Raw genomic sequence first — 72,089 nt, 5'->3', positions numbered from 1 at the left:
AGATAACCTTAGTTGTGAGATGATCTCGTTTGTGCTCCAGAGATGGACGCTTATGTGAGAGATACGTGATAACATATATGAGTATCGTAGGTTGAGTATAACGGGTTGGTAAGTGTATGTTTGTGAAGAGTGAATATATTTACATTCCTGATAAGTTATTTCTCTTCTAAGAATGTGTTTATTCTTTTCCTGTTTATATCTTTGTTTACTTTTTGCTCATTCAATCCCAAGCTTGAAACCGTAGAAACTGTTGAATGGCATCTCTCCATCTCTGTGGACGATAATTCCCGGATCAATATTTCCAAATCTTTTCTGTTGCTTGCCCTATACTGCATTCAACAAATAGCTAAAACCATATGCTATACATTTAAGCCCTTGCTCTCCCTTGTTGTTGTAAGCTCTAAGGTTGTCACACCTACAAGCAAATGAAATATACATATCTATAATAGCAAATACCCAACAACTAGAGCCTAAAATCACAATCCAATCAGACATGGATCCATGGACCGAATCAAAAGAGCATGAAACACGCAAAATGAGAATTTGTAGATAAAGTCCGAGAAACTCAAAAGCATTATTTATCGCCCGTACGGTCACTATACACCGTTCGTACTGTTATTGTTCATCGTCAGTACAGTTCACTTTTCACTGTCGTACGGTCACTATTCATTGTCCGTACGATCATGCATTTTTACATGATTTCTATTTTTCGACTTTTCTTTGACTTTCTGAAACTTCCAATTTTCGCAATATATGCAATCTATAAAATATATTTTCTTTCTCTTCATCAACAAAAATTTTAAGGCAGATTACAACTCATTAAAAATAAAATTGAAATTTTTTGTTAATTTTACATCATATCATTGAATTTGTTTTACTATTTGTAAACCATCTTTATCTAGTTATATAAAATAAACATAATACTATTTTTATTAAAACACCAATGTTTATTATTCTCCCATCACTTGCTATCTAGGTTGTTTAGTAGTTAGTATTAAACTATAATAATAATAATAATAATAATAATAATAATAATAATAATAATAATAATAATAATAATAATAATAATGTAGACTGGTTTCAAAGGCATACTGATAAAATTCTGAACATTCTCCCTGCTTCAGTCTCGGATCATGCTATCCTGCATATAAGAGGTAATACTCTTGGGAAGTTCAGAGGCACCTTTAGATTCAGAAATTATTTGACTACCATTGAGGGCTATGATGATGTGGTTTCTCACAGTTGGAGGAAACCAGTGAGAGGCAGACCAATGGTGATTCTATGGCATAAACTAAGGAGATTACAAGCAGAGCTAAAGAGATTTGGCAAACCTAGTACTGATGTGAGGATTAAGCTAGTCAAAGCAAGACAAGATCTGGAACAGATGCAGGAGAGTCTGAGAAGTGATAGATTCAATATTCAAGCCATTGAAGAGGTTAAGAGAATCACTGAAGATATTATCAAATGGAACACCATTGATGAAAGTATAATGCAACAAAGAACAAAGATTGATTGGCTTATTAATGGAGATGGGAATACTGCATTTTTCCATGCATATCTCAAATCTAAAAATAGAGCAAAGGGTATGTGGTGCCTCCAAAACAGTAATGGAGATGTATTAACAAACCAGGAGGACATTGAGAAATAGGTATTGGAGTTCTACACAAACCTGATGGGCACCCCAAGTAGAGACTTGGAACAGATTGATATTGATGCCATGAGGAGAGGTAACCAAGTTTCCATGGAGCAGAGAGCCTACCTTGTGAGTCCAGTTACCTTAAAGGAAGTGGAGAATGCCATTAAAGGCATAGGTGATCTCAAAAGCCCAGGGGTAGATGGTTATGGGGCAAAGTTTTTCAAAGCAAGCTGGAAAACTATAAAATAAGATGTGGTAGCAGCAGTCATGGAATTCTTCAACCATTGCAGACTATACAAGCCTTTCAATAGAACTGCAGTCACCTTGATCCCAAAGAGCAATGATGCAAAAACTGTTAAGGAATTTCGACCAATTGCAGGATGCACAACCTTCTACAAAATCATCTCAAAAAATTTGACTACAAGGTTGGGGAAAGTTCTTCCAGATATTATTAGTCTATGTCAGGCTGCCTTTGTCCCTGGGCAGAAGATTCACCATCATATTTTATTGGCTTTTGAACTTATGAAGGGGTATGAGAGGAAGGGTGGCACACCCCGGTGCATGCTCCAGTTAGACCTCCAAAAAGCCTATGACATGGTGGATTGGAGGGCTTTGGAGGAAGTGATGTATGAGCTAGGACTACCAAGGTTGTTCATAGAATGGGTTATGATTACAGTCTCCACTGTAACATATGAATTCAACATTAATGGGCAAATGTCTCAACCAATGGCAGCTAGGAGAGGGGTTAGGCAAGGGGATCCCATCTCCCCCTTGCTTTTTGTTATGATGATGGAGTATCTAAACCGATTACTCATGAAGATGCAGCAGGATTCTGAGTTTCACTTTCATGCTAAATGTGCTAAATTGGGTATTATTAACCTCTCATTTGCAGATGATGTCTTGATGTTCTGTAGGGGCGATTCTCAGTCTGTGCAGCTGCTTATGAACACCATTCATAAGTTCACTAGTACTACAGGACTGGTGATAAACCCAACAAAATGCAAACTTTTTGTGGAGGCCTGGATGAGAACATTAGAGGAGAGCTCAAGGATATTACAAAGTTTAACATTGGACAATTGCCTATGAGATGCTTGGGAGTTCCCCTAACAAGCAAAAGGCTGAACATTAAGTTTTATCTTCCTCTTATTGCTAAAATCACTGACAGAATCAGACATTGGTCCACACGATTGCTGAGCTACGCTGGTAGGATCCAATTGGTACGCACCATTGCTTTCACTATTGCTCAATATTGGATGCAATGTCTACCATTGCCTAAATCTGTAATCCACCATATCAATAGCATTTGTAGATCCTTTATATGGACAGGAGGGAGTGAAGTTAAGAGGAAAAGTTTAGTGGCCTGGAAAACGGTTTGCAACCCAATCAGTCAAGGGGGCCTCAACATTCCTAATCTGGAGGCATGGAATAAGGCTGCAATGCTGAAGTGTTTGTGGAATATATGCGAGAAAACCGACAATCTATGGGTTAAATGGATTCATTCGTACTACTTGAAGACTCTTGATCCGCTACTGGTCCCTATTGGTAAATCTTGGTCATGGATAGCCCAATCCGTCCTGGGTAATAGAGACACTACTGTGGCACACCATATTGCTTGGGAGAAACAAATGCAGAATAGCAGATTCTCAATGAACGAAATATATCAGGTACTTGTGAAGAATGATAACTCGGTTGACTGGAGATACTTGATGAGAAGGAATTATGCTAGGCCTAAAGCTATCATCACTTTGTGGTTAGTTTGTCATGGCAAATTAGCCACGAAGGATAGGCTGGTAAGGTTTGGAATGCTACAGACTAATATATGTAGTTTGTGTGGTGTGAAGGAAGAAAGTGTTCAACATCTCTTCTTTGAGTGTCAAGATACCAAGCCAATCTGGGTTGCAATTCTGAATTGGCTGGAGATTTCCCATGACCCAAGCGGATGGCAAGAGGAGTTACGCTGGATAATACACACAACAAACAAGAAGGGTTGGAAAGCGAATGCCTTGAAGCTTGCAGTGACTGAAACCTTACATGAGGTTTGGTTATACAGGAATAACTTCATTTTTGATAATAGGAAGAACACAAAGGTAATAGACAATATTATAGAAAAGATCACTTATAGGGGGTGGGTCTCAAAACGCCTTAGGAAACACATAGCCATTTTAATGATGTAACATGTTTCCTGCTATAGTCATGTATGAGGGCTGGAACCTCGAGTTCGCCTTGTAATCATTGTTTTTGAATTAATAATATTCCTCTTGATTCAAAAAATAATAATAATAATAATAATAATAATAATAATAATAATAATAATAATAATAATAATAATAGTTTAACTAATTTTCTTATTTAAAATAATTTGAACAAACTAATTGAAAATATATGATTTTGAATCTAAATAATTAGTTAAGTGAGAATATCATATTTTAAATAGATTAGTTTTTCACAATGTAATATAATTTATTTTTATAATATTGATTTTACTTGTCAAAAGATATCTTTATGGACGAACAATTATATGTTAATAATTCTAGAGTGAATAATAAATAAGATCAGAAAATTTTAATATATGATATAAAAGATATTTAATAAGTATTACAACAAATGTTGACTTTTAAAGAAACTTTTCGTTTTAATTTGTGTACATTCTAAATTTATAGTATTTTATATCATTCATTTTATATTATGCTTTATAAATATTTACTAAATCGAACTACTATCAAACATATTTTGACACAAAAATATCTTTCAAAAAAATAATTTTGTGTAATATAAATTATGTTAACGCATTTGTTTATTTGGTTCATTATATACTCAGATTTATGTATGTTTTCTATTTTGTGTAAGAGATTTTTTGAAGTGTTTAAAGTAAATTAGAAATAAAGTAGGTCGTGAAGTTTTAGAAAATTTCTAAAGTTCCTATACAACCAGCATCAATACACAATTTCCACAAAAACAGTTTCCTGAATCGTAGAGCGCCATCCTTTCTTGCTATTAACTAGAAGTCAATCCACTTCTTGATCCCAGCTCTTGGGGGAGTGTAAAATATCTATCCATTGCAAGACACCAGCCCAAATCATCTTCATAGTGCAACAATCAAAGAAAAGAAGTTGCAGGCTCTCATTCTCTTGTCTATACACAGAATATTGATATTAGGGGTACAGATAAGGAAATTATAGATAGAATAGTTAGTCCATAGAGTTTGGGGGAAACAAAAATTACGTGCATGTTGCTCCTTTTTTGATTTAGTTTCCTTGTGGTTTTTCTGCTGGACCCTCGGAGTCGCTTTGTATCTTGACTGTTATATATATATATATATATATATATATATATATATATATATATATATATATATATATATATATATATATATATATATATATATATATATATATATATATATATATATATAATTTCCAAAAAAAAAATTTAGAAAATTTAGAGTTGTAGTCAATCACAAGACTAATGGTTCAAGTTGGGATCAAATTATATTTGAAAAGTTACACCAATAGTTAGATTCATTCAATAATATCATATCAGATAAATATTTTTTAAAATCGACACTTAAATTGAAAGATATTACTATTTAGATACTTAAACAGTTTGAAATTAATCTATAATCATTTTCTATGTTATCAAATTACGTCACAATTAACGTTATATGAAAGTATTCTTTTTAAGGTTAATTTTTGTGTATCTTGATGAAATATCAAATGACCATAGGTTATTATCAAAATTTATAAGTATGATCTATATGATAATATATTTCAATTCAACTGTTAATTTAAAAAAAATATATTTATTTGATGTGATGTTATTGTGTGAGTGGTATGGTTTAATGAAAGATGAAATTTATTTTGTAAAATACATGATATTGATTTTGCTAATTTTAATGTAATTTATATAGAGTGTGAAGGTCGTGTGCATCATAAAATGGATCACATTAATGTGGATCAATTTCTTAGAGGAAATCTCTTTTGTGTTGCAATTGGTCAACAACTATAAAAATTGAATCATAGGTTTTATGAGCAAACAATGAAGCTTTTTAAGTATAAGCAACAACTTTGATCCTAAGGATATTTACAAAGCATTTAATATGAATAATATATGTGCTCTTGTAAATACATTGTATCCTACAGATTTTAATGAGCACGAAAAATTTAGTTAGAGATATCAACTACAATACTCTCACCTTGATGTTGTTAGTCATCCAAATTTAATAACTTGTCAACTATGTCTGCATTGTGTCTTTAAAAAGGACAGGGAAGTCATATACACATTATTTAATTGATCAACTAATCCGTCTTATCTTACCTCTTCCATTTTCTACAACTACTACAGAAAGATCATTCCTAGTAAAAGATAGTCAAACAAAATTGCGCATTAAGATGGAGGATGAATTTCCTGTTGACAACATGATGTTTTATATTGAAAAAGAAATAGTTGAATACTTCATCCATGATTAAATTATTTATGAATTCAAATCTTTAAAAGAGTGGAAAGAGGTCCTTTAATTCGAAGTTGAATATCTCATTTTATATATGTTATTTTTATTTTGTGTTGATATTATTTTAAATATTTGAAAAAATTATATTTGAATTTTATAATATTTTAGTTCATATTTGTTTCTCCACTTAATAGTTTATTCAAGATCCACCAGCGTCTTCTTCTCTATGAAAACATGAACCCTAACCTAAATCTTCATCTCCCCTTTCTTTTACTATGTTTTTTCTTAGAATTTTTCGTCTTATTCTTCTTAATTAAATCAATAAAATGGTTAGTTTAATCGATTGAGAAAACAAATAACCAGTAGAAGTACAATCATACACTACTTCATTAATTCTAATTAAATAATCCATCAATAAAATAATTTGATTGATTAAGCATTGCAAATCCAATAATTTGATTGATTAAGTGTACACACACGTAGTTTGTGGCTTTGGCTTACTTCCAAAATTTCATAATTCTTGAAGTAATCGACAAGTTGATTTATTCTTAATTGTTATTATGAAAAATTGGTTTTAATTGTTTTTTTTTAAATAAATTTTAAAGTCTATTTCTTTAAATTTAATTTTAATTCAAGTTAATGTTTATCTTTCTAGAAACTCTTTTAGAAGTAAGGTTTAATCATCTAACATGGAATTCAAATTTTTCATGTTATTTTAAGTTTGAAATCTCAATTATATTATTCAATTGAACTGCTTTCTTTTGTGAGCTACAATTTTTTTATGTATTAAGGTACTATTTCTCAACATCCTCCGGCCAATGTAAGTTATTTATACAACTAAAATTGTTAATAAAAAATAATAGGCTCCATTTTTAACTTTATTGTGACTCCTTACTTGTAGTCATGGCTTTTAATAAACTTTTGGTGTGATGAAAATATTATTAGTTGTTGGGGTAACCTAATGGCTAATTCACCTTATCATGTATCTAACTTACAATTAAGCAAATCTCTTATAGGAATATCAACAAATATTTTAAAATTAATTGTGCAAATTTCACATTTCACTAATATGTTCTTGTTGAATCTTTAAACCTCATTCTTTAAAAAAAAAATCTTACACAAGTGTATCCATATTTTTATTCATGCTAAAATGTATAGTACTTTTGTAGTAAAATCACATGAAAAAATTATTAAACAATACTATTAATTTTTTCCTAATCAAACAATACTATTACTTTTTATTATTATTTTAGTTTTTCTATTTCGAAAAGTTTTTTTTTTTTGACAGTGAAAACTAACTTTCAATTACTCATAGATGAAACAGTTACATCAGGCTCCATAGACGGATAGCCCCCAATCCAAGTTTTTGAGCCAAACATATGTCCCAAACCCACAAGGTTATGGGCATCTAAATTCAAGGATCTGCTAATAAACAAAATAGAACTAACATCAAACTTTCTTAACAGAACCCTACAATCATTTGCAATTGGTTCTAGGGTCGCAACATCTACAAGCGAGTTGATACAGTCCACCACAACTTTCGCATCCGAATGAACCAAGATGCTTCTAAGCTTGAATTGTCCGGCTAAGGAAAGACTCCAACGAATAGCCAGCAGCTCCGCCAACCCCGGATCAACGATCATCATCTCCCTCTTGCTGGCAACAAAAAAAGATCCTGAAATTTGATTTTTAAAAACACAGCCAAACGACACTGACCCGTCAGGAAAAACTCCCGCGTCCACCTGAATCAAAGTAAAATCAACGGGAGTATCAAACAAAAGGCCCTGTGCACAAGGATCAGATGTAGAGACAACTGGAGGATTCCGTAAATTAAATTCCTCCACCGAGAAAAGTGCATCTGCCGCTACAGAGATGGGGGAGGAAGACTTTTTCTGATAAATTTCCAGGTTCCTAGCACTCCACACCTTATGCAGCAAAGTTGGAATCAATTGAGAACTCAGCTTATCCCCACATTGCAAAACACCATGAATCCAGTCACAAATGTCCAAAGCCGACGGGGATCGATAACTCAGGATAGACGAGAAAAGAGCTTGACGCACAAAGGAGCACTCCAAAAAAAGATGATGTGCTGACTCGGGGGCAGAATTGCAAAGAGAGCAGCACTCATCCAGGATAACACCTTTCTTCGACAGATTTACCTTCGTGGGCATGATATCCTTGGCCAATCTCCACAGAAAGTTGCGGACCTTCGCTTGTATCGGTGCTTTCCAAATCTCCTTCCACAGGGATCGTAAGGGGAAGCTAGAGGGACCCGGACTAGCATCCGACAGAATTTTCAAACAACAATGATAACCGGATCGCACCGAGTAGCAGCCATTCTTTTCATGATGCCACAATCTCTTATCTTCGGTGATGCTGCGAGACAGGGGAATGCTAGTAATCAAACTAGCCTCATAAGGTTCAAAAGAGGCACGAATCACGTCCTGTTTCCAGATTCCCAAGTCGGGGTCGATAAGCTCCTTCACTAAGGCATTTTCCTCGATTCCTCTTGTGGTTCCAGTGATTCTGCTCCCTGAGTTGTTGGGAATCCAGCAATCCTTCAAGATCCTAACCTTCTCACCATTACCGATCCTCCACCGCGAACCTTGCATTATCAGCTCCCTCGCACTGATGATACTCCTCCAAGCATAGCTAGGGGCATAAGCCACAGAATTGTCATCAATGCTGCCCCTTGGGAAATATCTTCCTTTGAAGACTCTGCCCAACAATGAATCACTGTCATTCAAAAGACGCCAATACGTTTTCCCAAGTAAGCTGGTGTTGAAATCTTTAAAACCTCTAAACCCCATCCCTCCATCCCCTTTCGCACACGCCAACTTTTTCCAACTCATCCAGTGGATCTTTTTTTCCCCATTCCTCGAGCCCCACCAAAACTTTGCCATCATGCCTTCGATCTCGTGACATATATGATCAGGAAGTTTGTAACAGCCCATGATGTACGTGGGGATAGCCTGCGCAACTGCCTTGATGAGAACCTCTTTACCTGCACGCGACAAGAACTTCTCCTTCCACCCTTTTAGTTTTTTCCACACCCTCTCCACAACCATGGCAAAGACTTCTTTCTTGGACCTGCTGAACAAAACAGGCAGACCCAAATATTTGGAGTGACTGGCTACTATGTTCATTCCAAGGCTCACCCTAATTTGGTTTTTGTCGTCCTCTTTGACATTGCGACTGAAAGAGACTTCCGATTTATCCATGTTAACAACCTGACCCGAGGCAATTTCGTAGTCCTTCAGAATGCCCAAGATAGTATCCGCTTCTGTGGAGTTAGCTCTTGCGAAAAGGAGGCAGTCGTCTGCGAAGAACAAATGGGAGATCACCGGAGCTTTTCTCGCAATTTGAATGCCATGCACTTTATTTTGGCTAACCGCACGCTTGAGGAGACCTGAAAAAACATCAGCACACAAAATGAATAAGTAGGGAGAAAGGGGGTCTCCTTGACGGAGGCCCCTTTCCGGTACAAAGCTGACACTGGGCTGGCCGTTGACAAGAATTTTGTAGGAAACTGTGGAGATACAGTTACTTATAAGCTTTATCATCGATTCCAGAAATCCCATAGAGGAGAGGACCGCAACTACAAAGGGCCATTCCAATCTGTCATAAGCTTTTGACATGTCGAGCTTCATGGCCATGACTCCTTTCTTTCCCTTCGTCTTTTTTTTCATCCAGTGAAAACATTCCATCGCTACTAAGGCATTATCTGTGATAAGTCTGCCCTTAACAAATGCGCTCTGTTCTTCATCCACTACTTCCGGGAGGATGACCTTAATCCGATTAGCAATCGCCTTCGTAATGATCTTCATAACCACGTTGCACAGGCTGATTGGTCTAAAGTCTTTAGGGGTTGCTGGCTTCTTGCATTTTGGAATGAGAGCTATAAAGGTGTCATTAATCATACTTGGGCTTTTGTTGTTGTTTAGCACATCCATGGCCAGATTGCAGACATCAGTACCAACAGTGTTCCAGTACTTTTGATAGAAAAGGGCCGGCAATCCATCGGGACCGGGGGCCTTAAGAGGCTGCATCTGGAATAAAGCGTCCTTCACCTCCTCGTGCGTAAATCTCCTAGCACACCAGTCAATATGATCATCTTTCAACTTCCCCCTGACAACGGAGCAGATCGCATCTAAATTTGAAGGAGCAGTTGAGGAAAAAATTCCTGAAAAATAGTTAACAAGAATTCTCTCACAATGTTCCTCTCCTCTCCACCAGTGTCCGTTCTCGTCTTTGATCCTCTTTAAAGCATTATTCTGTCTTCTTTGACTAGCTTTCCCATGGAAAAACTTGGTGTTCTTGTCTCCGTGTTTAAGCCAAAGGGCCCTACTCCTTTGCCTCCAATTAACCTCTTCAACCTGAAGCAGTCTGTCCCTTTGGAATTCAAGAGCCTTGAAAGTCGCAATGTCTTCCTCCCCACCTTCCCAGCAGCTAGTTTCTTTAATCCGTTCCTCAAGGCGTCTGAGTTCTTTGTTGATGGCACTTGATCTATAATCCTTGAAGATCGCATCAAGCTCTTTCATTGCCTCAAACTTATTGAGACCGCGCACTCCCGGGTTTTTACACAATCTGTCCACCGTGATCTCACACTTCGGATCCCTGCTCCAAGCCTCCTCAAAACGAAAAATGTGTTGTCTTTTCCTTGCTGAAACCCGCATATCATCTTCTAGGCTAATTCTAACAGCCACGTGATCAGAACCATATCTCTCAAGATGGCTGATTTTAATTGGAGAGAACCGGTTGATGTAACCATTCGAAGCAAGACACCTATCCAGCCTACACTGAATATTTTCCTCCCCCTTTCTTCCGTTTGTCCAAGTGAAAGGATAACCTTCGAAGCCTAAATCAATCAAGCCGCAGTTGCTAATTGCTTGACGACCCCACGAGAATTGCCTCAGAGATTTGGGATTGCCCCCTTTTTTTTCCCCCTCATACAGAATATCATTTAGATCACCAAAACATAGGAACCTGTCCCCGTAGCTTCTTCTCTCCTCTTGGAGAAGTCTCCAGGTTCTTCTCTTGTTATGTTCCTCCGGGTAACCGTAAATTCCACAGAAAAACCAGTCCTGAGAATCACAATCATCGGCCACTGAACCTCCAATATGGTTGTTGGAAAAAGAGAGTACACTGACTTGTGAACTATCCTTCCAGAACAGAATGAGACCCCCTGCTCTGTCCTTACCCGAACCACTACAGTTAACCACAAAACAACCATCAAATCCACACTTGAACTTCACACTCTGAACTTCTTCCTCCTTAAGCTTGGATTCCATTAAAAACATCACGTCGGGATTTTCATTTTTTTTGAGCCTTAGCAAGGCTCGAACTGTACGGGGATTCCCCAACCCCCTACAGTTCCAACTGATGATTTTCATTGGGTTAGGCGGTGTTGGTCTTCCAACACCACCTCTGGTACATTAGTAGCATCAAACAAAGGCACTTCCTGACTCTTAAGCTTTTTCTCCCCACTTCCTCCTTTCTCCAGTGTTCCATCAATCACCATAACATCCACCAGTTGTCTTTTCCCAATCTCTGTTGCCAGCCGTTCCTCTGGGCTCTGTGTAGCTGCCCTGGGAATTTTACGTCTTGTCCACTTCTTTTTCTTTGTGGTGTTTCCTTTTCCCAGACTTCTTTTTTCAGCCCCCACATTAGATATATCCACAGCCCCAAAAGACTCCGCAACCGCTTCAATCGCTAGCGTATGGATCCCCCCGGCACCTCCTTCTTCGGTTGGGGTAGAGACTCCCTGAATGTTGCCTTCCTTCGTGACTTTGGGTTGTTCTACTTCATTGTCCCCTTCTTTCTCTTTACCTTTAGATTCACATTTACTCTGGCCCGAGGAAACATTAAAGAGACTTTTAGTGCACGAGCTTGAGGTTGATTCTTTGCGACGCTGTTCTTCGTGAACCCGGGGTAGAGGAGAAGCTCTTAGCCACGGGCCAAAGGATAGGTCCTTCTCATCGATGTCCTCAAAACCATCTTCACTTAGATCACCGACGTCCTCACAGTCCTTTAACTGGTGCCCTATTCTCCCACAAACAAAGCAGAAACTTGGAAGTCTTTCGTATTTAAAGAAGACCTTTAAGTTTTTCTCCTTAAAGCGAACCACCGTCCCCCTTTTCAGGGGCTGTTTCAAATCTATCTTTACTTTAACTCTTAGGAACCTCCCATTGCGGTGAGCTTCCTTCAAGTCCATTTCTTCAAACGTACCAAGGATACCTCCGAGCTTCCGTGCCATCGCTTCTGACCTTAGCATGAGGGGGAGTTCGTAAATTCTCACCCAGAAGACTCCAAAGTGCATATTTAAGGCTGAAGGCTGCTCCTCTCCAGACACCCTTTCAAGCACCAATAAGTTTCGGTCAAAACTCCAAGGCCCACTCCGCATAACGTTTTCCATGTCCCTTTTAGTAGCAAAACGGAAGAGAAAAAGGTTTTTGCTTAACTCTTGCGTCTCCACCGGGTTCTTCAATTTCCACGCCCCTAGCATAGTGCTGATAAACGCTCTGGAATTGAAGCTGCTGTCCGACCATAGCCTTCCTGCTAAGGTCCGTTGAAAAGTTTCTTCTCCACATATTTCATCCACCTCCGCTGTAACCCCTTCCTCCTCCTCCTTCGATAACGGAATATCTCTCCATTTCTCCATGACCTCGCACGGAAAACAAACCAGCAGAACCAAAAAAACGGCAAAGAAAAGGTGACACTCTCACTCGGGGAGAGGGAACGCCGCAAGAAATTGGGGAAAAAGCCAAAGGAGGCTGAAAAAACTTCACAAACCCTAGATGGGTGAGGAAATAGAAAAGCACGATAAGTTTTGTTTAGAGAGAGGTCAGAGTCTCTCTCTCTAGAAAAAACACGTGAGAGTCCGTCCTATTTCGAAAAGTTAAAAACATTGCTTATTAGTAATAAATAGAAACCTTATAATTTAAAGGAAAAAATGTGAAATTTGTACTAGATGATTTAAAGGCACGGTCATAATACTTCAACGTGCTTAAGAGACATTTTCAATAATTTAAATTTTGAAGAGTTTTCCCTTACCATTGTTTAAGTGTTAAAATCTATTTAATTGTTGTAAGTAGTGACTTTTATGTTTATACATTATAAAGTGATCAAACAATTTTCTATTTGTCACATGTAAAGAGAAAATATGGCTAAAATTATGGTGTTTGTTGTTGTTATGAACCTCTTTCTGACTATGTCTTTTGTTGCAACAAATATTAGTGGTAAGTCATTTTTCTATCCTCATAAAATTTAATACCTTATTTATTATAATTTTTATCGATGTTAATTAATATTACTATTTTTTCATTTCAGCACTTGTTGAATGTAACAGTGACTCTGAATGTACAAAAAACATGTGTCTGTTTCCTCGGGTTCCATGGTGTATTGATCATAAATGTGAATGTGTTTTTTTATACGGTTCAAAATTCCTTTTAAAGAATAATGATAGATTCACAGGAAAAAGATTTGAAAAATATTACTTATGATTCAATTCTTTATGCGATGCAGTTTAATTAGTTTGTTGGCACCAAATTATTGAATTTTAATTTTTCTAATTCCAAGAACCTTAGAGTTATGGCTTTGTATTCTAAAATTATGACAATAAAATGAAACAATAAATAATATTATATATATTATTCTTTTATTTGTTAATCTGGATGTTTTAAAAATCAACGTGACTCTCAACCTGACAAGGTCATGGGTCAAGAGGGTCATGGCCGAACCATAAAGTCATTTGTTGAATCGCATGACTGACTCATACAAAAAGATGACCCAACCATGAATTAATTCAGTTTCAATAACAAAGTTGTATAATTATTAAATTGGATTGAACTAGAAGATCTTGTCTCTAAAAATTTCTTTAAAATAACTATATCATCTAAAAATTGTCAAAAATATAGTTGATGAAATTGATTTTCTGTGTCTATTAAATATTATTTTTTATGTTTTATTTTGCGAATAGGAATAAAGGTCAGTTTAATGAGATTTCTTTTTGTACTACTTTCTAAAATCAAATTCTTAAATCTATTTTCTATTTTAAATTTTGTTAGTTTTGTTTTTATAAAAAGTAATAATTATAAAAAAAAATGTTTTAACTTCTAAGAAAGAAAAAGTTAAACATTAGCTTCTCCCATTTGCATATACTCTCAATTCATTGATTTTTTTTACATTTTCGTATAAAGATTAGGGGTGATAATTATATTGGATTGACCCACCATAAAAATACTATATAGTATGTTATGTAAGTGAGTTATTCTCATAGTGATAATGGTGTATATTACCCTATGATATGAAATCACTATGGATCCTAAATGTAGAGTTGAGTACTTTTTATTGCTAATTAATAATTGTCCATAACAAGATGGCCACAAAGATGGTTGATGGACACTCTACAAATTATGTTGAGGGGAATAAGTGACCTATATGAGATTTATCTCTCCTACATATACGGGCTTAATATCTACGAGACTCTTTATCAAGTATGACTATAAAATGTATAGTCGTGCTCAAATAAGTCAATATAAGATAATAGGCTTATTTATTGTTATAAAGTATACTAGAAGATCAAGTAATATAATATATGACTATACAAAGGTGACACATTCTATTTTTTGTATTCAATATAAATATAAGGGAAAAATGATAATTATACACATGATTATTATTATATATATGTCATGTCAGTATACATGTCCCCTCTCTTTCCATGCTTTTTCTTGGAGGATATCTTCTTCTTAATTAAACTGTTTAAATGGTTGACTTAATCAATTAAAAAATACAAAAATAATGGAACTTCAAACAAGAATAATTTAATTGACAAAATAACTTAATCAATTAAATGTTGCAAAATAACAATCAAGAAAATTTAGCTAACCCAACATTAATGTAAACACACTCAAACATGTATATAATATAACACACAGGAGTACAAAAAGTTAATTAAAATAAAGGTGTGATATTGTACTTTATTTACTCCTTCCAAACTTTTTCTTAGGTGTAGTATTATGATTTCGTCATTTATAGATTCACTATTAAAGTCTAGTTATCCAGAATGTTTTACATAATATAATTCTCACTAATAATAATCTCAACAAATTGGGATTTGTTATAGTTTCTTATTATATCATTTATGTTAGGGCTCTAGAAACTTCTGATCACCCCTTCTAAATGACATGTTTCTTATTTTTTAGAAAACTAGTAACATGGGAGCATGGGTAAATTAATTTGATATGGTATAAAATATATTTTGATAAGCATATAAATTTAAAATAAATTATTTAATTATAAAATGAGCAATCATAATATAAACTCAATTGTATTGAATACTCATACAAATGGAAAAAAGGATCGGTGAAATATAGAAAAAAAATACTTATAAAAAAAATATCTCTCAAATAAAATCAATTATTAATTAAAATTAAAATTAAATAAGTATTGTATTTATAGTAATCCGTAAAATAAATTTTATTAATATATTTATGTCCGATTCTTCGTACATATTATCTAGCAACCATTTGAGAGTTTAAAAATATAGTAATATTATATCTCACAAAGAAAAAATATACAATTGTACACCTATATTAATTAATATTTGATTTGACATAATTATATATTTTCTTTCACAAAAGATAAATTACTCATAAAATACTTATTTTGTTCTAATAAATTGATTCATATAAAACATTTTTAAAAAAATTATTTTACTCTCTCGTACGTTTAAAAATTTATAATTTATATCTAATTGTTAAGAAAAAGTTCAATAAAAATTTATAATTTAAATTTAGTTTATATTCCGCTCATTCAATTATATAGAAATAATGAATTATTATTATATATATTTTTCACAAAACATGTTATTTAGATACCATAAAAACTTTTCTTTTATATAATCAAATACTATTTGTTTTTCAAAAGTACACTCTTATTTAAACATACTTATTTCATCACTCAATTTGTCTTTTTAATTTTTGCAAAAGTAAAAATAACATTTCATTGATGGACTTTATGTAGACACAACCATATGATGTACATGAGATGTTGTAATTAATTCAATTCTTTTGCTATATAATTTCAGCCAATAAAAAACAGAAAAATGAGAGATACTACTTAAAAGGAAGTATAAAAATTTAAAATAAAATAAAATATTTTAAGTTATGATGAATAAGAGGACTTATATCTCGAAGGGGTTAACTTTGTGCAAAATATACTTGTAACACTTTTTTATTAGTATGTTAAAATAAACACATTCTAAAAAATGAAAATGAAAACAAACAATATTTTTACAAAAGTACATAGACTCAATTTTATGGTTGTAAAGAGAAGATCAAACATGATTGTTCATTTCTTTGCAACTTGCAAGTGTGTAGCTTTCAGAAAGAACAATTTAAAAAGAAAATGGTTTCTCATATATGATTGGTTAATAGGAATAAATCTAAAGTGTAATTATGCAAACAATACTTAATCAAATGGTCAATAACAATTAAATCATTACTCATACCAAAATATATTTTATTTCTTTGTAACCAATTTGTATTTGGAGGTTAAAAGCACAAAAATATCTACTTCGTGTTATTCCAATTCTAAAAAATAACTACTCCAGCCAAACTTCTACTTTAGCCACCATCTTTGAAGTGCAGATAGAGGAGTCTTTAAGAACAATGCATGACGGTGAATAAGGGACATGATACATGAGCGTCAAAAGCATGAAAGATAAAACTCATTAGTAAATTCCATTAGTCTGAGGTAATATTTTACTAATTCATTTAGAGGCTATGTATGGATTATTTACAACTGTTGCACAGTACATACAACGTCCTATAGAATTGTTAGATTATGAGAAAAAATATTTGGCTTAAATGCACTTTTGGTCCCTGTAAGTTAGCGAGTTTTTGATTTTCGTCCCTGTAAGTTATTTTATTCGGTTTGAGTCCCTGTATCTTACTTTTTGCTTGAGGTTTAGTCCCTAAAGCCAAAATTTGCAGGAAAATCTGCAGGTTTCCTCTGAATTTTCCTGCGAAATTTCCTGCGGATTTGATTTTAGGGACTAAAACGAACGCGAAAGTGAAATATAAGGACTAAAACCAAAAAAATTAACTTACAGGGACGAAAATCAAAAACTCGCTAACTTACAGGGACCAAAAGTGCATTTAAGCCAAAATATTTCTATCAAAATCAAATAGCTCTGCAACTTGTTGAATCGTGCAACGACAATAAAGGACCTAAATATTTAACTTGTGAGGAGAATTCGATGTGTAGAATGTACTTATATTACATAGTTCCACTAAATTTTTTTCTTGCAGCAAAATTTGAGAAAATGCATCATTCGAACAATTTGAATTTATGAATGTGAACTCAATTTGAATTTGTTCAAACACCAACTTTCTTACCAATGATTTACTAATTGATAGATTCTAGCATCATTTGAGCAAGCATGAGTTTTTGCTAACTTCCAACGACGTATACATTTCCAAAACCAGTTATGAAATTTTCATTTCTTCTTAATGCTTTCTACAAACATTTAAATTTAAAAACCAAACTTCTTAAATCTAAGTCATTACAATGGTTATCAATAATATCATGAGGAAACTCTAAGGGTTACAGCTAAAAAATTAAAAAGGAATGAAAAATGGTAACATCCACCTCAAACAAAATTGTCGATTCAAAAAACATCCACATGGTATCCCATAAAAATACAGTTAGATTGTAATGTATAAATTTAACTAAGAAAAGGAGTTTTCAAAACCTAAAAAATAGGAAATCAAATTATTTTTTATGGCTCAATACGAGTTCTACATCATTTAAATGACAGGTAAAAACCTTGCTCCTATATATTACTATTCAAAGTAAAAAAGTGTGAAATTCATAACTTAGGATTTATTTATCTAAATGTATCTATGTACGTAAACATAACTAAATATATGTGATTTTTACTGCTAATATTTAATTCATTAAGTGTCAAATAAACAGACCAATTAATATAGGAAACCTGAAGAATTCCTACTCTCAAACTTAATTCTCTTTTATTGTTGTTAACTTTGGTCCAAGTCTCACTGCCATTTACATGAACACTTTGTAGAAATCAATTAGCTGTAATGAGTAAGTTTTTCATGTAATTTACTTTTATTTCTATGAAAAATCTTGAAACAAATATCATCATTTTAAACAAATGAGAAACCTTGAAACAAATAACATCAGTTTAAAAAAATCAATGACTAATGACAGAAGTAAAACTAAATAAGCTTATGAAACTCGGCTTTGAAGGTCTCATGTATCTCTTCTTTATCATTGACTTATCACCTAAAAATGTATATGTAATTTAGTGTTATATGTTTTGAAATCAAAACTAGAATAACATGAAAATTGAAATGAATGGAAAATCAGGCAGGATGTCTTGAGTTAGTAGCTTCAGTCATAATGGAAAAAAAAGGAAATAGTCTGAAATCAGTTATATGAATTCAAATGATCCTAGAATCTGTAATATCATATCATCATTCAACCTATTTAATTAGGTTTGAATCTATGTTAAGGTAGTCAACAGTAGAATGGCTTTTATGGCAATCATAATATGTAAAAAATAGTTGACCTAGTTTTACAATGAAAATACCCCATATAATCCAATCCAATAATACAAGCATACCTAGAAAATTCATACATCTATAAATCAAAATTTTGATAGTCTTAAACAGAGCCGCCCAAACAATTTGGAGGCCTTGTTCTAGTTTAAAATTAGGCCTTACAACAAATTAATAAAAAAAATATTTTATTTAAATTGTAAATAAAATTAAATATATAGAGACAAAAGTGATATAGAAATATTATGTAAAATTTGACTCATGGAAATAAATTAATTTACTATCTATTTAATAATAATTTAAATAAAAAAAATGTACTAAAATTTTAAAATATTATTTACAAATAATATTATACAATATTTCATCATGAAAAACTAATAAATAAATTAATTGTATAATAAATGTTTAATTATTTAATTATAAGGCTATTTAAAACGTCATTATTTATTTATTTTTGTCAAAAACATGTCATTATTTATAAACGATTACAGTTTTTTTTTTAAAATAGCAAATGAAAAAACAAGGAATTCAACCCATACCACTTGGTTATCTTGTTTACATGTAGCGTTTTTTTTTTCACATAAAAAAAGCTGTAACATAGAGGAATCGAACTCAAGTTATAATGTTAGTACACAAAACATTGTTGCTACCGCTCGACTACGATGTAGTATATGATCACAAATGGCGTTATAAATATATAATATATTTTATTTATATTAAGCCCATTTTATCGAATTTGGGGCCCTTTAAAATCGGAGGCCCTGTGCGGTAGCACTCCTCGCACACCCACAGGGCCGGCCCTGGTCTTAAAAGGCAAATGTACAGTCAATTCAGTCCAAAAGCAATTATGGAATCAAAGTTTAAACAAACATTGCACCAACCTTGTGAAGAGTTTGATATCTCATACTTCCTCTGTGTAAATGAAAAAAATCAAATAATAACAAAAAAAATAGAAAGGATGTTGATCAATCTGCAATACACAAATCTTAACAATTAACAAAACACACATACACACACTCACCCAACACATAAAATGAAATGGTAAACCATATAATCACAATCTAACATAAGCTTATAAAAATCTTTTTTACCATACCTTACATTAACCTCTTCAATGTATAACTCAAAGATACTGTCAAAATAAAATAAATTAAAAAACATAGTTAACGTTATTGAAAAATTATTCATTGAAAATGCAAATCACACATACTTAAAAAATTTTATTTTCCATCTACTAATGCTTCATCTTTTAAAATAAAACCCTGAAATCATTCTCCTTGAATTTTTTTTCTCACACTCACCATGTACTATGAGACTAAAGCCTAAAATCAAAATAAAAAGAAAACAAACCCTTAAAACAAAAATAAAAAGAAAACAAACACTCACCATGGATAGAAAATCAGGCCTTCGCAGAAAGTGTCTTCCTTAGCCATCATATAATCTCTAGCGTGGTATATATGGCAGATCGAAACAGAGTTTGGTAGTTTCAGGAACTTCATTCGTTTATCAACGCGATTCCATGATGATCAAAGGCTTTAGTGAGGAAAATAATTTCATCCTAAGCCTTGGGTTTTGGATATTTGAGATTCAGAAAAAGAAGACGGTAAAAGGGAGAAAAATGTTTCGTTTTCTTTGAAGAGGGAGAAAAATATCAACTATTAACCCATTTGTGTTTGGAGAGAGAGAGAGAGAGAGAGAGAGAGAGAGAGAGAGAGAGAGAGAGAGGAATGTATTTTGAATTGAAGAAGAATTGGACTTCCAAGTGTCAAATGTTGATCGAAAGAGAAGTGAATAAATGGTAGACATTTGCTAATTACCTCTTAGACCAAGAGACAGTGGAAATTTTTTGAAGAGGAAAGGTAAATCTAGTATATCTTGCAATTCTTTTGTATTTGTTAGATAGTATATATGAAGTCTCACATATATTAAAAATAGAGTTTGAAAAGTGTTTATAAAAGGCGACAACTCTCACTTTATTAATCAGTTTTGTAAATAGAGTATTTGAAAAACATGTTTAGAAAGTTTTAAAAGTTCCTTGAAAAACAAGTAACTCAAAATTTGATTTCTAAGGTGAGATTTTCATTACTCTTATCATTAACTTTTTGAAATTTAAAAAATTCATATTTAATTCTTCTCATTATAAAAATTCCTAAATTTTCTAAATAAATATTTTACGGTATTCAAAACATGTATGAAAAAAATTATTTAAAAATTTAAAAATTAAAAGATAATTAAATAGTTTTTAAAGTTTTAGAAAATAATATGGACTAAAACTTAATGCATATAGGGGTGTAATCGAATCGGTTTGGACCACGTTTTGGTAAAAAAAAGTTTGAACCGATGATATTTCTATTGGATTGGTTTGGTTCGATTTTCAACATTTTACAAAAATGGAACCGAACCAAACTAACCGGTTTGATTCGGTTTAGTTTGGTTTGGATGATCGATTTACAATGTTTATTTTTTAAAACATTATATTCATTAGTATATTCTCCAATATCGTATTTTTTTGGTGTATTTTATGCTATTATTTTTTAAAATAACACATTTCATGTCATTTATTTAATGCTCTATTTTTTAAAACAAATTAGAAGTTGCTCTTAAAAAATAGAACACAACAAAACACACATCAATTAACATGTATCACATCTCAAACACGCATAAAAACCATTTTGTAACAAGACTAGAAGGAAAAACATAGTGAGCTTAATTATGGGTGGAATAAAATATTTAGAGCGTCATTATTTCCATTGGTTCGATTCATCGGTTTGGCGGTTCCTAAAAACTAAAACCGAGAACCAAACTAAATCATATCTATTTTTATTGGTTTGGTTTGGTTTTAGAACCAAACCAATAATAATCGGTTTCATTTCGGTTTGGTTTGGTTTGGATTGTCGATTTAATTGGGTTTTTCTGATCCGCTTACACACCTAAAAGCATAAATATTTTTAGGAACTAAATTATGTTATTTTTGAATAGAGACTAAAAATAAAATTTGAGATATTTATAAGGATAAACAATATATTTAATCTAAAGAGATTAATTACTATATGATGTCGGTGTAAAAAGTTTTAAATTATCAATTCATCACCATCTGTTTGCATTATTTTATAAATAGTTAAAATAAAAAATTAAAATTTTCCTAATATTTAATATAAATGATTAACTGTAAAATTATTTTACACTATTAATATATTTCAATTAAATTTTATTTATATTTTAATAATTCTTAAAAAAAATTGTACGCCAACAATGTAAATTATTTTTACATTGTCATGACGACACACGCACAACTATTAAACTCATTCCTCAAATCTTCTTCTTTTATACATCGAAGAAATATATGAATATTCATCTTAAACATTATTACGTAGGATATTTAATTTTCATTAATCTAATAAAAATAAAAAAGAATTTTAACAGATAATAATAAAACAATAAAAAAAATAAAAAATATTTGCAAATAAGAATAAAAGAAATTATAAGCAAATAATATAGATCGATGATTTAGCCACCAGCGGAGAAGCCGGGTACTGAAACTGAAAAACCTAGCTACCGCTATTCATTCATCAATGGGAGGAGGAGGTGAAGAAAATGTAAAGCATCTCGAAGACTGTTCTGTTGCCAAGTTAGTCTATTTCCTCTCCCTTTCATTTTCACACCATTCATAACCGATTCGTCGCTTTCATAGAAATGATTCTGTAAATTCTATAATTCAGTGTTTTGTAAACAATTCTGTTAGATTAGATACCTGGTTTGGGCCTTAAGCCCCAGCAAGTATGCTAGATAGGGTATTCAATTGGTTACGTTTGCCGATCTGGTGAGCTTCTAAGTGGGGGAAACGTGCCGACACCTCCGGAAAAAAGCGTGTGTCCGTGACATCTGATATTGTCAGATGCCGACACTATACTGATACTTATGATTATTTTAAATTTTTTTTTTTTTTCAAATTGTTGTCGGTGTCAACGTATGAACGTATCAGTGTCGTATCCGTGCTTTATAGAACGTAGAACATAGCTATAGGGAGAGTGTGGTAAGTTTGTTCTTAATTCTTCTGTGATTTTGTTTATTTTATTTGTTTCCTTCATTGCCTTTTAAGTTTATTTTTCTGTTATGTTGCAAATGACATCTTCAAGGTGAATTTTGTTAGCAATGTTAGTTAGTTACTGAACAGAGAAAATTTGCAGTGCATTGGGAACTTGGGTATTCTCTGTGGCAGGAGCTTTGCTGGCAATTCCGGTAGGAATTAAGCGTAAATCTCTTGGACCTCTTGTATTTTTTGGCACTACCGGAACTATGCTGGATATTATTATGGGGATTACAGCGTGTGAAAGGGAACATGCAGAGCACCAAATGAAGCTACTTGAAGCTCAAAATGCTGCATCTGAAACTTTGTTGGATGAGACAAATACTGATTCGTAATCTCTATATTTTGATGTTAACATTGTTGTCAAATTTGTATGGTCATACAATTGTAACAAACTAAATGAAATTTTATGGCACCATGATCAAATGTGCTTTATCTATGTTGTTGGCCTTTATGCTGCAGCAGTTTAAACAACAAAAGGTGAATAACTGAATGAGAAAGTTTCTAAGTTTATTTTTTGTACAGATTTCAGATTCCTTGTTAAAGTTATTGGAAGAAATTGCAAATAACAATTCACTGAAATTAGGATTTTTAATCATTGGACTTTGTTTCTTTAGCAACTAACATTTCTTTGAAAATTTGTATACCAACACAAACTAACCATTTAGAGGATGGTGTTAAAAATTGTACTAGAACTTTATCAATTGTAAATGGTAAATTTGTGTGGTGTCCTAACAATGGTTATAACGAGATCGATCTCATATTTAAGAACAAGGAACTCGGCAATAAGATTCGGGAATTTGCATTTGGAAATTGTAAGGTGCGAAGGAAAAACGCAAATGTTGTCACTTGGTGCTAAAACAGGGCAATGTTGCAGAAACCATTTCAAATTTTCCATTTTCAACATCTATGTTGGGATCAACAAGGATCTCAAATTTTAGAGGACTGTTCTTTCCTTGTTTCAGAAATAATTTTAGAAAAATTAACCAGACATGATAAAAGTTGAATGGTTTAATACGTAGATGCTTTTCCTCCGATTGCAAGCTCTTACTCTCCTCTAATGACCTAGCACTGGGAAGTCCTTCTCGAGAAAGTCTCGGGTTATTAGAAAGTCTTTCATCAGCATCTTTCTCCTTGGAAATATTTTTCAGACCATTCTGGTTAAGCTTTTGCTCTCTATAACTCGAATATACATTTTCAGCCTTCATGTTTCCAAATAAGATTTCTGCAGCCTTGTTCTTGACAAGAACTGGCATGAAGTATGATTCATCCCATACATATAGCTGCGAAAAATTGCATCAATAAGAAATGTTAAGCACGTCCAAGATTACTATTTTAAAGAAGTCACAATGTAAAAATGAGAAGCATAAAAATACATATTTACCATGAAAGGCCTATATATCGAGCATACTACATGAAGGCGGCTTGAACTTTTCGAACAAACTAGTGGAAAATCATTTTGCTCAGATCTGAAAAAGGGGAAGAATTATCACTGATCATAATATTAATGGAAGACATAACAAAGCTTAAGTTATTGTTCTAAAGTCATACTCTGAACCTAAGGGTGAACCGCATAGCTGGCAGCCAGTGCATAAGAGATCTTCCACCAAGTTATTATTCTGAGCTTTGCAAACTCTCCTACTAAGGAAAATCTTCTCATTCACAGTATCACCTGAAGTCTTGGCGTTACGTAATGGAACAATTTCACAAATCGATGCGAGGACAATAGTCTTGCAGGATGTTGTTAGCTGAGAGACTTCCATAAGTGAACAGCAATCCTTAGCCTCTCTCTCTTCAAGAACTGTCCAGTTTCTAGGCAGGTACTCTATTTTCTGTGTACATTACATGGATGCATTGGTATATCTAAAACACACATTACATGAAAAGGCATATTGATCAGAGTAGTGTTTGGAAGCGAAGGAAATCAGCTTATTGATGAAAAATTGAAAACCGATTAACCAGATAGATATGAAATGGATGTTAACATTCTACGTTAAAATAAAAGGATTGGCTAGCTTGCACAATTAGGAACACCAAAGGTGTGTAACATTTCAAAACAATAAGTGTAAACAAGAACACAACCTCACTCTAAGACATGATTTATAAATATACAGATTTGAAACTTGTACTTACTTTATCTCTTCTAAATATACCTATGCTATCATGCGAATCTTCAAACAACAGAGAACCTAACTTCCTCTAAACTGTATAATAATGTGTGATAAAAGCAGCTTATAACACCAGAAATCTAGTAACATAACTACAGCCATAAGATGTAGTGTGTTAAGTGTTAATAGTAATATTTTCGAACTCCCAAGCTATCTTCTCAGTCTTTTTAGTGAGATCCTCTTTGCTCCTGTCTGGAATTCGGTAAGTTGACTTCCTAGCTGATTGGATCCCGCATCACTGCTCAGGTAGAAGGCGGGCTTACAAAGACACTCAGATGTCTAAGTGAGATAGAGCTTTTTTGCAGGGGTTTTAGTGAAAACTGTAAAGTGATTATAAGGGTTTACTCCCTATTTGTACTAATGAGAGTCCAACAAATAGTCGTCTATTTGAGTGATTTGATTGCCTGATCATGTTGGCCTGACTTCTCGTAGTCAGTTACGGGTGGCGCATATAAAGCTAAGATCAAAGAGTGTTACAGGCTAATGTTGATAAGATTGTTTCTTTGTAGTGTATGACTTCATATACGCTGAACTCAGTTTCTCATTCTACGCCGCAGAAAGTCTATTTTATGACTAACATAAGTCTATTTCTAATTCGTTCCTCAACAATAAATGAGCTAGAAGATCCCTGAAGCTCAAGCTTACTTATCTTTTGCTTAATATGCTAATGAACAATGATAAAACACATCGCTGGCACAAATTTTCTACAAAAATGAAAAAAAACCAACCAAATGCATTCCCTAAACAGCAAGCATGACTAAAAATTGCACTAGATGAACTTTGAGCATAACCAAAACAGGATAATGTGATCGAAGAACAGAAAACTAATGCAGTCATAATCATAACAATATTAGAACTCACTGATAAGGCATTCATCTAGAATCTAGAATGAACACAATGTAAATCTAGACTCGTGAATTTTTATAGACTTCACAATGAACAACTACAAAGCAAATAGAAAGATTACTTGATTAAACTGCAACTTGACGTCGCAGACAGTGGTCCGAGACTGCCGAACCCACTTTATTACCCTACTTAACTTCTCCTTCGTTGCTGTCGTCCCAATGCGACAACCTGCTATCATCTCTTCAACATCTGCTCAAGAAAGCATATTATAAATATCAAATTTATATTGTTGATATTCCAATACTTATGAGCCCTATTTCGCCACTGTTAGACTGTGGCAAATTCTAGGCCGAGTGCAGTAGTCCGCCTTACAGGCCCCCGTAGACAGTCGGTCATGTCCAGATGACCTATCAAGATAGTCTACAGAAGAATATGAAATAAACAGATTTAAGAGTACAGAGTACAGACCCTTTGAAATAAGTGAATGGAAAGGATGAACCAAGCAAAAGAGAGAAGACCACTGAACAGTTTTAGCTTCAACCACACCCCCGAATTTAGTAATCATGAAATCTGCCACATTTCAAAACGACAACACTCAGATATCGCATTCAAATCAATTTCAAAATCCAATAACAGTTAAATAGAATAAAAATAGCATACTCTGTAATAAAACGACATCTCCAGCCGAAACCATTGACCCCATTTGACTCTGCCAAAGAGAAACTCCAAAAAACGGCGTCGTATCGTCGCCGACTTGAATGTCCATTCGCGTTAGGTCTTTTCCAGATTTGGACGATTTGTACTGTGAATTAGTGATAATGATAATCAGAAACGGAGGAATGTGAGGAAGGGAAAGAGTAAGGAAGAAACCTGAACGGGGAAGCAGCGGTGAACGAAGACGAGAAGTTGAACGAATTCGGCTATGTGGTGAGAGGCGTTGCAGAGGTCTATGAGAGGACCGTACCATCCAAATGGTGAAGCCATTTTCTTACCACAATGGAGTGGAGTGGAAAAAGTTTAAATGAGAAGGGTTAGTTGCAAACTGCTTTTTATAAGTTCAACTAACGGTTTGTACCGTGATTACTTTTGATTTTTTTTTTTTTAAAATTATTACCGGTGTTCTCGTGTCAGTGTCAGGGTTAAATTCGAGGTGTCTGTGTTTCATAGGTCTCCACTCCTAGGTCAGATTCTGCATGAGTTTCAAAGATCACATGAGTGCTTCTGACGGAAAAGCTCCCTTTGTCTTTCCATCAAATGAAATTATCTTCAATTCTATGATCTAGTGCAACCTGCAAAAGAATTTGGTTTAATTCAAACAATTAGATGGTTTCTTCTGTGTCCAAATTTTCCTTGTCAATGGGAAATGGGAATAAGCCACTGCCACACTCCATTACACCAGGCTCCCATATCAACTACCTTAACTTCATAATTGACTAAGAGTAGAAAAATTGAAGGAAATGTTCATTTCCTAACCATTTGAAATTCCAAAATCGTATAAGCTTCTCATTTCCCAATTTGCAATTAATTTGTTGAGAGAGCCAATTTGCAATTAAGTGACAATAAACCTCTCCATCAAATTGAATCTTAATTATTCCAAGCCCTTAGAGAGTGGTTCATAATTTTGGCATGCACATCACCATATCTAAGGACAATAATTCCTTCCAAAGAGGAGAAGGATTAGAGATGATTCTCTACAAATATTTGTTGAGAAGGGACTGATTGAAGATACTACAATGCTTTATACCTAATCCTCCTTCCTTTTTGTTCTTGCAAACCGAATCTCAACTAATCCAATACACTTTTCTTTTATCCTCGTCTCCACTCCGAAGAAACGACAATTGAATTTTTATGATCTCCTTTATTATTGTCTTGGGAGCCTTATAAAAGAAAAAAAAAAAAAAAGGATAGATAGAAAGATTAGCTAGGACTAGGGGTGTTAAAAAAACTGCGAACTGTACCGAACTTTACCGAACCAAAAATAATTGAACTTATATTAACAGTTCGCAAACCAAACCGTGAATTTAAAGTTATCAAACTGAAACTGAACCATTTAAAACCAAACCACATGGAATATATATATATATATATATATATATATATATATATATATATATATATATATATATATATATATATATATATGGAATTACTGTGTTGCTACGTACTGATAATTTACACTTCCTCTACATACGTACTGTTGTTAATTTAAATTCCTACTTACTGATTCTTGTAATTTGAAATTTATGTTGGCTAATTTTATTGAAATAAAAATTTATTATCGAAAAAAAATTTATATGTTTTTTATAAATATAAATGCTAATTAAAATTTATAATATGTCCTTATTGTATTGTTTTAAATTCAATTTTAATGTAAATCTAATTTTATAACTAGTTTGAAAATACAATTAGTTTTAATATAAATTCAATTCTATAATTAATTTGAAAATATAATAGATCTTAAAAATATAATTAGTTTAATACATATCTAATTCTATAATTAATTTGAAATCCAATTATATAGTTAATTTGAAAATATAATATTTCTTTACTGTATTTTTAAATAAGTTTTTTTATTAAACTTTTAAAAAAAACTATAAATTAGAAATGTCAATTTTTTTCCAAAATAAAAAATTCATATTTTCCTTAAACTAGAAAAGATAATTTTTTTTCAAAAATAAAAAAAATTCAGTTTTTTCAAAAAATTTAAAAAAAAAGTCATTTTTTAGTAAATTTGAAAAGTCGGTTTTTTCCAAAAAAAATTAAATTTTTGCGAAAATAAAAAGTCAATTTTTTTGGAAACAATCTCAAAATAAGAAAAGTCGATTTTTTTCGAAAAAAAAATCGATTTTTTATGAAAATAAAAATATCAGATTTATTTAATAAAAAAATTGATAGAAAATTTAATATATATTTTTTAAAAAACAATTCAAAACTAAATATAACGGTTTGGTTCTTTAACAAATGGTTTAGTTTAGAAAATTTTGTTTTCTAATGGTTTGGTACGGTTCGGAATTAAGAACCGTTATACCAAACCAAAATTTTTTGTTCAGTTCGGTTCTAAAAAAATTGAAACACTTCGGTTCAGTTTGAGTGACATTATGTAATGGTTTGGTATAGTTTGGTTCAGTTTTCTTAGAGAACCATACCGTGAACAGCCCTAGCTAGGACAACATTGATCATATGGATCTATGTGTTTGCAGGTAATGAAGATCATCATCATAAGTTTTGATGAAGATAACACATGGGGATCTATGTACTTGCAACAGAGGACTCAAGATCAAAGTGCTTATACAATCAAAGGTAAGAATGGCACGTGCAACGGAAACTACATCATTGTTGTAACACTCAAGACCAACGAGGAAGGAGAATGGTTGTCGGTGTACGAGGCATGACAATGAGACACTCCTGAGGGCGAAGAGGGCGAGGAATGGTCGCCAAATTCACGTCAAAATGAGAGGGATCCTGAGGTTGTGTAGGTATGGGACTGCATGGTTGAAGGAAGACTTATAAGGTTTGATTGGTACTTTCTATACCAACAAGATGCATCTTCTTTTCGGTAGCCTAACAAATATGAACTCCAAAGCATGGTGAAAAGACCTGTGTTACACTACAAGAAAATTAAGGTTTACGACACAAAAGTTGCGACAGTTACTTGATAACCGTCATGATTCACATATAGAGACAGTTATTACGACGGTTAACACCAACCGCCCTTACTTTTTTAAAAAATTAATAAAAAATTACAACAGTTATCAATAAACCGCCCTAAATTAAAGTTCACGACGGTCAAATAACCGCCCTAAAACATTTATCACGACGGTAGATCAACAGTCGCCCCTAAACATTATATTCACGACGGTAAACCAACCGTCGCGCCCCTAAAATCCATTAAAAGTCATGACGGTGATCCAACTGTCGTTGTATTTAATGGGAACACAAATACTTGCTTTAACACATTTTTGTTGCTGCCTTGATTTTTATGCGAAAACAAAACAACAAAAATATAATAAAATATGTTTTCATTTAATTTGGTAAAATAGAATTAGAAGAGGCTAATAGATAGAGCACTGACGAACCCCAAACCCACTCTCTTCCAGAAATTTCATGTCCATTTTGCCCTCATAACCCCAGCGACATCTTCATTTTCTTCGACTTCACCAAATCCTAACCCTAATTCACAACATAGAATTTCAGATATTGCGTCTTCTCTCAACCATGCTCTCGGTTCTCTTCGGATCTTCGATCATCACGGATACCCTAACATTTCTCCATTATTGACCGCTAGGGTTCGCCGTCTCCCACTTCACTGCAGTTGTTTATGTTCGTTCAGTTCTCCAACTTCATTTTGCTTATGTTCGTTTCTCCATCGTGTTCAGCATCTCCTAAAATCACTAATGATGCCCTCTTCGACATAGATCCTTTCTCAATTTAGTTCGACCACTGGTTTTTTTGTTCAACTCATCCATGCTCTCCATTTGAACAACCATCATGTGTCGTTGATTGCTCAACCATATTTCGGGGTTTGTATCTCAACCTATTCGGCGTTCAAAGATCGAATACCAAGCGTATTAAAGCAAAGGATCCAGAAGGTTAGTTTATAAATTTTGATTCCATCTCTCTAATTGGTTTTACTTTCTGTATTCATGATGTTATCCCCTGTTTTGCTTATCTGAATAAAAGTTATCGGATCTCTGAATTTGCGTAGTTGTCTCTACATAGTGATTCTAGTTTGTTATGAACTGGTTAAAATATTATCATGTTGATGTCCTTAGCTGTTTGTATAAAGTTATGCTTTTCTAGCTCAGTTTATTGGTTAAATTTTGTTTTTGGAGTGACAATGATTTCTCAGTTTCCTGTGAGTGAGTTTCAGTTTGATTTGGATAATATACCTTTGGTTTACCATTTTTACTTTATATTTTATTTTTGTTTGTTTTAACTTCCAGCTTCATGATAATGCTTTGAAAGGGTATGTGTATATTGATAGGTTTTATATTTTTTGAACAATGACTCAAATGGGTTATGTTTTTAACTGTTTCTTATGTGATGAGTAGGGAACTGATTTGCTAGCTCCTATAAGTTCTAATGCAAAACAGGTACCATACTTTAAACCATCCAAACTCTGCATAATTCTGCTTCCATTCCTTGACGGTATTTCTGATCCACCACAAATATATTTTTGAATTGGCAGTTTCATTAAAAATTGGTAAATTTGATATGTTAAGAAATGGTTTTGTTTCTAAGCTTCAGGTAGAGTTATTTATAATCTTTAGTTTGTGTTCTATGTAGTTATTTTGTTGTTCGTGTATCTCAATGTATAGTATCAACCAATTTAGGATATCAAATAGATACGATGCTAACTTAACTCGTTGTTGTTTTTTCTTATTATTCCGGATTTGGATTGTCTAAGTGTGTGAGATGTGTCTCTGTCTAAGTCTCTAGAATGTGATAACATATGATCATTTCTACTTTCTAAAACTACTACTACTACTACTACGTATGTTTATTAGTAGGTTTTTATATGTGTTTGTGTTTCTATCGGTGTTTTATCCATATATACATACAGTACCATGACTTGCATGTAAGGAACATAACACATCTCCTATGAAACCATTACTAATACTAGTTTTGATTGTTGAAGTAGTTTTTTGTTAACAGATGAATATAGTTTTGTTATGTAAGGCTTGTTCATAGAGTTTATGTGATTACAGATGAATAGATTCATTTTGATTTGTTAGAGACAAATTCATTCTGTTTATTGATTATGATTTGTCTGTCTTATCTTTGGTATCCCCGAATTTATTGGTGTTACTATATTTGTTTCTACCAGTTAGAATTTTGTTAAGCTCTTAAATATTTTTCTTGTACAATGCATTTTCAACTAGATTTAAGGTTTGAAAGGAAAATTAAAGAATAATTTTGGTAGTAGAATTGTATAAATGATAGAACAAATTAAAGGTGGGTTAGTAGTAATTGGAGTAAATGCTAAAATTGGTCTCTCTAAATTTCTATCAACAAGGCTCTCATATTATCAATATTATAAAATGATGCATGGAATTTCAAACTATTAGTCAAACTTGTTTCTCTATCTAGATTTTCTATCAAATGCATGTGATGTCTCATTATTCACTTAATGTTTAATTAACCCTCCATATTATAATTTTATCATCATTTAGTCTCGTTAAATTTTAAGTTTGTCTTAAAATGATATGTGAAGTGTAATATATAAATTTAATTATAGAGTGTGTTTAAGACTTTGCACTTATCTTCATAATTAACATATATTTTATAATTATTAATAATATATTAGGTTAGAGTAGACACATGGTGCAAGTCTTATTTTAGCTCTCAAGTTTAATTGTTTGTGGAAATTCATATTATGTTGTGTCTGCTTTTCTTTTTCAGGTAAAGCAGTGTCACTTCTCATGTAGAAAGATTTTTTTAGAATCTTTTTTGGATCAACAACTGGACTATAGCTTCAGCTAGCCTTCATTTTATTCTCGACCATCCTATGGACCATCTCCAACACTTAGTGAAGATGATAAGAGGATTAGGAGATCTAGTGGCATCTGCATATTTCTGTCTATATATGGCTCACTACTTAGAATCTGCCAATGGCATATGTGTTTTTGTTTATACAGTGTCATTTCTTAGTATGTATAAAAATGTGAACTAGATGAACCCTTTTAAATTGTGAAAGATCTGTATGTATAGATTTTTCCAGGTCTGCATATGTAGTTGAAATTGTTAGTATTTTTCTATTTTGCTATTGTAAAATTTTGTTTGAGTTTAAAACAAAAGGGTATGCACAAAAGAAAAGAAACAATGGTAAAGACATGACATGAAGATCATGAGTTAAACCGTGATGCAAAGTCAGTGTCACAAATATATATTTTTTTTAAATTGATTAATTTAGCGGGGGTTTCAAACCTCTGTAGATATTTTAAACCGTATGAAAATAAAACACCAAATAAAAATTCACGGCGGTTTGAAACCGTCGCAACTAGCATTGAAAATAAAATTTAAGCTGAAATCCACGACGGTTTGTAACTGTCGCCATTCCTAATTTAAGTCAGTTCCAATCCGTCGTGAACAAGCGCGACGGTTGGTGCGACGGTTTTAGCAACCGTCGCGAAATTGGTTGGGGACACATGATTCTGCGACGGTATTGTTACCGTCGTAGATTGTAAATGGCGGCGGTTTTAGCCGTCGTAATATGCAAAAATGACTGTCGCAATCTGTCAATTTTCTTGTAGTGTTAGTTTGTGGGGTTAGTCGATAATCCTAAAAGTTGTCTAGGGCATTACAAATGGTATCAGAGCAGACTTCTTCCAATACAATGTAGTTAAGGGATGAACCAAGCGGAAGTTGGTGGACATGTAACACTCGATGCCAACGAGGCAGGGAGTGATTGTCGGTTGCACAAGGCATGACAATGAGACACTCCCATATCGGAATGAGAGGGGTCCTAAAGTTGTACAGGTATGGATGGGACTGCACGGTTGAAGGAAGACTTATAAAGATTGATCGGTACCACAAATACCAACAAGATGCATCTTCTTTTCGGTAACCTAACAGATAAGAACTCCACAGTTAAATGTGCTTGACTTGAAGTAGTATTTGGATGGGTGACCTTTCGGAAGTTTCCTGAAAACGTGTGAGTGAGGACAAAGCATGCTGAAAAGACTCGCCAGTCTAAGGCGTTACAATCTCCCCCTCTCTCAAGCAACCCAAACTATATGCCTCATACTTAAGCTCCATAAATATTTAGACAGATCAGGAACACATCAATGGCATGGTCATCAACGACAAGAATGCAAACCGTTTGTCCCTAACAACTAAAATGCAACTAAATGAAAGTGTATGTCCCTAACAACTAAAATACAACTAAATGAAAGTGCATGTCTTTAACAGCTACCTATTTCGAATGTGACGACTATCTAATACATTTAAAATAACTTATTTTACCTAATACATTAATCAAAACAAAAAAAAATGAGAAACTTACTCAAAAAAAGTGTTGAGGATGAAAAAAAGTTGAATGTAGTAAGTAAAGTGAGTTGAGATTGGAAAGCTTGAAGTAGTGGTGGTGCTGATTTTTGAAAAATGGATTGGAAGAATACAAGAATCTAAAAGTTTCAAAAAATGAAGGAGAAAAGTTAGGGTTTGTCACGTACGTTACATATTAATTAAAAGCGTTAGGAGAAAAGAATAAATATTTCGAAAATGCATTTCTATAATCTACTAAACCAGAAAAAATGGTTTTAGAGAAAAGAATCTTTACTCGACGATGGGACGTTTGTAGGACTGGCATGCACGCATGGAGGTATGGTTGAAAAGGACAAGCATATATTTCAAACATTATTCCAAAACTAGAACTAATTGCATGGTTGATCTCTTAGGCTGGTTGATCTCTTAGGCCGTGAAGGACAATTAACATAAGCTTTATGACATAAGTTTATTGTGGAGGATAGATCCCATTCAAAAATTAGCAAAATTTTGCTTTGCTCAATTGAGTTTAGGAACGGATAAAGATGAATAATATAAATGTCATTATGAAATAATAAAGTTTTTGTATTTTTTTAATTTCAAAAATATATTTTCAAAATAAACTTATTCATAGAATTAGAGCGCGAGTGAAGAAGGGATCACCTCGGCATGTTAAAGAACCGATTTTGAAAAGGTGGCTAACACTAATATGCCTATCCACTTCTATGGTGGTCATCGTCGCTTTTATTTCAAAAACGAAATTCATCCAATTATTACAGGGATGATCCCAATCCCTAATATCTTCAGTTAAAAAACTATTGACGCCCTTTTTTACTTCTTTTTTGTTCATCCTTTGACTCAACAAGAGAACGAGTAGTCAGACTTAACATTGATTGAAGCAGCTGTTGGAGAGAAGACACCGGTCAGACCTGCAAGCATCGGGGAACATGTTAGTCTGAGTATGTCGGGTATGTCTAGAAAGATATTTTCAAATTTTTATATAATGTTTTTCTACACGTAAATTATGGAATTCATATGAAAGAGTAGTGGGTGCACCATTGTTAATTAAAAGCACTCATTTGGATTCATCACTTAGGTTAGTGTAGAATTAATGCTATCGTCATTTTTACTAGTAGGGGAAAAGTTTTTGGAAGTAACATTCTTGGTAACCGACCCATGAGTAATTAACTCATTACAACTAAGAAACTTTTACACTACCCCTTTAACTATACGTCTCTAACCCACAAAGCAAGTGGAGTGTTAAATAATTAATAATGATTTTTAAACACAACAAACACGAGTAGCAATCAAAAGTTTAGCTAAGGCTCGTGTTTTGAGTAGTATCTTTTTTCTTCAATCAAAATCTTATTTCAATACACTCCACCATAGTCTCTACCTTGAGAAAGATGTTAAATCTATCATACTACAAAAAAATAATATCACAAATTAAAGTTTCAAAATCACAATATTGACAATAACAAATAGATTACTCTATTCCATTCCAATAACTGAAATACAAAATGTCATAGAAAACTGAATATAATTAAGTACATGAGTGGCCACCCAAAATCAAAAACACCATTGGGCCCCAGCCATACCAAAACAAGAAAGAAACTATAAATTGATCTCAGCCTCTTGGGAGAGAACCAAAACTATTGCACTTATTAAGTAGATGGAACAGGCCAACAAAAACAAGAGCCAATTCCAGAAAGAAGGAGATTCTTATGGTAATAGGCAACAACGACAAAACCTATAACAGAAAACTCCACCTTTTACCTAAACACCTACTCCAAATTTCAGCTTTTGACATTTTTCATAAAGCATTAGCAATTTTTTACTGTAAGTTTCCCACCTATGTCTGTCACTATACACTATTCTACAATGGAGCCAAGTCCTTCTATTAAGAGAGTCTGACAGATTCACCACATCAAATAATAAGTCACAACCAAGATCTCTGCCATTTCAGAACAATCAAGTTACCCAAAATAAGAGCTCATGTAAAGCCTCACACCAAAATCAAGAGGCCCGGCATCACCACCAACAGCATGAAGTGCAACTGGAATTGTTGAAAGAGGTTGCACAATGAGTGGAAAAAACAAAGGCTCAATTTCAGTGTCAGATCTGGAAATGTGCTGCTTGATCATGTCAGATGCAATAAAATCCTCTTTCATTTCTTCATTTTGATTGCAATTATCCACCTTAACTTTCAGGTCATACGGACAAGCAAGCAATACAGCTTCTGACAATGCCTTCCATTTATTATTGTTGCCCTTTCTAAAAGCCCGCTTATTAGGAGATATGCTAAGTACCAGTGTGGATGTTGCCTCAAGCCACTCAGCAGTCAAACCTTCAACTTCATCATAATATATGCGTCTCTCAACCTAATAAAGAAAGGACAAAGATCAAGAAAAACAGCAAACAGCATTTGTAACGGAAAAGCACAGCCAAAAAAATGTACTCCAATAATTGACTACAACAAAAAACAGTAAATAGTATAAGCATATCCTATTCCAAAAATATTCATATTAAAATTTACAGCTTTGTAGAGATGCTGATATCTCTACACTATGAAAATCTGAACCACATAAAGTCAGAAGTTACTTACCGCTAGCTTCTGAATATAAATTGACATGAACTTTGGGCCTAGTCCCAATATTCTTGCTTCTGATAATAAGACCTGTATAATAGATGGACATAGTTTAAGTCAGAAGTTAACAACCCTAGGCCTAATAATACATAAGAACGCAAAAAAATTCAATCAGTTATCAAAATGCTGCAAATAGAACAAAAGTCACTTCATTCACTGAGAACAAATTAGCATCCCGAATAATTGATTCTAGATCATTATATCAATAATCATAATATCTATGAGAATCTTACAGATAGTCAGCTGATGGGGTAGCATCACTAAAGAACTATACCACAATTACATCCATATCTGACATTAACTGGTTAAGACATGTAAAATCAAAATCAAAGGAGAACATCTAATTCAGACCGAACAAAAATTTTAAGCATGCTGACTTTTTTCCTAAAATAGAAAGCTAAGGTAACATTTTTTGGAGAATCTCCAAAAAGATAAATCATGTATTAAAGGGAAAAGGCATACACTGCAAGAATATGTATTATAATTACCAAATTATCAAATTAAAATGAATAAACAACCAAATACTGTTTTCAGCTGCAATCAATTTCACAAATTAAAAATGCTAAGGGTACATGTTAAGAAACTCATTATAGAAATATTCATCATAAAAGGCATGTATTCAACTTTATAAAAGTTTAGAAAATACTTTTTCGAATGCAAAATTTTTACATTTGGATTCCGTTAGGGCACAAGTTAGGAAGATCCTTAATCTTTCAACAAAAAGAAAATAGTCTAAAAACAATATGAAAGTGGTACCTTTTGCTGCTTCAGGAGAAACCATATGTAAAGTCTATCACAGGCATCCTTAACATTTCTACTAGCCTTCTTTCTCTCATTACAATGATCAGCAATACCTGCAAGCGCTTCAGCACTCAGAACCCTATGCTTCAAAGCTGCAGCAGATAATGCTTCCCTACATTCGAGAGACTCTGCAGCCTTTTTATCAAAGTTGATGCCTGTGAAACATCTGTTCATTCCCCCAACTACCTTTCCAATCTTCTTCAAATAAAGGTTCTCGGCCTCTATCGTAGCAAGTAGTGTCCGATGGACAACAATATCTGAATATCGACGTAAAGGTGATGTAAAATGGGTGTATAAAGGAACAGCAAGTGCATAATGACCCCATTCCTGTTCATTATCCTTTAAATAACCACTACAGAAATAAGATGCCAACTGCATTGGCTTTGTAGCATAGGAAATAAGTATATCATTAAGCACAGGGTCATCCTTGAGCTTTTCCTTTATATGCTCTAAGGACTGATGGATATGACCAGATGAAGAGGTGTCCAAATTTAAACCATGCTTCTGACAAAATGCTGTAAACTCTATGAGCTTACGCATATTAGGTTCAGGATGCCTCCGCAGTAGTGCAGCTTCAGAATAAGCTCTACATATTAATTCGGCAGCTGTTGTATTGGCCAAGAGCATATATTCCTCAACAAGAAAATTTGATTCTTTCTGTTCAGAAAACGTAATATCATATGGGATGCCATTCTCATCAAACAGGATAACAATTTTGGGGTTATCAAGCCGAAGAGCCCCTCTAGCAATTCTCTTGTGTTTCAAAACTTTTGAAATTTCATAGAGACTTTTCAAAGAAGTAATAACATCAGGCCACTCAAAATGGCCATGTACTTTTGGATAGTGATCTCCTTGAAAGCTTGAACTCTCAAAATCAAAAGCATTGTCAATGATGTCCTGTGCATGTTCATATGAAAGCTTACAACAAGATTGAATAACAGTACGACCAATCCAACGGTCTACAACATCTCCATTAACATTTACATCCAGGAGCATGGAAAATGCAAGTCGATCCACTCCAGGGTTAAGCGATCCAATATTTTCTGAGATTAATGCAGGTAACATTGGTATCTTCTTTTGCAACATGTAAACACTTGTTGACCTAAACCGAGCATGACCATCTAAAATTGTGTCTGGCAGAACAAAGTATGATGCATCAGCAATATGGATGCCTACTCTATAATTTCCATTACGCAACTTCTCAATTGACAGTGCATCATCCAGATCAGTTGCAGTTGAAGGATCAATAGTAAATATACACAAGTTTCTAAGATCTGCTCGACTTTGCAATTCCTTCAATGGTAACTCCCAAGGAATTTGTGGAAGGCAGGATAGAGCTATAGCCGGAAATTCAGAAAAACGGATTCCATTCTGAAATAAAATAGCATCTAATTGGGGCTGAATTTCACTGCCTCTCCCAAAAATTTGCAAAATATGACCCTTTGGAAAAGGACTTTCTTCAAACCAATCATCAATTTGTACAGCTACCAAATCCATTTCAATTGCTGCATCACCACTTTTCAGCCTTCCAATAATGCTCTTTGGTAAATCTCTAACAGGAAGCATTATGTTTGGAAACTTTGGATCAATTGGCGTCAGCTGGATATATTCATGCTCAGACACCAAATTATTATTCTTTCTTGCATCTTTCTTGTTTACGTCCCGGGAAAAAATCAATTGTTTCACATGAAGATGACCAACAATACACTCTCTACGTGGAGACCTCTCAAAAACAGCAACCACTCTGCCTGTTGGTCTTTTAGAAGGGAAAGAATTAACCAACAAACACATCTTCTCCACTGCATTCATAACTTCACTCTGTTCATTACCAGATTTAATCTGTAAGGAAGCAGACGCATCACAGTGAAGTCCATTATTGTTATCTCGGCCAGTTAGTCCAATTAAACTTAAATGGTTAGGTGAACCCTGTGTAGTATTACTATCCTCAAAAATGTTTCTTTTTTCAGGAAATGGATAACTTCTATAAGGGGAAGAATTATGATAAGATTCCACCTTTTTTTGACCAGGAGAGCTTCTACAATTAGAAGAGTCATCATGATCAACATTTATCTTGTCCTCTCCTTTACAATTGTTATCACCCACTACAATATCTTGGACAAGAAGGTTACAATCTTCCAGTACTGCAGTATTGCGGTTGGCCACATTTGGTCCTTTCATTTTTGTCCACAATGACAAAGGATCAATCTTTATGGCAACAACATCGCCTTCAACCTACAAAGGAATAATCATCAGATGTACATCCTCCAGCTATATTCATGCCACAATAACACATTTAAAATCCATGCCAACGAGAAATGAAAAAGGTTTCATTTTAAATGAGAAACATAAACAGAAAAATCACTGTAAACTACCGAAAAAATTGATTATTGTTATAGAGCCTAAAGAATTTCCTTTGCCAAGCCACAAGGAGAAAAAACATACACATTCTATAAACAAGAAATGAACACAATCCAGCATATGCTACAATATTAAATCAGATTGATTCTTTCCCTAAAACCAAAAAAGAAACGTACACAAGCAAAAAAAAAACAGAGATGAAGATAACCAAGCATATGCTAGGTTGATTATTACATTTATACATTCATATTCATTAATACATAAAAATCATAAATCTTACATAACGCATGGAGATTAGATGCAAATGCACTTGATGAATGCTTAATTTAATGATTTGTATTATATATGATAAATAGAAAACAAAAGACGTATATGTCCAAACTTACAGCTCTATTCTGGGCTGGAGCCCCACCAATGAGAATATCTGTTGGCAATCCATCAATTCTGCAGTACGCCTACATGTACAAATACGGGGAAACTTTAATCATCATAGTAATATGTCAGATTCACCAGTATGATATAAGCAGTGTCATAACCATCATCCCATCCACACCCACTAAATGCTCAAAAACAAAAGTAACTATCAAAAGATGAAGAAACCTCAAGTCTATTATGAGCATTCACATGAAAGACAGCTTTGAAAACATCATCCCTCTGCAAATCAAAAGAAATTAACCAAATATCAAAATAAAAAAAAAAGTCAAAAATTAATTGTCAGTACATGTGTGTAGTATGTGAAATTAAAACATCACTAACATCCAATGCCTTCTCAACAGCCTCAGCAGACCAGTATGGACTAAAATAATTTCTCTGGCCAGTAACACCAATTTGACGGCAAGGGACTGAGTCTTTCCTTTTATCAGTTCCTGATGACCCTAAGCAACAACCAGGCTCCGAAAATGGTTTTGAAACAACTCCCCCTTCATGTATATACATCTTTCGCAAATCAACAGGCACCGCCTGATCATTAAGAGGCATTGAAATAGATCCAACACTCAAAGCTTCAGATAACCCTTGCTCATTAGAGGGCAAAACAATAACACCCGGCTGTTTCGTTGAATTTCCAACAGATCCAGATGTTTGAGTAGTTGTTCCATTTTTTCCTGAGCATTCTGAAGACACCCCAACAGCTTCATTTACTTCAGACACTATCCCATCAGAAAAACAACAAGGATCAGTGAATACAAAAACTGATCAGCAATATTTTCAGCATTCATAAACCAGATATAAAAAAAAGTCAATATTTTTATAACTATTACCACTTTCATCACAAAAAAAAAAACAAAAAAGAAGAACATAACAAAATCTTTAATCAGTTTCCCATACACTATTACTACACGTTTCATCTTCCAAATTGAAAAGAAACACAAAATCATCCATCACTGAAGATCAAATTTTGAGTACTACACATTTTCAGCTCAAGAAACAAAAAAATAAAAAACACTTTTCTTATAAATAGAAATATTAACCCTAATTGAACAATGAGGAATAAAGAAAGTTCCGATAATCCCTAAAACCCTAAGAAAAGATTGATATACCTGAAGAAGACGTCAGATTCTGCTTGGTTCGACGATTGGATCTTCGCTTCTTCTTCTTATCCTTTTCACCATCATCAATCCTCTCAGCCACCATGGATCCTTCAACCGACGATGCTTTCATAATTTACCAAAAATTCAACTCAAAGAAGAAATTCAAGAACGCAAAAACTAGGTTAGAATTATTAGAACCCTAAATCTTCCGATTATTGGGGAAAAAATGTGAATCGGAAGAAGCAGGGTGTACGAAAGTGTGAAAGGAAAATTGAATTTATATATGAAAAATTGGGGGAGGAAAATAAATGAGAGGGTTTAAGAATATGAAGGAGAGTGGAAGAAACGAGGAGTTTTGTAGGAGGATGAAAGCAACGCTGTGATTGGTCGGCGGGGGGGACAATGGCGCCGACTATATGCTTTTCTTTCTTTCTCTTTCACCTTCTTGTTTTTTTTTTCTTTCTTTCCAAATCTTTTCCACTTCTTTCTTTTGTTATTCTTTTCTTTATTTTTTTTATCTGCCTTTCTTTCTTCCTACTCCACTTCGAGCTCACACTTTTTTTCTCTTTTTCAGTTATTTGCTATTAATCATTTTGATTTGTATTCCTTTTAAAAAAAATCAATACTATACTAGTAGTAGTATTAGTATTTATTATTCATTTATTCTTTAATATTTTAAATTTTATTTTTCAATTAGTTATTTGATATAAATAGGATAAAGAAATAAAATATTTGATGATTAGTGATCAAATATATAAAAAATAACATTGTTAATTTTTTTTAATTATCCGACTAAAGAGTTATTTAATAGAATGTAGATAAAGACCGAGACAATACTAATTGATGTTTGATTTGAGCTTTTGATGATCTTGTGACATAGAGAACGAAGTGCAAGTCTGGAGTGCATCGATAATACCAATCACCCATTTTGGATTCTTCTTTCTTAATGAAGCACTGCATTTGAATTTGAGTTATAAGTTCTCAATGAGGTCATCATCCTCACCATCATCATCATCATAACCAAATAAATCAATATATCAGGCTACATCATCCTCTTTGTCTTCATCGACTTCTTCAGATGGAATCAAAAGTTCGCTATTTTGTGATGGTTCTTCTTCACTGTGTGCGTAGTGTATAAAAAATTGTGTTGATGAATATGTAGGTTGGCTCATTTCGTATTAGTGTCATTGTGATGAGTGAATCAGATATACTTGTTGTGATAATTGGGCATCGTCATCAAAAAGAACATATAACTCAATCATGTTCATATGAGTTACTGTTGGGTGACACTGAAACATTAATTTGGCATTGTTATTGTCTTCAATTTTCAACATTATTTAAAAGATATTATTATCGACTCTATTATTTCATGGATGAAAATAAATAATTTCAAAGACATATATTGTAATTTTTTCTATTCAATCTTTCAGATAAAAAAATAATATTTGCAACGAATATCGAATAATTTGACATATGTATTATGAAACAAAAAATCTAACAACATTATCAGTGAACATGATTCCACTATAGTGAATGTTAGCCATTATATTTTCCCTGACATAGGAAAAAAATCACTTGAATGGAAAAATGTATCAAAAGAATGGTAAGCTGTGTTAGATGATTTGTAAGTTGCATCAGATGATATGACCATAAATATGGACAATCACGATTTGTACCACAATAATTCATGTGAAACTTTGCATAATTCCACTTGCACTGACGAAGACCTTTGTCCATTCAAATTGTGATGGTCAATGCTGTATTTTCATTTCATGGACACCACGGTTAGCGTGCAAGCAGACCTTCGTTCATTCATTGTCCCGTCATTGGTTCATGCATTGCTGAGCCTGCACTGATTTAGACCTTCATCCATTGGTTCATAGAAAGGCTCAAGTAGACCTTCGTCCATCAAATGTAAGGCGCTGAATCGGTCGAAGAAAAATTATACCATTTTGTGTTGTTGGGTCAGTACGTGCATGAAAACATTTGGCCAATGGACAATAGACTATTTTCCTATGCATTATTACTATCAATAATACTAGTAAAAAAATACTATACCTAATTCATTTATTACTATCATTTTCCTATAAATACCACTATTTTACTATTCAATTTTCACACTCACTTTCTCACAATCTTTCTAACTTTATTACTCACTCACTTTATCAATTTCTCATAACCAAAATGCCTATGTTGTTGCTGGAAAATAACCACCCTCAAACACAAGAAAATATTTTATTATATGTGAATTTTGTTATTATTACACTTTTTGATTTATTTTTATTCACATATTGTTATCATTTTTCTTTATAAATGTTATAGAGAGAGCATAACAAAAGGCTATGAGTACATTCGCATTCGTGATTCATTCCTAGTTCACAAATACTACCATATTTGAAAAGAGTGTTGGTTTTTCCAATGTTTTAAAATTAGGTGGTTTAACTACATATTTAAGGTTTATTGTTATCTTACTAGAGAGATTGAGATCTTAAACACATACCTTTCATTTTTCAACCGGTGAATGTACTATCTCATTTGAAGATGTGGGTAAGCTATTTGGTCTCCGGATAAATGGAAAACTCGTTAATGATAACACTGAAAGGTAGGTGATTTATGGATTGACAATTTAGGACCAGAAGATCAGAAAAGGAAAGGTTTGCGAAAATAAAATGGCTAGAAGGTGTTATGAAAATTTTCCACTAACACATTCATCCTTCGAAGAGGATATAGTTATTCCACAGTAATTTATATTCAACTATCACTAGATTTTTAATGTCAGACAAGACTAATATTTATGTTCATTCTTGTTGTCTACCATTGATTAAAGATTTTGAATAATCAAATAAGTATAGCTAGAGCTCGACTTGTTTTGTTACAGTATATTGGAATATGGAAAAGCAGTTGGTGTACGAGTAGATAGTATGTGAGGATGCACATTCTTGCTTCAATTTTGAGGAGATACATGTATGCCATTGATTGTCCCAATCAGTGACATAATACCATGATATCCTTATGCATTAAGGTACTTTTAAATTTTTAAATGAACTGTATTACATGCATATTGGCTTTTAACATAAAAATAAATGAATTTCTTTTTCTTTATATGCAAGATGGTGTCGCAGAGGGATGGATTATACAAATAACCTTCGTTATCATCTACATGGGTATCGAAATGCAACAGACCACATGGAGGGAAAGATGTAATATTTTTCACCTTAATATTTCTCTTAATTTTTTTTAAATTGAATATTCTTACACTAACAAGTATTATATATCATGTATCAACTTATATGAAGGACATACGTTTAATATGTGTTATGTGATTATGAATATAATTTGATTTAGAGTGCAGCAAAATATTTGATCTGTTTTTATAATACTTAAATGTATCAGGCGGATAAGGTCAAACTCTAATCTAACCTCAAACAACAAATACTATCTCCATCAAGTCATGGAAACAAAATTATGTCGAGTTCAGTAAAGAGGAGCAACGTGAGTGGAAGAGAAAATCATATACGGTCTTGAAGGGAAACTTATTAGATGGTGAGGAAAATCCAAGCCTAGAATATGTAGTTTGGTTTAACTTAATTACATTTATTTGTGTCGCTAACACCCAATTTCTAAATGATGATGTGGCATCAATCCTATGATGGTGGTTCGAGTGCGAGTAGCTAATTTCCCATGACGGAGAACTAGTGAAGCGTTACCTGTAGTGGCAGTAACGATTTTTGTTATCAAAGAAATAATTAATTAAAAAAATTATTAATTAGTGGTGTAAATAATAAAATTAAATAAATAAATATACGAATAATAAATTATAAAATTATCCTTAATTTTGGTGCTAAAGTTATTAAGTGGTGTAAAATAATTGAAAATATATCTATAATATAAGAAGATCATATGTTCTTTAAAAGACTCGAATACCGTTGTTGCTTCACAAATGTGTCACGTTTGCAACTTATACTCAAACCAAATTCTGCCTTTTCAAGACAAATCCAAAGGCTCCCTTTTCAAACTCAAAAAAAATATTTCTTTTACGATAAAAATCTTATTTTTCATATACACACTCTTTCTTTCACGGTTACCCATGCCTTTTCCGTTGCAATTTCTACACTGCTTTATCTACCAAATATTATAATTGCTCTCTTTTCATCTCAACTTCCTCTCCCTTCTCCCTTTCATTCTGACCACTTCTCTCTTTCACTCAAATTTCATAAATGTGTTATTTTTCTTTTTCTACAACTTCTTCATCATCCATTTACTAACACATTATGCTTATGTTTTTCAGGGGTTTTTTCTTCATCGATTTTCTTCAATTGTCGCCATTAACATCAAGAAAGGTTTCATCTTTTAAATTTTTATTTGATTAAATGTCAATTTCATACTCATTTTTGCTGATTTTTTTGATGAAAGATTCCGCCTTTCCATCTTTTCATGTATGTGTGTTTAAAAAAATTACATTTTTATTCATTTTTGTTTCATTTGGTCAAATAGATAGTTAAAATAGTTCTTTGTTTTGAAAATATATCGGTTTAAATGACATTTACTTGAATATATTAACATGTTTTTATATATGGATCCATGAACATTTACTCAGATTAACACTATTACCATAATTTTATGGATTTGGTTTCAAATCATGTTCTCTACTTTAGTATGTTTTGGCAACCTTACCTAACAGGTCATTTCGTTATGGATCTGGATTTGAAGATAAAGAATTTCTTAGATTTACTTTTCATAATCTTCAATTTAGTAAAATAATTATTGTTGTAAATGTCATGTATTGAATTATTCTAACTTGATAGTATTTTGCTATAAGTGATGTTCCTTTGCAATATTATACTTAAAAAGTTATGTTTGTTTAAAAATTATTATTATACGTAAGTTTAAGCTTTTTTTCTTGATTTTTGATATTAGACTTTTTCTTTTTGAATTACCGCAATATTAAGATTTGTTCAATTAAAAAAGATAATATTTTATTAGACGAAAGTAGTTGAACAATTGATCAAATCTTTGGAAATATGAGAAGCACTTAATGTATTGGGGAAAGTTCAAATTGATAATTTTTTACATTTGCTTTTTAACAATGTGAGAATACTCTATAAAAGGACGATCAAATGACTAGATTTATCAATGATTGAATATATATGATAGTACAACAAATAATTGACACTCATATTTTAATAGAGAATAATCCACCCCTTACACCTCTTAGGCATATGGTGTAACATCCCACTAAAACCCCGCGGCAATTAACAAAAGTAAATCAGAGTAACATGCAACAAGGGTGTCACAATTCATAAAAAAAATAAACCTCATTTGGTCATATGTCATGCATTCACCAAGAACATCTGAACATAACTCATAATTCAAATTATCATGTTTACACAGCGGAAATAAATCGTTAAGTTAACATCACATCATTAATGTATCAAACTTCAAAATAAATTAAAACAAATAGAGTTATCATCTAGAACTCAAAACATCGCATTCTCAGTGTTACATCTACCAGAGCATGACACCTGACACGACCACTAAACCGACTTATGAGCTAATCCTCACCAAGTCAAGCCGCTATCCTCAATCTGAAAATGACAACAAGTAAGGGTGAGTCCCATCACAGTTAACCAATGTTATTGCATCATAAATAACAATATATCATAGTTATATTATTCACCCAATCGTTTCATATTCAGACATTCCGTCATACACATCTTCATCAATTATCAAATCATAACACATAATATATCATTCAAGTTATACAAGTTATGCATATGTATAAAACTGACACTATGCATGTGGTACCAACATCATCAATGGGAATTACCCACCGACTGATCTAACATCATCCAGATACGGCCCTGCCAGCACAGATTCCACACAGTGGGAATCTTGCCCTTCACTGAATCCTCTCATCTTTAGGATTCAGCCCTCATCAATGGTTATGAATACATGCAAACATATATACAACATACTTTCATCATCATCATTTTAGGAGTAGCATCATCTTATACTCGTTTCATCATCATCATCATAAGCATGTTCATATATATATATATATATATATATATATATATATATATATATATATATATATATATATTAACATCATTCAATAAATCCTATATCAATAATTCAAACAGATTTATCAGTCAAAAGTTACACGTCGTCAAACTTTCAAAATTCACAAAACAGCAAAAATCTGCATCTCACGTTGGCCATAGCGTACCAACAGGGCCAAAAATTCACAACACACGCACCATACGCGTATCATATGCGTATGGGCAGAACCAGTTTTCCACACAAAATACACACATACGCGTACCAGCAAGTCATACGCGTACCAGCCAGCCACCATATGCGTATCATACGCGTACCAGCAGAAGGTGCATTCTAATGCACAATTGGGGAGCGTACCATACGCGTACCACCCCCCCATACGCGTATCATACGCGAATGGACAGCAGTTCCAAAAACCTGCAACTTACCCATTCGTCTTCTTCGCGAATCCATTCGTTTCAGCCTGCGATTTGGGTCTAAAACCAGAAATTCCACATTCTAAGCAGCGTAGGATTCATCCAACATCAATAGTATATGACGCTACATTCGATTTTACTCATCACAACCTAAATTTACTCAGTTTTTAGGGATTAACAGTCATAGATTTCAACCCAAATGATGAACACAAACAGTAAAATCAGAACATAGAACCTATTGATCTAAACAATACTCCTAATCAACATCATCTTCCACAACACAATAATAGAGATTAAATGGAGAGTCCCCCCTTACCTTAGTAAAGAGTTCTTGATCTTTGGTCTCTCCTTCTTCAGTTCTCCTTCAGTTCTTCGTGTTCCAACCTTCAGACTCTCTTTTCCACGTTCTGTCATTTCTTTCCCTAATTCTAATTATTTTATGAAAAATAATAATAAAATTAGTAAAGGCTTTACTACAACACACCCCTTTCTTTTACTAATCTCCCACATGGCCCAAATGCCACAAACCATCCTCTTTTCCATTATTTTCATAAACTCCATAATAATTCCAATTATTAATCCAATATCCAAATTAAATTAAAATTAAAATTATACGGGTGTTACAACTCTCCTCCACTAAAAGAGTTTTTGTCCTCGAAAACATACCTCGGGTAAAGAGTTTCGGATAAGAATCCTTCATCTGGATCTCTAGCTCCCAGGTAACATTTCCCTCAGCCGGTCCTCCCCAAGCTACCCTGACCAAAGCTATTTCCTTGTCACGCAATTGCTTCAGTCTTTGGTCTTCAATCCTCACAGGCAGAGTCTCAACTATTAAGTTGTCCTTCACCTGCACATCGTCTACTTGGATCACGTGGGACGGATCCGAAATGTATTTCCTCAACTGAGACACATGAAATACATCATGCAAGTTTGCAAGCATCGGTGGTAAAGCAATACGATATGCCACTTCTCCCACTCTTTCAGAAATTTGGAATGGTCTAATAAAACACGGAGTCAACTTCTTTGACTTCAAAGCTCGACCAATACCTGTCATAGGAGTAACTCTAATAAACACATGATCTCCCTCTTGAAACTCAAGTGTTTTCCTCCTCTTGTCATGATAACTCTTCTGACGACTCTGAGAAGCTTTCATCTTCTCTTGAATCATCTTAATTTTCTCTGTAGTCTGTTGTACAATTTCTGGTCCGATTACAGCACTCTCACCAGATTCATACCAACACAACGGCGTCCTACATCTCCTACCATACAAAGCCTCAAACGAAGCCATACCGATACTCGAATGATAATTATTGTTGCAAGTAAACTCAATCAAAGGCAGATAACTATCCCAAGCACCTCCTTTTTCCAACACACAAGCCCGTAACAAATATTCTAATAACTGGATTGTCCTCTCAGTCTGTCCATCCGTCTGCGGATGATAAGCAGAACTCAATCTCAGCTTCGTACCCAAAGCCTTCTGCAAACCTTCCCAGAATTTAGACGTAAACCTCGGATCTCTGTCTAACACGATACTTGAAGGAATACCATGTAGAATAACTATCTTCTTAATATACAACTGAGCCAGCTTCTCCATCGGATAATCCATTCTTATCGGTATAAAATGTGCAGACTTCGTCAACTTGTCCACCACGACCCAAATAGCTTCACAATTTTTGACAGTTCTCGGTAAACCAGAAACAGAATCCATTGATATGCTATCCCACTTCCATTCAGGAATAAACATTGGTTGCATAAACCCAGATGGCTTCTGATGCTCAATTTTGGACTTCTGACACGTCAAACAAGAATACACAAACTCAGCAATTTCTTTCTTCATTCCAGGCCACCAAAACAGCTTTTTCAAATCATGATACATCTTGGTAGCACCAGGATGAATACTTAATCCACTACGGTGTCCTTCTTCCAGAATACTTTTTCGAAGCTCGACAACATCAGGAACACAAACTCGATCACCAAACCTCAGTATACCATTCTTGTCGATTCTAAATTCACCGCCCTTGTCTTGGTTAATCAAAGTTATCTTATCAATTAACTCAACATCAGCTTTCTAACCCTCTCTGATCTCTGCAAGAATACCACTGGTCAGCTTCAGCATACCCAATTTAACACTAGTAGGGGTACCTTCACATACCAAACTCAAGTCTCTGAATTGTTCAATCAAATCCAATTCCTTCACCATTAGCATAGACATATGTAAAGTCTTCCTACTCAATGCATCAATAACTACGTTTGCCTTACCCGGATGGTAATTCAAACCAAAATCATAGTCTTTGAGGAATTCTAACCACCTTCTCTGCCTCATATTCAGCTCCTTCTGATCAAAGAGATACTTCAGACTCTTATGATCACTGAACACCTCGAATCTCAAACCATACAAATAATGTCGCCACAGCTTCAAAACAAAAACCACACCTGCCAACTCTAAATCATGAGTCGGATAATTCCTTTCATGCACTTTGAGTTGTCTTGACGCATACGCGACTACTTGTTGATTCTGCATCAGCACACCTCCAAAACCCATCAGCGAAGCATCATAATAAACCACAAACGATTCTGTCGGATTCGGCAAAATCAAGATAGGAGCACTTGTCAGCCTCTTCTTCAACTCTTGGAATCCTTCTTCACATTTTGCATCCCAAATAAAGGCTTGACCCTTCCTGGTCAATTTAGTTAACGACAATGCTAACTTTGAAAAGCCTTCTATAAACTTCCTGTAGTAACCTGCAAGACCCAGAAAAATAAATCTCTGACACGGACTTCGGAGCTTCCCACTGAGATACCGCTTCTATCTTTGTAGGATCAACAATAATACCATTCTTAGAAATCACATGTCCAAGAAAACTGACTTCCTCCAACCAAAACTCACACTTTGATAACTTGGCAAAAAGTTGCTTCTCTTTTAACAATTCTAACACAGTTCTGAGATGTTCCGCATGCTCCTCTTCACTCTTAGAATATATCAGGATATCATCTATAAACACCACCACGAGCTTATCGAGATAAGGATGAAATATCCTGTTCATATACTCCATAAAACACTAGGTGCATTAGTAACTCCAAACGGCATTACCGAATACTCATAATGTCCATACCTCGTCCTAAAAGCGGTCTTCTGAATATCATCATCTTTCACACAAATTTGGTGATACCCAAACCTCAAATCAATTTTACTAAATACACACGCTCCAACCAGCTGATCCATCAAATCATCAATCCTCGGTAGTGGATATCGATTCTTGATAGTAACTTTGTTCAATTGTCTGTAATCCACACACAGTCTCATCGAACCCTATTTCTTCTTTACCAGCAACACAGGTGCACCCCACGGGGAAACACTCGGACGAATGAATTTCTTCTCAAGCAATTCTTCCAATTGTTTCTTTAGTTCAGCCAACTCATACAGCGACATACGATACGGTGCCATCGACACTGGACTAGTTCCCGGAACCAAGTCAATAGCAAATTCTACTTCTCTTTCTGGTGGTAATTCATTCACATCTTCCGGAAAAACTTCTGGAAATTCACATACCACCGGTAGTTCGCTACTCACTACTTTCTCTTTCAAATCCATCAATGCAAACAACATAAATACAATTGCACCGTCTCCGATAGCTTCATTCACTTGCCTAGTTGTTATGTTCAGATCATCGGCACTGACAGCTTCAGGAAAAATTACCGTCTTTGCAAAGCAATTGATATGAACACGGTTGAATTCCAACCAGTCCATTCCCAGGATTACATCAAGTTGTTTCAAAGGAAGACACACTAAGTCCATTCCGAATTCTCTACCAAAAATGTCAATTGGACAATTCAAACAGGCAGATGAAGTAGTTACTGAACCCGACGCAGGAGTGTCACTAATCATACTTCCATTTATATCAGATATCTCTAAATTCAACCTCTTAGCACAATCCAAAGAAATAAAAGAATGAGTTGCTCTAGTATCAATAATCGCAACTAAAGGTGTGCCATGAATGAAACACGTACCTTTAATCAATCTATCCTCTGAAGTAGTCTCTGACCCGGTCAAAGCAAAAACCTTTCCTCCCGATTGGTTCTTCTTTGGCTTAGTACAGTTCGGACTAATGTGACCCTCTTCACCACAGTTGTAACAAGTCACAACCTTCTTCTTACAATCAGCAGCAATATGGCCCACTTGGTCACACTTGAAACACTTCTTCTGATCAAGCTTACATTCATGTCTACGATGTCCCATCTCACCACAATTGTAGCATCTGACACGAGCACTAGAATCGCCTCCACTAGGTTTCTTCCAATCAGCAGATTTACCTCTACCGTATGGCTTACCTCTATCCATAGGTTTCTTACCCTTTCTGTCAACTAACTCGCGAGAGTGAGATGACTTCATCTTGATGTTATCCTCTTCAAAAATCCTATTACAGTCCACTAAGTCCACAAACCTCTGAATCCTCTGATATCTAATGCCTTGCTTGATCTCATCACGAAGGCCATTCTCAAATTTGACACACTTTGAGAACTCATTAGCTTCATCATTGTTGTAGTGGACGTAGTACTTCGCCAACTCAACAAACTTCGATGCATATTCTGGCACTGTCATATTACCTTGAACCAATTCCAGGAATTTAATTTATTTTCGGCCTCTAACATCCTCAGGGAAATACCTTCTCGAAAATTCTCTTTTGAATACAGCCCAAGTAATTTTTATACCATCAGTGTCCAGTTCAGCTCTGGTTGCCATCTGTAACACCCCGAATTTAATTAAATTGTTTAATTAAATTATTGAAAGATTTAAATATTTGATTTAGTCGAATTTGAATTGTCGGTGTTATTTAAGGGCGTATTTGGAATTATATAAATCAAAGTCGGATAGTCAGAAAATAATATTAAGAATAATATTATTTATAAGTCGGAATTATTATATTGAAGAAATTATTATTATAAGTGATATAATTGATTATTTGAGATATATCTCTTATTGGGCCTAAATTGATTTTGGAGGATACTAAATAAAGAGAGGATTTAAACACTAAGCCCAATTGGTTTTATATTAGGGTTTTAGAGATGGAAAAGGGTAGTTGTCATTTTGGGAGGAAACAAGAATAGATGAGAAAGAGGCAAGTCTTGGAGAAGAAGAAGAAGAAGAAGCTTGGAGATTTCTACCCATGGTGTCAATTGAAGGTGCAATTAGAGACCCATTAAGTTGCTTCCATTCATAAGGTAAGGGTGGAGTTCTCTTCCTATAATGGGGCTCATGAACAATTGTATGTGGGGATTGGGTATGTAGATTTATTGCATTTGCTTGTGGTAATTATTGCTGGAAATTAGGGATTTAGGTTTTATGGTTGTATGTTAAATTGTTTCAAAAACTTGAATTTTGTATCTGTTGTTGTTTGTTGCTGTTGTGAGTATTGAGATATATAAGAAATGTCCATGACAAGTGCCAATCATGAGTGTAGCAGGTCGTCACTTCTAATGATAACAGTCTCTTAAGTGTGGTTTTGGTTCCAAATTGACACGGCATTATGAATTGGTGGTCGGCAGTGTGTTAGCCAATATATGTTCCTTCTCCACCTGCTATAAGCATATCCTACGTGCTTGTATTATAATTGAGACATTTAGTTTGATCATTCTAGTATCTACAAATATTATTATTGAAACATGACTAAAAATATTATTAATAAAACATGATTAAAATATTATTAATGAACCAATTATCAATTATGTGATATGTATAATTTTAATAGAAATGAAACATGGTTATGAAATGTGATATAATTAGAAACAGTAGAGTGTATAACAGTAGTATATGTAGAACTAATAAAATGCAAAACAATTCCGTTTGATCGAAATACCCGAATTAAGCGGTATAATTAGTTGTCCGGAATTTGATGAAAATTGACGTGGTAGCTAAGTTTAATTAGTAGATTAACATGGTGGTGTTATTTTGTTGAAATTGTGATATTTTACGAATGGACTAAAATTGTGTTTGGTTTAAATATTTTTTATAAATAAATTATAATAACATAATAGAATTGTCAATAGAGTTGTTAGAGTTGTCAATAGAGTTGTTAAAGTCGACAATAAGTTGTCAGAGTTGTTTTGAATTATTAAGAGTCATATTTTTATTTGTTTTGAGTAATTCTGACATGTTTAGAGTTGTCAGTGTATAACGTCGGTGTTTGTTTTTTTATTGGAACTTTAACAATTCATATCTTTTGAACCGTAACTCCGTTTGAGTCTCCGTTCGAGGCGTTAGAAAGCTAACGCGATATTCTTTTTAATAAAAATGGTCTTGAGCAGTAGAATGCTAGAAAATTGGAAATGGAGTAGAAATAGAAGTGAATTAAATTAATATAGTGTGATTATTAATTGGTTGATTAAATTAATAGTTGAATTAATTTCAATGTGTTTAATTGATTAGAATATAATTTGGAATTAGATTAACTATTTGGTTTGTCGATAAATTACGATATTTTGAGAATTTATCCGTAATTGTGTTTTGATTGAATATGTATGTTGAGAAATATATATTATTATGTCAATGATTTTGTTTTGATATTGATTCTCTGTGGGTAGTTGGATAGCATTAATTTTAATGATTAATTGCTTGATTTTAAATGTGTATGTTCATATATAATGGGCAAAATGAGAATTAACACGAGATAGTATGGTTACTAGTGTTAATTGGATTTTGTGAATCGTAATTGATTCTCTGTGATATGTATGTGTTGTGAATGTTGTGTACAATTGGTGGATAATTCATCGAGTTGAATTATTGTGATATGCTAAATATTAAGATGGTAGAGATGATCTTAATTGCATATGTTTGATTAATATTGTACATACATTCATATCATGGATGCCTTGAAACAAAGGTGGTTTGCTTTGAAACATAAGCGTGGCTTGGATTCTAGAGTGAATCGGAAAGCGGTAAACTATATGTTTACATTTGGTGGCTTTGGTCTTGTCCGGATCTGAAGCGTGGCTAGATTCTATATGAATCGGAAGCGGTGGAACTTTGGGTCCATATTGGGTACCACATGCATAGAGTCACATGTCTTGCATTGAGTCACATTGAGGTTAAGTGATGTTTGAATATATGCATTTATGTGATTGTCATGTGTACATGAGATGTGATAATTGATATTGGTGATGTTTTGATATATAATTGGTTAAACGTGTGAATATGTGATAATGATGGATTGTGTATATATTTGGGATAATAGTATTGAATCTTTTGAGTATTATACTATTGAATTTTGTGCTTACTTGAATATGTGAAATTTATTAGATGATACTATTTACATAATTATGACTTGTTGTGCGATGAAAAGTATGAGAGATTAATGAAATGTGGAAGTATGATGTGTATGGTAACTGTTGATACTTGCGATGTAATGATTTTATATGTCTGAATCCTAGCATGCAATTTATCATGCGCCCACTTATATGATTTGATATCTCACCCTTTTTTTCTTGTTTCGCCGTTGCCTTTATATTGGCAACGTGCAGGTATTCAAGTATGAAGATTTAGTTGCCGTTACTCGAGTCGGTTGTCGCTCTGATACGTAGCACTCTGGGGGGAACGATTTATACTATTATTGATGTTGCTATCTAATTGTTTAATTTTGGTTGGACAAAATGTTAAGTTAACTGAAGATATTTTATTGAATACATTCTTAAGTGATTCCGCTGTGTTTTAATAAAATAAGTTATTCTATTTCAAAGGTGCTATGTATCCGCTTTATGCGACGAGGTGATTTGTTTTGTTTTGATTATGTGACGCCTCATTTGTTTATTGAGAAATTTTGAAAAAAACTCTGATTTATATATATTTGCCGGGTAGAAATGGGGTGTTACAATAGTGGTATCAGAGCAGGTCGGTCCGTTCGGCCTAGTTGTCGAGTCAGTTGAGTTGTGTGACAGTTGAATGCTGTCAGTGTTTTATTTCTTAGTACGCGACATGTGTGTGAAACACTGTCCGTACTTGTTTGTTTTGTTGCAGGAATTGGTTTGTTTCCAAGTGGGGGAGAAGTTTTACTTCTCGATGATGTTTCTGTTGTAATAGATGGTCCAGTATGATGTCGACAAGCGACGATGCAAGTGTTGTTGAGAGTTTTGGATGTCACCCGGATTCGGAAACGACGTGAAGTTAAGAGTTATTTTGGAAGCCAGGATTTAGAAAGTGGCGATGTTCTGCACGGTTGAGGACAGTGATGTTGTCGGTGCATTTAACCTTTGCGTCTGATGCCGGTGTTTGACAAGTGTTAAAGTGATGAGGTTGCGGTAGACTTTATGATAGACTCGCATAAGTGATTAACGGACGTAGTCGATGTGTGAAGTGTTGTGAATCGTGAACCCGAGTTAGAACTCGATAATGCGCGTAGTTTGAGTTTCGGATATCTGATTTGAACTCCGTTTGAAGCGTCAGAAAGATAAAGAGATGAAGTGTATTATAAGAATGATTGCCACAGCCTTAATAGATTTGATTTTGACATGATGATGTTGGGATGGGGTGCAGTTTGTCGTCGAAGTTATTTGAGGAGTTTGGGAGATAACATAAAAAATTGTCGATGCTTGACGTTGATGTTTGCAATTTGGATAACGTCAGAGATTCGTATCTTGAGTTTCGAGTATCAATTGAACGTACCGTTTGAACCTACGAAGAGGTGAAGTTGTATTCTACCTTTATGGAAATGTGTAAGCATGTTGAATAAGAAAGGTTGTTACCGCAAACGTCTGAAGTGAAGTTAAGCAGAACTTGTTGTTGATGATTAAAATGAGAAGACGAGATGTTGGTATTAAAGATGTTTGACGATTGTGTGTTGCTAAGTAATTGTGAATCAGATTTGGTATTATGTTTGGACGTCGGTGTCTCATCGACAAGATCGATTGAGTAAGAAGTTATAGGAATTGTGAAAACCCAAAGTGAATTATTGATTATGTCGTGTTATTGGATTTAAGTGGAAATTCGGAAGAAAAAAAAAACGCTCTTATGATGTAACAACAATTTATACTCCACTATGGTTGTCGGATACTAGTTGACAAATTGGGGAACTGATCACCCTCAATCTATTGTTAATGGTAGACGAAACTCGTGTTGGACATTATAGATTTGTCTTGTTGTCTTAATAGTGTAGAAAGAGTATCTATATTTTACCGTGAAGATAATCGCCCATCCGTTTGTGTAGCTTGGTAAGAGGGATGGTTGAGTTATAATTAGATGAGATTAACAATCGGTGTGGTACATTTTATCCAAGCGAATGTCGCAAAGTGAAAGATTGGAAATATTAAGTAAACAACGATGTGAGGATGAGTATTGATGAAAGTTTGTATTGGATCGAGAATTTGTGAACCATATAAGTAGACGGAATTTTATCGAGAATGGTGACTTAAAAGAGAATTATCAGAGTTGAGCAGCGGAAGCCTTAGGTGATACTGTTGTTGTAAGGCTTGAGGGAGTAAGAAACTATATGCCAGAAGTCGGTAAAGATGAGTTATCTTGATATTTGGATTGATGGACTGTTGGAATAAGTGTGATGCGCCAGAATACTGCATTGAGTCGTTGATTATTGCAAACTGGTAAGAACTGTAATGTGTTTGTGTTCATGAGAACCGTTGTTTTGACGAAGAGGTAGTGATCGAAGTGTTACCAAGCGCGATTTGGATATTTGAGATTTGGATACGAGGTTTGTATTTGGATGGCGTTGAGCGAATTTTCGAGGACGAAAATATTCTTAGTGGGGGAGAGTTGTAACACCCCGAATTTAATTAAATTGTTTAATTAAATTATTGAAAGATTTAAATATTTGATTTAGTCGAATTTGAATTGTCGGTGTTATTTAAGGGCGTATTTGGAATTATATAAATCAAAGTCGGATAGTCAGAAAATAATATTAAGAATAATATTATTTATAAGTCGGAATTATTATATTGAAGAAATTATTATTATAAGTGATATAATTGATTATTTGAGATATATCTCTTATTGGGCCTAAATTGATTTTGGAGGATACTAAATAAAGAGAGGATTTAAACACTAAGCCCAATTGGTTTTATATTAGGGTTTTAGAGATGGAAAAGGGTAGTTGTCATTTTGGGAGGAAACAAGAATAGATGAGAAAGAGGCAAGTCTTGGAGAAGAAGAAGAAGAAGAAGCTTGGAGATTTCTACCCATGGTGTCAATTGAAGGTGCAATTAGAGACCCATTAAGTTGCTTCCATTCATAAGGTAAGGGTGGGGTTCTCTTCCTATAATGGGGCTCATGAACAATTGTATGTGGGGATTGGGTATGTAGATTTATTGCATTTGCTTGTGGTAATTATTGCTGGAAATTAGGGATTTAGGTTTTATGGTTGTGTGTTAAATTGTTTCAAAAACTTGAATTTTGTATCTGTTGTTGTTTGTTGCTGTTGTGAGTATTGAGATATATAAGAAATGTCCATGACAAGTGCCAATCATGAGTGTAGCAGGTCGTCACTTCTAATGATAACAGTCTCTTAAGTGTGGTTTTGGTTCCAAATTGACACGGCATTATGAATTGGTGGTCGGCAGTGTGTTAGCCAATATATGTTCCTTCTCCACCTGCTATAAGCATATCCTATGTGTTTGTATTATAATTGAGACATTTAGTTTGATCATTCTAGTATCTACAAATATTATTATTGAAACATGACTAAAAATATTATTAATAAAACATGATTAAAATATTATTAATGAACCAATTATCAATTATGTGATATGTATAATTTTAATAGAAATGAAACATGGTTATGAAATGTGATATAATTAGAAACAGTAGAGTGTATAACAGTAGTATATGTAGAACTAATAAAATGCAAAACAATTCCGTTTGATCGAAATACCCGAATTAAGCGGTATAATTAGTTGTCCGAAATTTGATGAAAATTGACGTGGTAGCTAAGTTTAATTAGTAGATTAACATGGTGGTGTTATTTTGTTGAAATTGTGATATTTTACGAATGGACTAAAATTGTGTTTGGTTTAAATATTTTTTATAAATAAATTATAATAACTTAATAGAATTGTCAATAGAGTTGTTAGAGTTGTCAATAGAGTTGTTAAAGTCGACAATAAGTTGTCAGAGTTGTTTTGAATTATTAAGAGTCATATTTTTATTTGTTTTGAGTAATTCTGACATGTTTAGAGTTGTCAGTGTATAACGTCGGTGTTTGTTTTTTTATTGGAACTTTAACAATTCATATCTTTTGAACCGTAACTCCGTTTGAGTCTCCGTTCGAGGCGTTAGAAAGCTAACGCGATATTCTTTTTAATAAAAATGGTCTTGAGCAGTAGAATGCTAGAAAATTGGAAATGGAGTAGAAATAGAAGTGAATTAAATTAATATAGTGTGATTATTAATTGGTTGATTAAATTAATAGTTGAATTAATTTCAATGTGTTTAATTGATTAGAATATAATTTGGAATTAGATTAACTATTTGGTTTGTCGATAAATTACGATATTTTGAGAATTTATCCGTAATTGTGTTTTGATTGAATATGTATGTTGAGAAATATATATTATTATGTCAATGATTTTGTTTTGATATTGATTCTCTGTGGGTAGTTGGATAGCATTAATTTTAATGATTAATTGCTTGATTTTAAATGTGTATGTTCATATATAATGGGCAAAATGAGAATTAACATGAGATAGTATGGTTACTAGTGTTAATTGGATTTTGTGAATCGTAATTGATTAATTGACCTTTTATATGTGAATGATATGTATGTGTTGTGAATGTTGTGTACAATTGGTGGATAATTCATCGAGTTGAATTATTGTGATATGCTAAATATTAAGATGGTAGAGATGATCTTAATTGCATATGTTTGATTAATATTGTACATACATTCATATCATGGATGCCTTGAAACAAAGGTGGTTTGCTTTGAAACATAAGCGTGGCTTGGATTCTAGAGTGAATCGGAAAGCGGTAAACTATATGTTTACATTTGGTGGCTTTGGTCTTGTCCGGATCTGAAGCGTGGCTAGATTCTATATGAATCGGAAGCGGTGGAACTTTGGGTCCATATTGGGTACCACATGCATAGAGTCACATGTCTTGCATTGAGTCACATTGAGGTTAAGTGATGTTTGAATATATGCATTTATGTGATTGTCATGTGTACATGAGATGTGATAATTGATATTGGTGATGTTTTGATATATAATTGGTTAAACGTGTGAATATGTGATAATGATGGATTGTGTATGTATTTGGGATAATAGTATTGAATCTTTTGAGTATTATACTATTGAATTTTGTGCTTACTTGAATATGTGAAATTTATTAGATGATACTATTTACATAATTATGACTTGTTGTGCGATGAAAAGTATGAGAGATTAATGAAATGTGGAAGTATGATGTGTATGGTAACTGTTGATACTTGCGATGTAATGATTTTATATGTCTGAATCCTAGCATGCAATTTATCATGCGCCCACTTATATGATTTGATATCTCACCCTTTCTTTCTTGTTTCGCCGTTGCCTTTATATTGGCAACGTGCAGGTATTCAAGTATGAAGATTTAGTTGCCGTTACTCGAGTCGGTTGTCGCTCTGATACGTAGCACTCTGGGGGGAACGATTTATACTATTATTGATGTTGCTATCTAATTGTTTAATTTTGGTTGGACAAAATGTTAAGTTAACTGAAGATATTTTATTGAATACATTCTTAAGTGATTCCGCTGTGTTTTAATAAAATAAGTTATTCTATTTCAAAGGTGCTATGTATCCGCTTTATGCGACGAGGTGATTTGTTTTGTTTTGATTATGTGACGCCTCATTTGTTTATTGAGAAATTTTGAAAAAAACTCTGATTTATATATATTTGCCGGGTAGAAATGGGGTGTTACACCATCCACCACTCATCAGCTTCTTCAGACAGCATATGTGTGCCATACCTCACCTTGAGATTCTCGACACAATTGATGACTCTAAAAATCCTCTCGATCTCCTTCAGCCATTTCTGAGCACCTTCAGGATCATGCGTGCCTTTGAACAATGGAGGATTGTTCCTCTGAAAATTCCCCAGTTGTCTATCAGCACCAATCCCTGCTCCGACAGCATTTCCTCCAAGCACACCAGCAATCATGCCCAGAGCCTCAGCGATAGCATCATCATTTCTTCCACCTCTTCCAGCCATTGTTCTGCTTAATCACAAACAATTCAGTCAAAATAAAAGTATCGACAAATAACTCGTATTAGTCGCATACACAGGAAAGACTGACACTAAGACTCTGGTCACAACGACCGACTATGCTCTGATACCACTATTGTAACACCCCACTAAAACCCCGCGGCAATTAACAAAATTAAATCAGAGTAACATGCAACAAGAGTGTCACAATTCATAAAAAAAAATAAACCTTGTTTAGTCATATGTCATGCATTCACCAAGAACATCTGAACATAACTCATAATTCAAATTATCATGTTTACACAGCGAAAATAAATCGTTAAGTTAAAATCACATCATTAATGTATCAGACTTCAAAATAAATTAAAACAAATAGAGTTATCATCTAGAACTCAAAACATCGCGTTCCCAGTGTTACATCTACCAGAGCATGACACCTGACACGACCACTAAACCGACTTATGAGTTAATCCTCACCAAGTCAAGCCGCTATCCTCAATCTGAAAAATGACAACAAGTAAGGGTGAGTCTCATCACAGTTAACCAATGTTATTGCATCATAAATAACAATATATCATAGTTATATTATTCACCCAATCGTTTCATATTCAGACATTCTGTCATACACATCTTCATCAATTATCAAATCATAACACAGAATACATCATTCAAGTTATACAAGTTATGCATATGTATGAAACTGACACTATGCATGTGGTACCAACATCATCAATGGGAATCACCCACCGACCGATCTAACATCATCCAGATACGGCCCTGCCAGCACAGATTCCACACAGTGGGAATCTTGCCCTTCACTGAATCCTCTCATCTTTAGGATTCAGCCCTCATCAATGGTTATGAATGCATGCAAACATATATACAACATACTTTTATCATCATCATTTTAGGAGTAGCATCATCTTATACTCGTTTCATCATCATCATCATCATTATCATCATAAGCATGTTCATATATATATATATATATATATATATATATATATATATATATATATATATATATATATATATATATATATATATATATATATATATATATATATATATATATATATATATATATATATATATATATATATATATATATATATATATATATATATATATATATATATATATATATATATATATATATATATATTAACATCACTCAATAAATCCTATATCAATAATTCAAACAGATTTATCAGTCAAAAGTTACACGTCGTCAAACTTTCAAAATTCACAAAACAGCAAAAATCTGCATCTCACGCTGGCCATACGCGTACCAACAGGGCCAAAAATTCACAACACACGCACCATACGCATATCATACGCGTATGGGCAGAACCAGTTTTCCACACAAAATACACACATACGCGTACCAGCAAGCCATACGCGTACCAGCCAGCCACCATACGCGTACCAGCAGAAGGTGCATTCTGATGCACAATTGGAGAGCGTACCATACGTGTACCACCCCCCATACGCGTATCATACGCGTACCAGACGCGAATGGACAGCAGTTCCAAAAACCTGCAACTTACCCATTCGTCTTCTTCGCGAATCCATTTGTTTCAGCTTGCGATTTGGGTCTAAAACCAGAAATTCCACATTCTAAACAGCGTAGGATTCATCCAACATCAATAGTATATGACTCTACATTCGATCTTACTCATCACAACCTAAATCTACTCAATTTTTAGGGATTAACAGTCATAGATTTCAAACCCAAGTGATGAACACAAACAGTAAAATCAGAACATAGAACCTATTGATCTAAACAATACTCCTAATCAACATCATCATCCACAACACAATAATAGAGATTAAATGGAGAGTCCCCCTTACCTTAGTCAAGAGTTCTTGATCTTTAGTCTCTCCTTCTTCAGTTCTCCTTTAGTTCTTCGTGTTCCAACCTTCAGACTCTCTTTTCCACGTTTTGTCCTTTCTTTCCCTAATTCTAATTATTTTATGAAAAATAATAATAAAATTAGTAAAGGATTTACTACAACACACCCCTTTCTTTTACTAATCTCCCACATGGCCCAAATGTCACAAACCATCCTTTTTTCCATTATTTTCATAAACTCCATAATAATTCCAATTATTAATCCAATATCCAAATTAAATTAAAATTAAAATTATACGGGATACATCTGGCGAAATTTCAATTATGCCCCCTTATTCCGGAGATGCACATCAGGAAGCACTTTTTTTTTGCTAAAATTTATTACTTTTCGGAGCCTTATCTATGGAAGCATTAAAAACATATTGAACGTTGAAAAAATTCAAATTAGAGGGGGACGAAGGCACGAGCACGTGGCATGGCCTCAGTGTAGCCATCCACCTCTCTTCAGCCAATGATCATGGGGAAGTGGTGTAATATCCACCTGTTATACCCCAAAATTTGGCCACATATTTTTCAAGAAAACTCCAATCTGAAAATTAAGGGTCTCATATAATCATGGATTTTTTATTTCAACAAATATCCTGACATATGAAATACTTAGTTTTTAGAATCTTTCTTATACAGTAATTTGGCTTGCAGTTGAATTTATTCTTACGCAAACGCCAAATACTGTTTATTACTTCACACATGCTATTTATTTATTTACAGATAAATAGTACTGACACAATTGGTACAGAGTTAAATCTTTTGCAGGCGCAGAATCAAGAAACTCAGACTGTACTGGTAACAGTAAATATTAGTTATTTATTATGTCTGTGTTTTTTTTTAACAAGTCAAGTAAATAAACTTTCATTTTTCACATAAAACAAAAAACAAAAACAAAAACAACAAAAAAAGAGAAAATTAACTTTGACTGTTAATTTTTCACTTTTAACTGCTGTTTCAATACCTGAACAGTCAGTTGACAGCCAAACTGCTGGCAGTACAATTCACGGTGTTTTGTATCATCAATCAAATCAATCTTTCACAATTCAAATTTCCAAGATTTTTGTGTTAGAAGTCTTCTGAATATCACGCGATTAGCAGAAACTCAGCACTGCACAAAAATCAGGTACGCTTAACTGTCTCCTACACAAACAGTCCCTAATCAGGGTTTTTCTTGTTTTTACAGGAGCAACAAGTTTTTGAGAGCTCAAATGGATTTCATATACATCCATACATCTCAAAGTACCATCATACAAATTTTCAAACTTCAATTCACTCAGACGCACCGTCAGCAGCTCAAACAGTCAACAGACGACCCGTTTGACCAGAAAAGTCAACTGACAGTCAAAAATGAAATTTTTTGTCAAAGTCCATATTTTGTCAAAGGATTCAACATTTGATCATTGGATGATCACAATTCATCAAGGAAAGATCAAAAATCAACAAAACCCTAAGATTCAAAATTAGGGTTTTTACCTGAAAAAGTCAACTCAACTTTGACTGATCATAACTCTCTCATCCTTCATCCAAAAAATTCAAACCAAAGCTTGTTTTGAAGGAAATTCAATTATCTTTCAAATGCCATTGATCCCATGGTCATTGGATTCACCATTTGAAAACTATGGCCAAAGACATTACAGGTCATTTTCAAAATCAACAAAAAGACACTTTTTTCAAAAGGACACACAAGGAGAACCAAAAATCATTTTGATATGAGACCAAAGACATTGGTTAGAGGACTCTTTGAGGTTTCCAAAAAGTGCAAGATCTCCTTCATATGACAAAAATTGAAGGATTTACACCTTGTTGAAGTTGGCTAAATTTTGGGAAAATGCATGAAATCAACATTGCTCAAAAATGTTTTTTTTCCAAAAGATGCCAAGTTTTTATGGTCCAAACATCTTTGCCATGTTACTATGGGCCTCCCACGACCAAGACAAATCCCACTTCTATATTATCCATTTTTTGACATAATTTTATCTTATTTTAAGATTAAAATTAAAGGAAAATTGCAAGGATAATTAGTAGCTTGATCTCTAAGCATGACTCACCTCCAAAGTCTTCAATTTTCTGCAGAAGATTGGTGTCCAAGGCAAGAGCATTGAATGGAGTCAAAGTTGGTCAAAAATTCAAGGTTTTTTAATATTAAAGAACCAAACTTTCAACAAAGGCAACAAAGCTTCTTAGCTTGAGTTCCAAGCAACTTTGGGCTATAAATGAGCTATCATACTTCAGCAACAAGAAGAGCAAAAAAAGAGCCAAAGAGAGACACGAAATATAGCAAGAGCATAGCCAAGAAACCTCTAAAAATTCTCAAAATTCTCCAAACTTTGTAATTTTCGAATTATATATTTCAATCACTATCAATACAAACCAATTGCTCTAATCATCTCCTGGCACTTAATATAGTAAGTTAGAAGCAATAACCATGGCTATATACTCATAGAACTCGTGTTTAAAGAATAACATATTCGTGCATATTATCAACTTTTGATATCTATACTATAAGCTTATTTAAACAAAATCTAATGCCTTTGCCATCCCTTTGAGATCATATGGGGTAGATCTAACGTCTAACATGTGAGTTTAAAGCCCAGAATCGTGGGGTGCCATGGTTGAAGCTTAAAGCTTCAACCTTTTCGTTTTCATACTTAGCGTGATCAAATGAGAAAACTAACCTCACCATTGGACTCAGGAGGTCATCTTTAGTAGATCTGGGCCATTGTGGTTTTTATTTTCATGCGTTTTTGTAGGTTTCAAAAAATCCAGAAATTCGAAGGTGGAATCCGCAGGTAAAATCGCAGGTAAGTCCGCAGCTAAATCCGCAGGTAACTTGGAGAAGATGATGAACAGTGTAGTTGAACGTTTGACTGCACGCGTGGACAAATCTTGCTTCTCCATTGGCCAGTTTTGGCGCGTGTGGACCCCATCAAGAGTTTGAATTCATTTTGAATTCAGTGCATGCAGTCTTATCATTATGTCATGTTCTCTTCAATCTGGGCCATAGATCTTCATTAAAAAATGAATCCAACGCATCACAACACGCAGCCTATACCATGGGCTTCACTAATTTCCACACCAGATTAGTATCCTTTTTAATTTTCTATTTTATTTTATTTTTATTGCAAAAATAATCAAAAAATAGTTTTAAAATCCAAAAAATTCCACAAAAAATATTTTAAACTTCTAAAATAATATATTATTTTCTGAAATAAAAAATATTTTATTTTTCTTCAAAATTTCAATATTTTACATAATTAATTAGCATGTACTTATATATTTGCTTATTAATTATTTTAATTAGTCAAAAAATCATAAAAAAAATTGTTCTTTGTGTTAAATATTGTTTATATATTATAAACTAATTTTGTACATATTTAGGATTATTTTTCTCATTAAGTTTTAATTATTTGTGTAATTATTTATATAATTATGTATTAATTAACTTAAAAAATCCAAAGACTTCTTCAAAAATTCAAAAAAAATTAGTTTTGTTCTAAAATTAATTGACAAACCTTTTGTACATATTTTAAACTTATTTTCTAGGTTTAAACCTATTTTCATCTTTTTCTTCATTTTAATTTAATTAATCAAGTATTAATTATAATTAAAATAAATCCTAAAAAACCCAAAAACATGCCTTTTATTTTTCTTGCAATTTAAAATTCCTAGATAAATGTATAGGATGTCAAATTCATGTAAATAGGCTAGTTTACATTTCCCGCACAATCGATGTAATAGCGTAGATTTACTTTCCGCACTTTACATTTCCGCACTTTAATTTCCAGCAAATATAAACTGCGTGTATGTCAAAGATAAAACTGAACCGTTAGATCACTAACTTCAAAGATAAATATCTGAATCCAATCACAATCACACTTGCACCTCTTCAGGTAATCCTTTTTCATTCTTTCAAAATCAAAGTCAAAATTCTACTGTTTTGAGTACAAAATCGAACCTTGCTTTTATATCCGATGACAGGATAGATTTTTAAAGGAAACAAGGATAAAGACCTTATAACTCAGGGTAGACCTCCTAGTTTGCTTGCTCAAATCAAAACAAACAAAATTCTCATACACTGCTGTTTCTTTCAAAACTTTCCAAAAAGACAATACTTTGTATACATCCAGACACGGATTATTACAAAGTTAACGTTCTTTTCAAAACATCTTTCGAAAGATAAACAAGCATTTTGTATACATCCACACACGGATCATTACAAAATTCAATTTACAAAAGTATTTGGGAGCCACATATAAGCAATTTCATAGCAATCAAAAATGATCAATCAACAATTGAGCTAAGCAAACTTAAGAGCCCATGGATAACCATGGATACAAAGGGTGCTAACACCTTCCCTTTGTATAACCTACCCCCTTACCCAGAATTTCTTAAAGGTCTTTTTTCTGTGTCTTTTATAAACCTTTCCTTAATTGGATAAAATAAAAGGTCGGTGGCGACTCTGTGATATTTTCAGAAATGCGAAAGCATTAAGCGACACAAAAAAGGAGTCAGTTCACGTATCTCTACAGATCAGAGGTATGGCCCGGTATTAAAAAAAATCGGAGGTCCACAGAACTGGCGACTCTGCTGGGGAAATACTTTCAAAAACAAAATGTTTTCAAAAGGGGTTACCTTAAGAGAATAGATCACTTCGATGTTTTCAATTGATTGACTTGATTGCTCTATTTTTTTCAAAGGTTTGTTTGGGTATTTTGCTTGTGTGGAAGATTCTAACCCGAATCTCGAGATACCTTAAGTATATGACAATAGACCAAGGAAACTGTACGGCATGTACCGATACGGTTGATCTGGTAGTCATCGTTAGTGCGATACTTTGGTTTATACTGATGTCCCTTGAAAACGATCAAGGAGTATATTAGGCTTCCGAAGTGTCATTAAACACTAATTTGTCTTAGAACCTTTTAGTTGAACTTGACTTGTGGCCTTTTAAGTGGCTAGCTTTGAAATTGATCGAAGTTAGTTATCCTCGAGGAATATTTTGATCGGCCACTCGAGCGCCGTATTGAGATGTTACTTCCAAGGATCATAGAACCCGAATCCAATTCTAGGACAGGTTTTAACCAACTCAACTTCAGTGGGGAGGGTATCACCTATCAACTTCATGCAAGCCTTTAAACCTAAGGCTATTGTTTGATTTGTTTTTGTGTGCCACATGTTTGCATCATAAGCATATCATTTTTTGCACCAAACACTTTCAAGGATCAAAGAGTTTACCTTTGTTTTTGCAGGTAATGGCTCCCGCCACCAAAGATTACATCCGAATCAACATCTCAACGATACCATCTGAGCTAAAAGACTTGGTGTCAGAATTCCCCAGGAATGTTCAATTCACTGAAAAGCATGGTCACCTACTCCATTTGGTTACCTCAAAATTTGAAGAAGACATGATACGGGTCCTGTTCCAGTTCTTTGACCCTGAACATCATTGCTTTACCTTTCCTGATTACCAGTTGGTACCCACTTTGGAAGAATTCTCTGAACTAATGGGATTGCCTGTTCGAAATCAATTACCTTTCAATGGTTTAGAAAGGGTTCCAAAACCTGAGGTCATTGCTGCTGCTTTACATTTGCGGAAATCAGAAATCAAGTCCAATTGGGAAACAAAGAGTGGAGTTGAGGGTTTACTTGCCAAATTCTTGTTTGAAAAGGCTCGACTACTGCTAGAAAACAAAAGTTATCCAGCTTTTGAGGAAGTTATGGCACTCTTGATCTATGGATTGGTTTTATTCCCTAATCCCGACCAGTTCATAAGTGTACACATCATCAACCTTTTCCTAATCCGTAACCCGGTACCAACCTTGCTGGGAGACATTCTACATTCTCTACACACTCGTACCATGAAGAAACGAGGAACTCTCATGTGCTGTATACCACTACTGGCTAGGTGGTTTACATTTCATCTTCCCCGATCAGTGTTGAGAAATGAACAAAGAATGCAATGGTCTCACAGGATTATGTCTTTGTCTCATTCAGATATTCGGTGGAACAACTTCTTTCAAAGAGACATTACTATCATTGATCATTGTGGAGAATACCCTAATGTGCCACTCCTTGGCATCAAAGGAGGCATCACTTACAATCCCTCTTTAGCTCTACGCCAATTCGGATATGCAAGGAGCAACGGTCCTCATGACATGATTATCCATGGCATTGTGTTCGATTACGAGAATGATTCTCATAGACACCGACGAAGGTTCATACATGCATGGGGCAGTGTCTATAGAATAGAAAGCAACACTCTGGGGCAATGGAATTCTATTCCTATGGAACCCTACCTCAGATGGGTCCGCACTCATGCTCAGAAACTCCTTATGCCATATCCTGCTGTTCTACCTGTGACTATTGAACCAGAGGTCGAAGGATATGAACCTCAAGTTATTTTACACCCGGACATGCCAACTGACCTAGAAGAGTTGCAAAAATCTTGGGTTCAACTCAAAGAGGAAAGAGACACCTTCAAATCATACTGTCAAGACTATGAGAGAAGGATATTGGAGCTCACCGGACAGCTTCAAGAAGAAAAGCAGATCAACGCATTCCTGGGGACAAAGAAAAAGCGCCCACGGGAGACCTGAAAGATCATTTATTTTATTTTCTGTCTTGTAAGCCCAAATGAGGCAAAGAAAAAAGAATAAATTGATTAACTAACGTTTGTTGCTTCTTTAACAAATCTAGACTCTATGATCCTTGAAAACATTGCACACATGCATTCACATGCATTGCATACACATTGCATTTCATACATTGCATTTCATACATTGCATTCATATACATTGCATACACATTGCATACATGGCATCCAGTCATACACATTTCATAACAGGTTCTCATGACGGGTTTCTCATCTCTTCGCTGTTTATTTCAGTCAGAAGAGATGGAATCTGAGGCAAGCATCAAGAATCTCAAAGTACAGAATGCCCAAGTTCAAGTGGCAATTCTGGAACTGGCAAAGGGGCAACAAGAGCTGAAAGCCCTGATACTCAAGAAGAAGAAGAAGCCCAAAGAATCTGCAGGCTTGAGTTACCTGAGAAGGAAGATCAAGATCCCTGTCAAAAAGATCAAAAAGCCACCAATCCCTGAAATAGTCGGTGATGGTGAACAAGAAGATAATCAAAGCAACCAGGGTTCTGCTAAACCCTCTCTCTCTTCAAATGAAGAAGAAGATCATTCTGGAGACGAACAGGATGATGACAAATACCAACAGCTGGAAGACCGTATGAAAGCTATGGAAATACAAAAAATACCTGGCTTAGATTTCAATGATCTGGGACTCGTGTCGGATGTTGTCATCCCTCCAAAATTCAAAGTTCCAACCTTTGCAAAATATGATGGAGTTTCTTGCCCGAAACTACATCTGAGATCCTATGTGAGGAAGATACAACCTCATACAACAGATAACAAGTTATGGATTCACTTTTTCCAAGAAAGTCTGTCAGGTACACAACTCGAATGGTACTACCAGCTAGAAAATACCAAGGTTCATACTTGGGAAGAATTAGCTGCTGCTTTTTACAAACAGTACCAATACAATGCTGATCTTACACCCACTCGTACTCAATTGCGAGGCATGTCTATGGGACCAAAAGAAAGTTTCAAAGAGTATGCACAAAAGTGGAGAGATATGGCTGGAAGGGTTCAACCACCCTTATCTGATCGCGAACTAGTCGACATGTTCATGGGCACTTTAACTGGCCCATTCTATAGCCATTTGCTGGGAAGTTCATCATCAGGTTTCACTGACCTAATACTGACCGGAGAACGTGTCGAAAGTGGCATTCAAAATGGAAAAATTCAAATAGGTTCCACCTCTGGTACTACAAAAAGGCCCATCAGTGGGAGAAATGAGGTCAATGCAACACAAATTCAGAAAAGTCGCAAAAATGAACAGCATCAATCTGTAGGGGCAGTTCTGATCTCCGCATCTGCACCTCAAAAAGATCAACAGCCAAAATATACGCATCGACCAGATGCACCAAGAAGAACTTTCACCAAAATCAACATGCCAATCTCTCAGGCATTGCAGCACTTGCTTAAAGCGGATCTGATCACATTAAGGGGTCCTCCGAAGAATGTCAATACTTCTTCTCTGAATTATCGCCCTGATGCAACATGTGCCTATCATTCAAACTGTCCAGGACATGACGCAGATCACTGCTGGGCCCTGAAAAATAAAATCCAAGACATGATAGATGCTGGAGAAATTGAGTTCGATCCTCCAGAAACTCCAAATGTCATCACAGCACCTATGCCAAAGCATGACAAAACTGTTAATGCTATCATAGACACAGTTTACATTTATGATGTGAACGAAGTATCAATTCCACTCCTCGAAGTCAAAAGAAAGTTCATCCAAGCTGGTTACTTTCCAGGTTGTGATCCCGACTGCTTTTATTGCTCACGCCAACCCAATGGTTGTGAAAATCTAAAGATGGGAATTCAAAAACACATGGATCGCCGTATCATTATGTTTGAGAGGCTCCCTTCTATGGACATGTTGGGCAAAGTCTTTGCCAACGGGATAAGAATGGAAGACGTCTCAGTGATCTCCAGCTTACCATTCAAAATCTCTACCAAGGCTCCATTCAAACTTTCTGCTACACTCAAAGTGGCATCAGTAGTCATTGCTAGACCAACTCCATTTCCATACTCCTCAGACAAAGCTGTCCCATGGGGATATGACACTAATGTTTACATTCATGGAGTTAAGCAGGATCCCTCGACTAAAGAGGACGCAACACTAACTACTTCAGCTGTAAGTAACATTGCAGGCACTAGCAAGATCACGAGAAGTGGAAGAATCTTTTCACCAGAAATTTCTCCAAATATTGCTGCTAGTCCAATCCAGGTTCCAATTCCTATTCCAGATATCAACACTCGAGGCAAAGAGCCACTGATCGAACCAGTTCAAAATCCGGTAGAGATCACTGCTGAGGATCCATCAAAGCAAGAGATGGACGAAATATTGAAAATCATCTGCAAAAGTGATTACAATATTGTCGAACAACTGGGGCATACTGCTTCAAAAATCTCAATGTTATCTCTGCTAAAATATTCAGAAGCTCATGCTAAAGCTCTAATGAAGTTCCTTCAAGCTGCGCATGTGCCTCAAGAAATCCCAATCGACCAATTTGAGAATTGTGTCGCCAGTCTTACAGTGCCCAATGGTCTTGGTTTCTCTGATGTGGATCTAACTCCTGCTGGAAGAAATCACAACAAGGCCCTGCACATCTCTATCGAATGCAACGGCACCACTCTGTCTCATGTGCTAATAGACAATGGTTCCTCTCTAAACGTGTTACCAAAGGTAATACTGGAAAAACTTGACTTCAAAGGAGTTGTGCTACAACCAAGTGATGTGGTTGTAAGAGCCTTCGATGGGTCAACAAGAACGGTGTACGGAGAAGTTAAGCTCCCAATCAGA

At 34.1% G+C, this 72,089-nt stretch overlaps 3 protein-coding genes across 4 annotated transcripts; 1 reads left to right on the top strand and 2 right to left on the bottom strand.

Annotated features, from left to right (window-relative positions):
• Positions 1–22,163: 22,163 nt before the first annotated feature.
• On the top strand, positions 22,164–23,281 carry LOC131642690 (uncharacterized). The gene is made up of 2 exons (XM_058912910.1): positions 22,164–22,298; positions 22,858–23,281. Exons 1-2 carry the CDS (start codon positions 22,243–22,245, stop codon positions 23,090–23,092), a joined length of 291 nt encoding a protein of 96 aa, XP_058768893.1. The 5' UTR covers positions 22,164–22,242; the 3' UTR covers positions 23,093–23,281.
• Positions 23,282–23,389: 108 nt separating this feature from the next.
• Positions 23,390–26,781, bottom strand: LOC131642689 (uncharacterized). Of its 2 annotated transcripts, XM_058912909.1 has the most exons (7): positions 26,642–26,781; positions 26,432–26,573; positions 26,240–26,341; positions 25,893–26,020; positions 24,309–24,589; positions 24,142–24,226; positions 23,390–24,040 (listed from the first exon to the last, which is right to left on the bottom strand). In XM_058912909.1, exons 1-7 carry the CDS (start codon positions 26,753–26,755, stop codon positions 23,603–23,605), a joined length of 1,290 nt encoding a protein of 429 aa, XP_058768892.1. In that variant the 5' UTR covers positions 26,756–26,781; the 3' UTR covers positions 23,390–23,602. The 2 variants fall into 2 exon arrangements, with proteins under 2 accessions (XP_058768892.1, XP_058768891.1); XM_058912908.1 differs by having other exon boundaries at positions 23,392–24,040; positions 26,432–26,772.
• An 8,444-nt stretch (positions 26,782–35,225) lies between these two features.
• LOC131642691 (inactive exonuclease DIS3L2-like) lies at positions 35,226–41,579 on the bottom strand. The gene is made up of 7 exons (XM_058912912.1): positions 41,102–41,579; positions 40,320–40,711; positions 40,164–40,217; positions 39,950–40,018; positions 37,161–39,437; positions 36,363–36,434; positions 35,226–36,138 (listed from the first exon to the last, which is right to left on the bottom strand). The coding sequence occupies exons 1-7, from the start codon at positions 41,220–41,222 to the stop codon at positions 35,734–35,736; spliced, it is 3,390 nt and encodes a 1,129-aa protein (XP_058768895.1). The 5' UTR covers positions 41,223–41,579; the 3' UTR covers positions 35,226–35,733.
• Positions 41,580–72,089: the final 30,510 nt, after the last annotated feature.

Source organism: Vicia villosa, unplaced genomic scaffold (assembly GCF_029867415.1).
Source record: "Vicia villosa cultivar HV-30 ecotype Madison, WI unplaced genomic scaffold, Vvil1.0 ctg.005607F_1_1, whole genome shotgun sequence".
NCBI lineage: Eukaryota > Viridiplantae > Streptophyta > Magnoliopsida > Fabales > Fabaceae > Vicia > Vicia villosa.
The sequence above is the reverse complement of the archived record's forward strand: the minus strand, read 5'-3'. Positions and strand labels throughout refer to the sequence as shown.

Excerpts from the sequence above, each read along its gene's own strand:
- LOC131642690 (XM_058912910.1), top strand. The coding sequence starts at position 22,243 with ATGGGAGGAGGAGGTGAAGAAAATGTAAAGCATCTCGAAGACTGTTCT. Across the intron at positions 22,299-22,857 it reads GAAGACTGTTCTGTTGCCAA|TGCATTGGGAACTTGGGTAT; the intron begins GTTAGTCTATTT and ends GAAAATTTGCAG.
- LOC131642689 (XM_058912908.1), bottom strand. The coding sequence starts at position 26,738 with ATGGTACGGTCCTCTCATAGACCTCTGCAACGCCTCTCACCACATAGC. Across the intron at positions 26,021-26,239 it reads CCATTCACTTATTTCAAAGG|ATGTTGAAGAGATGATAGCA; the intron begins GTCTGTACTCTG and ends TTTCTTGAGCAG. Across the intron at positions 24,041-24,141 it reads CGATATATAGGCCTTTCATG|CTATATGTATGGGATGAATC; the intron begins GTAAATATGTAT and ends AATTTTTCGCAG.
- LOC131642691 (XM_058912912.1), bottom strand. The coding sequence starts at position 41,222 with ATGAAAGCATCGTCGGTTGAAGGATCCATGGTGGCTGAGAGGATTGAT. Across the intron at positions 40,712-41,101 it reads GAATCTGACGTCTTCTTCAG|TGTCTGAAGTAAATGAAGCT; the intron begins GTATATCAATCT and ends CTGATGGGATAG. Across the intron at positions 39,438-39,949 it reads CTCCAGCCCAGAATAGAGCT|GTTGAAGGCGATGTTGTTGC; the intron begins GTAAGTTTGGAC and ends ATTCCTTTGTAG.